The sequence below is a fragment of the Nicotiana tabacum genome, chromosome 17 (assembly GCF_000715075.1).
Source record: "Nicotiana tabacum cultivar K326 chromosome 17, ASM71507v2, whole genome shotgun sequence".
NCBI classification, from domain to species: Eukaryota; Viridiplantae; Streptophyta; class Magnoliopsida; order Solanales; family Solanaceae; genus Nicotiana; species Nicotiana tabacum.
This window is the reverse complement of record NC_134096.1, coordinates 34,826,042-34,898,130: the sequence shown is the minus strand read 5'-3', so window position 1 is coordinate 34,898,130 and position 72,089 is coordinate 34,826,042. Positions and strand designations below refer to the sequence as shown.

General features: G+C 38.4%; 1 protein-coding gene across 3 annotated transcripts; it reads right to left on the bottom strand.

Moving 5' to 3' along the window:
- Nucleotides 1–33,462: 33,462 nt before the first annotated feature.
- Nucleotides 33,463–48,757, bottom strand: LOC107802419 (ADP-ribosylation factor GTPase-activating protein AGD12). 3 transcript variants are annotated; one of them, XM_075234191.1, is made up of 10 exons: nucleotides 48,621–48,757; nucleotides 47,395–47,471; nucleotides 46,426–46,507; nucleotides 44,915–44,990; nucleotides 43,625–43,788; nucleotides 36,494–36,632; nucleotides 36,015–36,131; nucleotides 35,595–35,690; nucleotides 34,621–34,688; nucleotides 33,720–33,912 (listed from the first exon to the last, which is right to left on the bottom strand). In XM_075234191.1, the coding sequence occupies exons 2-10, from the start codon at nucleotides 47,432–47,434 to the stop codon at nucleotides 33,873–33,875; spliced, it is 822 nt and encodes a 273-aa protein (XP_075090292.1). In that variant the 5' UTR covers nucleotides 47,435–47,471; nucleotides 48,621–48,757; the 3' UTR covers nucleotides 33,720–33,872. The 3 variants fall into 3 exon arrangements, with proteins under 3 accessions (XP_016481408.1, XP_016481409.1, XP_075090292.1); XM_016625922.2 differs by lacking the exon at nucleotides 34,621–34,688 and having other exon boundaries at nucleotides 33,463–33,912; XM_016625923.2 differs by lacking the exon at nucleotides 34,621–34,688 and having other exon boundaries at nucleotides 33,463–33,912; nucleotides 48,581–48,721.
- Nucleotides 48,758–72,089: the final 23,332 nt, after the last annotated feature.

The window sequence follows — 72,089 nt, the reverse complement described above, 5'->3', positions numbered from 1 at the left end:
AATAGCTCTCCAGTATCAGGCTCCAGCAGCTCAGCCAGTCGGATTAGTTCAGTCGATTATTGTGGCACAGGTTAGCGATGGGTCAGCTATGTCTTCTGAGGCCTTATGGAGATTAGATAGGTTTATCAAGCTCTTTCCTGTTCACTTCAGTGGTGCTCCTTTAGAGGATCCCCAGGAGTATCTTGACAACTGTTACGAGGTTTTATGGAACATGGGTATAGTGGAGACCAATGGGGTCGATTTTGCTACATTTCAAATGACTGGTTCCGCCAAGAAATGGTGGAGAGATTACTTGTTAACCATACCAGCTGGGTCGCCTGCTCTTATTTGGGACCAGTTCTCTCAGCTCTTCATAAAGAAGTTTCTGCCTATCACATTGAGAGAGGAGCGTCGCCCTCAGTTCGAGCGTCTCCAGCAGGGCAGTATGACTCTTACTCAGTATGAGACTCGTTTTGTAGATTTGGCCCGTCATGCTATTCTCTTGCTTCCCACCGAGAGAGAGAGAGGGTAAGGAGGTTTATTGATGGACTTGCTCAGCCTATCAGATTGCAGATGGCTAAGGAGACTGTGAGTGAGAATTCTTTTCAGGCGGCTGCTAATGTCGCCAGACGAGTCGAACTGGTTCTTACTCAGGGAGGTTAGAGGTCTCACAAGTGACCTTGTCATTCCGGTGAGTTCAGCGGTGCCTCATCTAGAGGCAGGAGTAATTTTGGTAGAGTCCATTCTCCAGGCCATTTCATTCAGCCACGGTGCCTCAGGTGGTCGTGGCCCTCAGATGCATTATTCTAACCAGCTAGCCTACGGTGCACCACCAACTCCTATTAGTGCACCTCCACTCCAGAGTCATCAGAGTGATTATTCAAGTCGACAGGATCAGCTTCAAGGTCAGCAGTCACAGCAATCGAAGTTATGTTATACTTGTAGTGATCCGAGGCACATTGCTAGATTTTTCCCTAGAGGCAACGGGCAGCTCACAGCATCAGAGTTCTTGTGCCATGGTTCCGGCACCAGTTGCTGCACCACCTGCTCAGCCAGCCAAAGGTAGGGGTCAGGCAGCGAGAGGTAGAGGACAGACTGTTAGAGGTGGAGGTCAGGCCGTTAGAGGTGGAGACCATCCAGCTAGAGGTCATCCTAGGGACGTAGTTCAGGGGTGGTGGGGCCCAGCCCCAGTGTTATGCTTTCCTAGCCAGGCCTGAGACTGAGTCATATGACGATGTTATCACAGGTACTATTTCAGTTTGCAGTAGAGATGCTTCACTTCTATTTGATCCGGGATCTACTTACTCCTATGTGTCATCCTATTTTGCTTCTTATTTGGTTGTGCCCCGTGATTCTTTGAGTGCTCCTGTGTATGTGTCCATACCAGTGGAAGATGCTATTGTTGTAGATCGTGTTTATCATTCGTGTGTGGTCACCATTAGGAGTCTTGAGACTCGTGTAGATCTTCTACTTCTCGACATGGTTGATTTTGATATTTTACTGGGTATGGATTGCCTGTCACCTTATCATGCTATATTAGATTGTCACGCCAAGACAGTTACCTTAGCCTTGTAGGGGTTGCCTCGATTAGAGTGGAGAGGAAATCTTGGCCATTCTGCCAACATGGTTATCTCTTATGTGAAGGCTCGGCATATGGTCGAGAAGGGGTGTCTAGCTTATTTGGCTTATGTCCGCGATTCTAGTGCGGAGGTTCCTTCCATAGATTCGGTGCCGGTTATTCGTGAGTTTCCAGAGGTGTTTCTTGCAGACCTTCCGGGGATGCCACGCGACAGGGATATTGATTTCTGCATTGATTTGGATCCGGGCACTCAGCCTATTTCCATTTCTCCATATCGCATGGCCCCGCCAGAGTCGGAAGAATTGAAGGAGCAGTTGCAAGATTTGCTTGATAAGGGCTTCATTAGACCTAGTGTCTCGCCCTGGGGTGCATGTGTTGTTTGTGAAGAAGAAAGATGGATCGATGAGGATGTGTATAGATTATCGACAGTTGAACAAAGTCACCATCAAGAAAAAATATCCATTGCCGAGGGTTGATGATTTATTTGATCAGCTTCAGGGTGCCAAGGTGTTTTCAAATATTGATTTGAGATCTGGCTACTATCAGTTGAGGATTAGGGCATCCGATGTTCCTAAGATAGTTTTTCGGACTCGGTATGGGCATTTTGAGTTTCTAGTGATATCATTTGGGCTGACAAATGCCCCAGTAGCATTCATGGATTTGATGAATCGGGTGTTCAAACCCTACTTGGATTCCTTTGTGGTTGTGTTTATTGATGATATCTTGATCTACTCCCACAATCAAGAGAACCATCTTCAGATCGTTCTTCAGACTCTAAAAGATAGTTAATTATATGCTAAGTTCTCAAAATGTGAGTTTTGGTTGAGTTCAGTTGCTTTCTTGGGTCACGTTGTATCAACATAGGCTGTTCAGGTGGATCCTAAGAAGATTGAGGCAGTTCAGAACCGGCCTAAACCCATATCAGTTACAGAGATCCATAGTTTCCTGGGTTTGGCGGGCTATTATCGTCGATTTGTGGAGGGGTTTTCATCCATAGCAGCCCCGTTGACCAGATTGACCCAGAAGGGTGCCCCGTTCAGGTGGTCAGATGAGTGTGAAGCGAGCTTTCAGAAGCTTAAGACTGCTTTGACCACGGCACCAGTATTGGTGTTACCCACAGGTTTAGGATCTTATACAGTATATTGTGACGCATCTCGTATTGGTCTGGGTGCGGTATTGATGCAGGGTGGCAAGGTTATTGCATACGCTTCACGGCAGCTGAAGGTTCACGAGAAGAATTACCCTGTTCATGAACTAGAACTGGCAGCCATTGTTCACGCGTTGAAGGTTTGGAGGCACTAGCTTTACGGCGTGCCATGTGAGGTATTCACTGACCATCGAAGCTTGCAATATTTGTTCAAGCAGAAGGAACTCAATTTGAGGCAGAGAAGGTGGTTGGACTATTAAAAGACTATGATATCACCATATTGTATCATCCCGGGAAGGCCAATGTGATGGCTGATACTTTGAGTAGAAAATCGGCTAGTATGGGTAGCCTTGCATATATTCCAGTGGGTGAGAGGTCGCTTGCATTGGATGTTCAGGCCTTGGCCAACCAATTCGTGAGATTGGATGTTGCTGAGCCCAGCCGTGTTCTAGCTTGTACAGTTGCTCGGTCTTCTTTGTTTGAGTGCATCAGAGATCGGCAGGATGACAATCCTCATTTACTTGTCCTTAGAGACACAGTGCGACACGATGGTACCAAGCAGGTTACTGTTGGAGATGACGGAGTTTTGAGGATGCAGGGTCGTATCTGTGTGCCTAATGTGGATGGACTTCGTGAGTTGATCCTTAAGGAGTCCCACAGTTCCCAGTATTCTGTTCATCCAGGTGCCGCCAAGATGTATCAGGACTTGAGGCAGCATTATTGGTGGAGGCGAATAAAGAAGGACATAGTTGCATATGTAGCTCGGTGCCTAAATTGCTAGCAGGTAAAGTGTGAGCATCAGAGACCTGGTGGTTTACTTCAGAGATTAGATATTCCTGAGTGGAAGTGAGAGCGTATCACTATGAATTTTGTTGTTGGATTCCCACGGACTCAGAGGAAGTTCGATGCAGTTTGGGTTATTGTGGACAGGCTGACTAAGTCAGCACATTTCATTCATGTGGCAGTTACCTATTCCTCGGAGCGGTTAGCAGAGATTTATATTCGGGAGATCGTCCGTCTTCACGGTGTGCCCGTGTCTATAATTTTCGATAGAGGTACGCAGTTTACCTTACACTTTTGGAGGGGAGTTTAGCATGAGTTGGGTACGCGGGTTGAGTTGAGCATAACATTTCATCCTCAGACGGACGGGCAGTTCAAGCGTACTATTCAGATCTTGGAGGATATGCTCCGCGCTTGTGTTATAGACTTCGGAGTTTTGTGGGATCAGTTCTTGCCCCTTGTAGAGTTCGCCTACAACAACAGCTACCAGTCGAGCATTCAGATGGCTCCCTATGAGGCATTATATGGTAGGCGGTGTCGGTCGCCAGTTGGGTGGTTCGAGATGGGAGAGGCTCGATTGTTAGGCACAGACTTAGTACAGGATGCCTTGGATAAGGTCAAGATTATTCAGGATCGACTTGGCACAACTCAGTCCAGGCAGAAGAGTTATGCCGACCGTAGAGTTTGTGATGTTGCATTCATGGTCGGAGAGAGAGTGTTACTTCGGGTATCACCCATGAAGGGTGTAATGAGGTTTGGAAAGAAGGGCAAGTTGAGCCCTAGGTATATCGGAACTTTTGAGATTCTGGAGAGAGTGTGAGAGGTGGCTTACAGGCTTGCGTTGCCACCTAGCTTAGTAGTTGTTCATCCGGTATTCCATGTGTCCATGCTTCGAAATTATCATGGCGATCCGTCCCATGTGTTAGATTTCAGCTCTGTCCAGTTGGACAAGGATTTGACTTACGAGGAGGAGCCGGTGGCAATTCTAGCCCGGCAAGTTCGCCAGTTGAGATCAAAGAGTTACCCTTCAGTTCGAGTGCAGTGGAGAGGCCAGCCTATTGAGGTAGCTACTTGGGAGTCCGAATCTGATATGCGGAGTAGATATCCCCACCTTTTCACCAGCCCAGGTACTTTTCTATGTCCGTTTGAGGACGAACGGTTATTTTAGAGGTGGAGAATGTGATGATCCAAAAGGGTCATCTTATGCTTTAGAACTCGAATCTGCGCTCTTAAGCCTTAAAAACCTTATTTTTACCCTCCTTGATTTGCTGCGCAGTCCGGGCAAGTTTCCGGAAAGCTTTTATGTTGAAAACTAATGAAAATAAGAATTTTTGCCTTAAAAGTTAATTTTAGTTGACTTCTTTCAATGTTTATGGTAAACGGGCCCGAATCCATATTTTGACGGTCCCGGTGGGTCCGTATCGAATTATGGGACCTGGGCATATGCCCGGAATCGAATTCGGAGGTCCCTAGCTCAGGTTATGAATTTTTGATGAAAATTAAAAGTCTGAAAATTAATTATTTTTAAGAATTGATTGATGTTTGGCATTGTTAGTATCGGGTCTGTATTCTGGTTCCGGAGCCCGGTACAGGTTCATTATGATATTTAAGACTTGTCTGTGAAATTTGGTGAGAAACGGAGTTGATTTGACGTGATTCAGACGTCCAGTTGAGAAAATGCAAATTTTAAAGTGTTCTTGAGAATTTCATTTGATTTGGTGCTAAATTCGTAGTTCTATGTGTTATTTTGACGATTTGAACACGCGAGCAAGTTCGTATGATATTTTTAGACTTGTGTGCAAGTTTGGTTTGGAGCCCCGAGGGCTCGAGTGAGTTTCGGATAGGCAATGGGATGTTTTGGACTTTGGAAATCTGGTTTTTTCTGTAGAGTCTGTGTTCTGGCATGTCCTTCTTCGCGTTCGCGAAGGTACTCTCGCGAACGCGAAGAGTAAACCGGGCAGCTGAAGTTTTCTTCTTCACGAACGCGAAGGCTTGGTCGCGAACGCGAAGTGATGGGGGACTTACCCTTCGTGAACGCGACTGGCTCAACGCGAACGCGAAGCATGTGGTGATCTGGGGGGGGGGGGTCGTTGCTTCATCACAAACGTGAGCCATGTCTCGCGAACGCGAAGGCCAGGGCAGAGTAATCATCGTGAACGTGAGCTGGGTTTCGCGAATGCGAAGGCTTGGCAGCCAGTACCCTTCGCGAACGTGACAGTGCTCTCGCGAACGCGATGAACATTGTCCCCCAGCACTTAACAGAATCCAAAAACGGGATTTTAGCCAAAAACTCATTTTTCTCCAAAACCAAACGGTGAGAGGCGATTTTTCAAGGGTCATTTCTTCCCCAAATTGTTGGTAAGTGATTCTAAACCATTTTCTTTCAATTACCCATTACATTTCTTGAATTTTCAACCAAAAATTTAGAATCTTCATGGTAGAATTAGGGGTTAGGGTAGAAACTAGGAATTTCGGAAATTTGGGAATTTAGACTTAAATTTGGGCCGAATTCCAAAACCAATTATATATTCGGGCTCGGGGGTGAATGGGTAAAAGGATTTTGTTCCGAACCTCGGGTTTTGACCAAGCGGGTCCGGGGTTGATTTTTCGACTTTTTGGAGGAAAGTTTGGGAAATTTAATTTATGAAATATAATTGATTCCTTTAGAAATATTTGATATTATTGAGTCATTTTTGAATAGATACGAGTGGTTTGGAGGTGAATTCCAAAGGAAAAGCTGTGATTGAGAATTAAGTGGCCTTCAGAGCAAGGTAAGTGTTGTGTCTAACTTTGGCTTGAGGGAATAGGTATTATGTGAGTATTTGCTACGTATTTTGTTGTTGAATACGACGTATAGTTGAGGTGACGAGCATCTATACGTTGTGGTCGAGTCATAGCACGCAAGTGAAATTCTATTTCTTGCAAATTTGTAGTCTTAAATCTTGTTATCCATGCTTATTTTTGTTGTTGAAATGTTGGGAGACTTGTATCCGGTTCCACCAAGGTCGATAAAATTATGAATATTGATTCGAGGTCGAGATGTTAAATTGTGAAAGTAATCATTGATGAAATATTATTTTTTTGTAAAACTTCTCTCTATCCGTTGTTGTTGATTTTGTGAATTGTGAGGATGCCGTGCATAATTTAATTATATTGTGAGGAAGAGTGTAAAGCACGAAGGGTGATGCCGTGCATAATTTAATTATATTGTGAGGAAGAGTGTAAAGCACAAAGGGTGATGTCATGCAGTTTTCCTTGCTGTTTAATTTGCTCAATTCGTTTAAGGATTTTCTTTTTAATTATGTATTTTCATTATTCTCACTCTTTATTTTGTACTACCCCACGGTATGTTCCCTTCCCATTATTTTTGCGTTATTGCTTTATTTACTGTTGTTGCCACTAGCATGATTATACTGTTCAGGTTATATGTGGGTGTCTTGTCCTAGCCTCGTCACTACTTCGCCGAGGTTAGGCTCGACACTTACCAGTACATGGGGTCGGTTGTACTGATGCTGCAATCTGCACTTTCTGTGCAGATTTTGATACCGGCTCAAGTTGATCGAGATTTGCTACTGGTCCGCTGTTCGGAGACTCAAGGTAGATCTGTCGGCGTTCACAGACCTTGAAGTCCCCGTCTATCTTTTATGTCCTACTATTTTCTTTCATTCAGATAGCTGTATTTCTTTCAGACTATTACTTGTCGTAAATTCTAGAATGCTCGTGAATGGTGACTCCAGATCTGGGTGGTAGTAGTTAATAAAATTTTATGATATTTCGCACTTATTATATTTCATCTTAGTTAATTATTTTTAATTACTGAATGGAAATAAGGAATTGGTTAATGATTCTCTAACGTTGGCTTGCCTAGCAAGTGAAATGTTAGGCGCTATCACGGTCCCGTCGGTGGGAAATTTCGGGTCGTGACAATTTTAAAAGAGGTTGAAGCATCACAATTTGATGTGATTAATACGCGTTCAGATAATTATATTTGATTTCCTGAAAGATGAGAACTTTTTATAAATATTAATCCATTCCCTGAAGTGAATGTAATAATATTAATAAAACCGTAAATATGAATGCGTTCTTGATGTAAATATATTACAACTCACCTCCAGAAGAGTTAATATGATTGAGAGAATATATACTCAATATTTCGTATTTTAAATTTGCTCCTGAAAAAGTAACACAATTGAATTTTCCTCCTGAAGTAGGAAAATATTTTGAAGCGGTGTCTTTGTGTGCTTAAACAAAATAATGATCTATTCAAAGTTATTTTTGAAGCACATTTTCATTCCCTCGATTGAATGAATAAATACCACAACTCACCTTCTGAAGAGGTAGAATAATAGAGGATATAAATATTATTTTTGTAGCATAAAGATCATTGCCGCACGTAAAACATCTTGGATAATTTTATTAAGTATCATTCTAAGGCAAAAGCATTCTTGTAGAATGCTTTCTACTACAACCACATTGATATATTATGGTTAGTTGTTATTAACTACCCCGAAGAAAATAACAACTCATGTATATTTCACTGGAGGATGTAATGACTATGTGGTTGCCGCTTTGATATAAAATATTCGGATGTTAATGGCGTTTCTCTTCGAAGGAGATATTTGTCACATAGTTTGGGATAAAAATATTGAAATTCTTGATTTTTGACATTTATAAATTTAGAATTGTCTTTATATTGTTTATTTGATTATGATTTTCTCTCATGATACCAGAAGTATCTGAGCAATATTTGATAGTACAAAATGTATAAAAAACTCCTGAAGAACTAACTGTTTGTCTAGAAGGCACGTGACACCAGTAGTGTCCGAATAATATTAGATTGTGGATAATAAATGAAGGCTCTCAAAGAGCTTATATTCAAATATGTCATTCATATTATATGATTATGGTCAAAACATATGTTGTAGTAAACCCGAAGTTTACTGAACCAAATGACTATCATATTGAGACCACAAATGATTGGAAGATTGAAAATCTTCATGTTTCCACAATCATAGGGGATAAAATAATATATCTGTGAGAAGTTACCCGCCTTATTCTTCAAATTTGTACTACACCATGTATCACAGTAAACCAGAAGTTTACTAATGCAAAAGCAGTCACAGGAAACCAGAAGTTTTACTGAGGCAAAAGAAGCTACTATAAACCAGAAATTTACTGATACAAAAGTAGCCACAGTAAATCAGAAGTTTACTGATGCAAAAGTTTATGCCATAGTAAACCAGAAGTTTACTTAGAGATAGCACATGCCATGATAAACTTGAAGTTTTCATTTGCCATTTTTAAATGAGCTATTTGAGAATTCAGATAAGCATATACTGAAGAACTAGAAGATTCTTCAAGAATTCTCTTGTGTTGTTTGTTCTCATAATAAATTAATTATACCAGCTAAAGTTGGGACCAAAATCGCTGAATTCTGGAATATATAAAAGGTGAATATGGGCCCATTCACCTATCATGTGAACCACTTATAGATGCATATATGAGATGACATTTGAAATTGCATTTCTCAATTAAGAGCATGATTTTCAGATTATGAAATCAAGATAGTTCATCTTGATGATGCTGGTATATATCCAATCTAGTTTAGCATTGAATACCTCCTATTAATGGTTAAACTATTAATTATGAGAACAAAGCCTCATGTGTTGGTCTAAGATTTTCAAAATTGCATACAGCAGCACTTGTATGCATTAGACCAACAAAATATGATAAGTCCTCCCCTCACAATTGGTTTAGGATCAGAAATCAAATAGTTTTACTATCTAATAACTTTTGATGTGTGGTATATGATTAATTTCTCTACCACAATGCACAAAGATAGGTTTCCCAAAGAAAATTGGGGATATGAGTTAGTTTTTCTAACATTTGGGGGATGGAATAAACAGCTGAAAAGTATGCTATATGAATCGAATTATCATTAATATGATCCTCACTTAGAACATAATTCAAGTCAAATGGCAGAAGCATTTTCTGATCCAAAATTAAATATCATATTTCAGCTGCAAATGCTCCTATTAAAATTAAAGACCCTGAAGGATAAAGTTTATTGCACGCATGAAGCGTAGTAAACCGATCGGTTCCAAAGGTAATAATCCTTGAAAATGATAGGAGAAAATGAAACAAAATGATCATAATGAGGAGGAAATGAGCTCTAGAAGAGCCCACGACATAACATTTCATGAAACTCCAGAAGAAGTTTAGGTACCTGAAAATAAAGAAAGTGATGAGATCTCAACAAGTTATGTCACTTGCGAACCGATACAAAATGACCGTCGGCGATATATTTGATACAATATAGTGCACAATATTATAAAAGATTGTGAGGATCAAACCTGTAGTCCAAACACCTGAAGATGTCATGCCATTTAGATGCAAGTCATCACCTATATGACTCATTTGATCAAATATATATAAAGGTCCCTGAAGGATTTAAAATGCTTGAAGCATATAATTCAAAGTCTCGAGAAATATACTCAATCAGATTATAAATTGTTTTGTATGATTTAAAACAATCAGGGCGCATGTGGTATAATCACCTCACTGAATTGATTAATGAAGGTTATATAAATGATGGCATTTGTCCATGCATTTTTACAAAGAAAAAAATATCAGAGTTTGTTATACTTGTTGTTTATGTTAATGACATATATCTCATAGGAACTCCAGAAGAGCTCCAAAGGGAAAAACTTTGTCTTAGTCTGCAAATTGAATATTTAGAAGATGGGATCTTTATCCACCAATCTGTCTATACATAAAAGGTCTTAAAACGCTTTTACATGGATAAAGCGTACCCATTAAGTACACCAAATGGGTGTTCGATCACTTGAAGTGAATAAGGATCCGTTCTGGCCTCCAAAAGAGGATGAGGAACTCCTAGGTCCTGAAATACTCTATCTCAATATAATTGGTGCACTTATGTATCTTGCTAATGCTAACAAAGGTGGTGCAGATCATATTGGTTATGCAAATGCAGGTTATTTATCTGATCCCCATAAAGCTCGATCTCGAATCCAGTATGTGTTTACATATGGAGGTACTATCATATCATGGCGCTTCACAAAACAATCTATTGCTACTACTTCTTCAAATCATGCTGAGATAATAGTTATTCATGAAGCAAGTAGGGAATGCGTATGGTTGAGATCAATGATTCATTTTATTCGAGAAAAATATGGGTTGGAATGTGATAAAAAAATCCACAATATTACATGAAGACAATGCTGCATGCATAGCCTAATTAAAGGGAGGATTTATAAAAGGAGATAAAATGAAGCACATTTCACCAAAATTATTCTATACACATGATCTTCAGAAAAATGGTGACATCGATGTGCAACAAATCCGTTCAAGTGACAATCCAGCAGATTTGTCCACTAAATCTTTACCAACTTCAACTTTTGAGAAGATGGTATACAAGATTGGAATGCGGAGACTCAAATATTTGGAACAAGGTTTTCATCAGGGGGTGAAATACGCGCTGTACTCTTTTTTCTTTACTAAGGTTTTTCCCATGGGATTTTTCTTGTAAGGTTTTTTAACGAGGCAGCTAGAATTGCGTATTACTAAATATGTGTACTCTTTTTCCTTAACTAGGATTTTTCCCACTCGGTTTTTCCTAAGCATGGTTTTAACGAGGCATAATATCTTTTAATGAATATCCAAGGGGGAGTGTTATGAAAATAATTATAATATAGTTGTCCATTTATTACTCCGCTATAGATAATCATCCTGAAGAAGATTATCCGTTTGGTACTCTATTGAAGTTTATCTACATGCAGCTGATGTAGGCAGGTTGCAAACAACTCAATAAAATGATTTGCAGTAGCTTCTTATTAAATAGGCAGGTTGCAAGCAGCTCATGCAGACAGCTTACAAGTAGCTCAAGAAAAGCTTCGCAGCTGCTTCCTGAAAAGCCTCGCTGCTGCTTCCTTAAAAACCTCGCAATTACTTCCTTTTTTCTATAAATAGAGGAGTTTTCATTTCATTATGTACATGAGTTTGAAGTTGAATAATATATCAATCTCTCTCTATACTTATCTTCGATTTATTTACTTTATAGTTTTTATATTATAACAAAACTCATCTATTTATACAGGGCTCAAAATTTCAGACAAAAATGCCCTTTTGGAGGTTCTGCGGCAGCACAATTCCATGTGCGGTCCGCACTTTTCTTCTGCTTGACAGGATTGGAAATCTGCGGCCGCATAATTCTGGATTGCGGCCGCACTGCACTCTTCCTGCGGTCCACAGATTTGTAACTGCGGCCGCATAGCTCTTCTTCTGCGGTCACACAATAATTGTGTGGTCCGCACTCTTGATGGTCCCTCAAATGCAGACTCTTTGAACTTTGCTCCTGATCCAGCTTTTGCGGCCACACTCTGCGGTCTGCACTTATGAGCTTTTGTGCCTTTTGTGTCCTTGAGTTCAGATTACTCCTTCTTGTATTGGATTTCATCTCAGGAGTTCACTTTCCAGTATTTCTGCAATTAAGCATATTTTATCAATTTTTGGGAACACAATTTAACGCTTTTAGACTAAAATAAAAGCTAAAAGGCGCTAATAAGTAGTCAAAATCCCCACTTATGAACTCCCCGGTGGGGGAAACTTCAACGCTTGGTGCAGGGTCGAGGGTACCGCCCTCATGTTGTGGACCCATGGCCTTCTGAATAGAGCATTGTACCTCATGTCCCCTTTGATTACGCAGAACTTTGTATCTTGGATTGTCCCGGTGGTGTTTACTAGCAAGGTTATCTCTCCTTTTGTGATCTCACAGGCCATGTTAAATCCGTTCAATACCCGGACTACTAGTATAATTTGGTCCAGTAACCCCAATTTCTCTACGACCCTTGATCCGATGATGTTGGCTGAGCTACCTGGATCAATCAGCACACGTTTAACTTGAGAATTATTGATAAGTACGAATATTACCAGTGCATCATAATGAGGCTGTAAGATGCCTTGGAATCTTCATCACTGAACGAAATGGCTCCCTCCGGAACATAATCTCGCGTGCATTTTTCCCTTGTGATAGATACTTTAGTGCGTTTTATCATTGGTTCTTGGGGAACGTCGACTCCTCCGATAATCATGTTGATCATGTGCTGAGGCTCTTCTTGTTCAACTTGTTTGTTGACGTCCCTGTTCCAGAAGTGGTTTTTAGCTCGCTCACTCAAGAATTATCGGAGGTGCCTGTTGTTGAATAACCGAGCAACTCTTCTCTTAACTATTGTAGGGTTGGACTGCACATCAAATTAGGATCCCTCTAGGTAGGGTTGGACTGCAATTGTTAGGGTCACTTGGTCTATTTTATGGCACCCACCGTGGAGGGTATTGATACATAAGATCATAGATACATGCCCTAAAATAGGTATGATCAACCCGGGAAATCTTTGGGTGCTTTCTCGGGATTGTTTGGGCTTGACCCTGTTGGGGGTGTGGCTTTGATTCTACAGCTGTGCTATTTTCGCTTATTGAGCCTGCATCATTTCGAAAATCAGTCGTAGGATCACCCCATCACATTCGCCCCCAGGTTCTTCTCGAGTTGTTGGTCGGGGTCCCCCACGAAAACTGTTTTTGGGATCAGTCAGATAATTGATATTGATGGCCACTTATGAGTTAGCATTGACCGGGTCGGCAGTTGGGACACTGTTGGGATCGGTAGGAACACATCATTGCTGGGCACCAAATTATTTTTTCGCCGTGATGACCAAACTTAGCGTTAATGTTCAAGTGAGCATACTGAGAGTTTGACAGTTTTAGGCTGACCTGAAATTAAGATTTCAAAGATCAAGCATAAAATAGGGTGTGTTATGGAGATTCGTATCAAATCACCACTATTATCCTTGGTCCCACGGTGGGCGCCAAACTGTTTACCCCAAAATTAGGTAATAATTAAATTTGTATGCAGTTTAAAGGATACGTAGTTTAATTTAACACGGATAATTAAGAATAATAGATAAATGAATTAAAGATGAAATAAACGATCAAACTAATCGCAGTGTTATGACCAAACTTGATCTTAGGTTTAACAATGACCTCGTCCTCGATTGGCCCCCTGGTTCGAGCCCAGTAGTGAATGAAGAACAGAATAAGTGAGCAAAGTTCTTAACAGCGGCTAGAAGGTAAAAATAAACTTTTATTGCCTTGAAATACGTGTTACAATGTGTGTTGCAAAATAAAAACTTTCTCTTTATATAGTAGGAGAGTTCCAGTCCTAGTATAAGTATAAAAAAGGTAAAAATCTTCTTTTCATGGTAATTGTTGATCCATAATCGGCATCGAGCGAGATTTACGCCATGATATCCGGTTGAGGGCGAGTATTGCGACCCACTATCAGTCGTGCATAACCGTCCACCGCGTCTTCCGAGGTCTATAAGTCATACTCGATTTAGGGTGTGTGTCCGATGTCGGATATATCGTTCATCCTTCCCAGGTCTCGATGGGTCTCTGGCCCGATTACAATCTAGCGGATCCGTCTTCCCCTCTCGTTCTTTCATCGGGCAATCGGGGTGGACATTACCCCCAATTTTACCCGTACATACACTGATTTTTCATTCGGATAAACAAACTTTCATCATTTCTATTTGAACACTCAACTCATTCATTTGCATATTAATAAATCTTTTTGATCATTGAACATGCTTATGTGAAAAAGAACCAGTTGATATAGGCAACGGGCGTGTTAAACATGCAAAACAAAGCGCGTGGACCAAATTATTTTATTTAAAAATTACTAAAATTTGATTCTTCACACCTTCCTCTGCCACAAATTCCTTATTTATATCTTGCTAACTAACCGTGGATCCCATTTTTCCTAGACAGAGAAAACCCTCCTCTCCTCTATTCAACAAAATAGATCTGGGCCAAAGAGAGATATTGAGTGCTGGTGGTGGTTCCACCAGTTGATCTACTGTCAAAGACCATCAGTCACCACTTAACTTCACTATACTTTAGCAACAAACAACGAGTTTATAGAATCCATCGTCATCATCAACAATTCCCTTAATGACTTAAATTCTATCCATATAAGGAGTCTGTAGATAGAGCTCCGCCAAGTAGTTTAGTGGGACAGGAATTAAAAGATAGAAAACAAAAACAAATCAAGAATAAGAGATAGAGAGAGAGGGGGAAGGGAGCAAAATAAAGGAGAAAAGCGAAAAGAAAGAAATCGAGTTGGCTTTTCTAGGAGTTTGGTTGAACCGAGTTCATGGAAAAAGATGATTTACAAAGGGAATCGGGAAGAAAGGGTTGGGGAATATAGAAAATTGGGGGGGGGGGGAGACAAGAAAGGGGATGGGCTTTTTATTTTCTTTTTATATTTTGTCATCCTTTTTAATTATTTTAATAATTTTAATGATTTATTATTGCATTAAAAAGACAGAAATGTTCGGGACCTCCCTAAACTTGGTAACTTTTGTTTAGTTTCTTCTTTAACTTAATGTGGTCTTTAATACCCCTATGAACTTAAAAATTTGATAATCCTGACCCCCTAGATGCTAATGTGACAAACAATGTGAATACACTCTCTTTTAGGCGCGTGGGAGGGAAGAAAAATAAAAATATCAGCTTCCAAGTGAGGTATTTTTCAAATATTAATTGTCACATAATTAAATATAATAATTTATTTGTTCTAATTGTAATTCACGTTATTCCTTCTTAATATAATTCATTCGGGTTTGATTGTGTCGTAGCTCAATAATTCAGCTTAAATTTATCGTTGGATGAACTGAGTTGCTGATATTGATCCCAAAAAAAATGATAGGTACAGCTAGGCCGTGAACAACCAACCATTTGTAAGGCCTCGAGAATATTTAGACTCTAAATACGCCGATTACTAGCCTAATGACATGAATAAAATATGTTTATTATGGTGATCGTAGTATGTTGTATTTATCCAGGGGTATATCACCAAACAGCAAATATTAGACCAATGTCCATGGAGAGCATATGTGGCAAACTTAATGAATATGATTAGATTTACATTATATTAATAAAAAGAATGAAAGTCACATTTTTCTAAGTACCATTGATAGAAAATTTAATCATCTGTTGGTTGCCTTTATAAAGTAGTTTATGGCTACTTTTACTAAGATGTGGATCTAAGTAATATCTACATGGGGCACTAGCTAAAGGATCAAATTAAAGAGAATGATATATGATAATAAACACTTTGTTCCAAGCCTATGGGTCACGTGACCAGCAACCACAATAAGTGTAGGCAATTAGAAAAAGGAAAAAGAAAGAAACCTTTTTTTAAGGATTGGAAACAAAAGCTTAAGGAGAACGACTTACAACTTCTACCGAGTTACACATGTAAAATCTCCCAGTTGACATTGTGCACTAGGTTTCATTCTTTTTTAGTTTTTCCTCCTTTTTTACTTAATTACCAAGTATATATGGAGATAAATATTCTAGTTGTAGACAAGAGTTAAGTTTTAAGTGTTTATTTGGAGAAATTCTTAAATAATGAACTCATAAGATTAACATGAATTAACTTTCTACAAAGAAACAGATAACATCCACAGTATATTGGAAAAACATTGTTAGAAAAACTACGGTATTTGGTCATGATCTCTTGTACTGGTGGTCTAATGATATTTTTGAGGAAGTTTCTAAAGGAATAAACCTTGTTGATAAAAAAAACATACATAAATATAATGGGTAGAGAAGTAAAGAATTTTAATTAGTATATTTGTTTTTAGGCAATGTAATATGTTTTGAACCAGCAAAGGTTCTTTTGTCTCTTTCCCATGAAAGATTTCCTTAACTTACTAATTATTTTATTTATCAGTATCATGATTGTGACTATTTTGAAATTTAATTGTTGGTCATCTTTACGATTGGACCGAAAGCTAAATTGAGGTGAGTTGATGTTTACTTTTCTAATAGAGAATTCCAGTAGAACCCTTGTGATCCATATGTTAGATAAAGCTAAGTCATGTTTTTTCGTGATCGCTTACTCAGTTCACTTATTCTTATTCAGTACGACATTATATGTGACATGAATACATACTTATGTGTATTGCCAGTTGTTATGTGTCTTTATTTGTGATATTCACATTCAATTAAGTATTCAGTTTCAACATTAATTCATGCGTCAATGTGATCACATTCACTAGGAAGAAGTGGCTAATCTCCCCCAGCGTGAGTTCCATGATGCCAGGGTTACCTACCCCACGCTCGCAGGCGCCAACTGTTTGTTTAGGAGATATGCGACACTCCCCCGTATGTGTTCCCAGATGCTCGCGTATGTAAGGCCATTATGCATAACAATTTTCAGCAAAGTTATGATATATATATATATATATATATATAACTCAGTTTCTATTTCAGATATCAGTTATGGACTAAATTTCTACGTTATGTTTCAGTTTCAGCTTACAACATAGCTTATAGTTTCAGTTTCCAGCTTATTACTTGGTTGTAAAGTTTTATATGATTTTTCCGTATATCTGTTTTCTTTCTTATTTTCCCCAGAAGGTCTCGCTCCGACTTTTTAGGAGGTAGCCTATGAGACTTACTGGGTATCCTTTGGTGGTACTTAGCCCGTTTGGGCTTGCTACATCATGTGGCAGGTATTGAGGACGTAGGTAATGAGACATGTAGCTAGAGGAGATATTCTAGATTCAATTTACAAACTCTGTTGATTTATCCCAGCGGTAGAGGACCCTTTTCAGACTATTATTTATATCTTTTTTTGACGTTTATTTTATTTCCGGGGGATGCCCCGGTAGGCTATGTATTTTAATTTTTTCAGATTCTAGAGGCTCATGACTTGTTAGTGGGACAATATTAAAATATTTTGGAATTTATTCTTTATTTATTATTTTTATCAGTCAGCTTAAGAACTGCAACTTGATTATAATTAATATTTAAGCACTTTAGATTCTTTGCTATTGAACTTGAAGTTTGAGGTTGATGAGGTTTAGACCTCCTGCACTCTTAGGTGTACACATTTTCTCCCAAGCCACAAGTGATCTTCTTGTGATAACATTAGAACCAGACCATACATAACTCCTACAATATGCCTCTATTATTTTGAGGACTTTGCTTGGGATTAGGAACTGTTGTGACCAATAAGCTTGTATACCAAACATAACTGATTGTACTAGCTAAATCATTCCTGCATAAGACAGTTTTTTGGCTGTCCAGGAGGAGATTCTAGCTACTATTTTCTCTATTACTGGGATCTTGCACATAAGGTGGACAACTATGGATTAGGTGGATCCATTCCTATTATATAAAAAAACCAACAGCTAGATGACACACCAATTCCTCAACAGGCTTCTTGGCTGGTTAAAAAGCTGATTGTAGCAAGGGATATAGTAGACCTAAGTTAGACATTGGCTTAAATATTATGATTGTAATATCCATTATTATCCCGGCATAGCGAATATGGTTACTGATGATCTGAGCAGAAGATCCATGTGGAGTTTGACCAGGTTGTCTGTGGTCAGACGTCCAATAGTTAAGGAAGCCCAACAAATAACTAGCCAAGGGGTTCGTCTTGATGAGTAGTATGATGGAAGGTTGATAGCAAGTATGGGTGCTAAGTCTACTTTAGTAGAGCAAGTTAAAGCAAAACAATTTGATGACACTAGCTTACTTAAGCTCAAGGAAGGTGGCCTCAGTGGCAAGATTAAGAATTGTGTACTTGATGAGAATGGTGTGATGAGACTTGATGACCACTTATGCGTGCCTAATGTAGATGATCTTTGAAGGAAAATTATGGTAGAAGCTCATAGTTCCAGATATTCAAGGGATATTTATTGGTGGAAGAATATGAAGCGAGATATTGCAGATTATGTATCATGGTGCCCTAACTGTCAGCAAGTAAAAGCTGAACACCAGAGGCCGGGTGGCTTAGCTAAAGTCATGGAAATACCAGAATGGAAATGGGAACGAATAAATATGAATTTTGTGGTTGGTTTGCCGCGAACTTTTAAGAAACATGACTCCATTTGGGTCATAGTAGACCGACTCACTAAGTCAGCTCACTTTTTGCCAGTCAAAATAACCTACACGTTAACTTAGTATGCAACATTATACATAAAGGAGATTGTTCGGTTGCATGGTTCTCCCATGTCTATTATTTCTGACAGGGGTGCACAGTTTACTACCCAGTTCTGGCAAAGTTTTCAGGAAAGTTTTGGTACCCGAGTTAATCTAAGTACAACTTTTCACCCTCAAACGGACGGGCAGACTGAGAGGACAATTCATACCTTGGAAAATATATTACGAGCATGTGTTCTTAATCATAAAGGAAACTGGGATGATTATCTACTTTTGATTGAGTTCGCATATAATAACAGTTATCAAGCAAGTATTCAGATGGTCCCATTCGAGGCCCTATATGGAAGGCGGTGTCGTTCGCCTGTAAGGTGGTTTGAGATAGGTGAAACGAACCTTATTGGGCCAAACATAGTACATGATACCTTGAAAAAGGTAAAACTTATTCAGGAATGACTTAAAACAGCTCAAAGCCGACAAAAGTCATACTCATATATAAGACGTCATGATCTTGAGTTCAAAGAGGGTGACTATGTATTTTTAAAGGTGTCTCCAATGAATGGTATCATGAGGTTTGGTAGAAAGGGGAGGCTCATCCCAAGATATATAGGACCTTATCCAATTCTTTAAAGGATTGGGCTTGTGGCGTATCGACTAGCTTTACCTCCAGAGTTATCCTCTGTGCATCCAGTTTCATGTGTCCAGGCTATAATAGTAATTTCATGACCCGAGTCATGTACTTGATAGACAAGAGATAAAGGTTGATGATACTCTTACATATGAGGAGGTCCATGTAGCTTTAGTAGACAAGCAGGTTCATAGACATCGAACCAAAGACGTTGCTTCGGTGAAAGTAATATGGATCAACCACTCAACTGAGGAAGATACGTGGGAGTCCGAGGAAGCCATGAAGAAAAAATATCCTTATTTGTTCGAGATTTCAGGTACATAATTCATTTTAAGCTTTAAAATATTTAGATTATCAAGTTATGTGATATTTGTACTTATAATGATGTAAAATGACTTTGGCAGGTATATCGTTGTGCCTTGATGTTGTATATTATTAGATTGAGTAGCTAGAGGTACAAAGTGTTATTATTCGATTGGTTGGACATGTTGAAATTTTTTGGATAGCTCCAGTTACAGAGGAAACTCTGCCGAAATTTTTAAAATGTTTAGAAGTTTGTCAAATTTTGGGGGTCATACAGGATGCTGTGAGTAATGCAAGGTCTAAGATATTTATGTTAAACTCAAGAACAACAGCCACACAATATTCGAGGATGAATATTTCTTAGGGGGGGGAGAATGTAAGGCCCCGAAAATATTTAAACTCTAAATACGCTTATTAATAGCCTAATGACATGAATGAGATATGTTCATTATCGTGATCATAGTATGTTGTATTTGTCCAGTGGTATATCACCGAACAGTAAATTTTACACCAATGTCCATAGAGAGCATAGGTAGCAAAGTTAATTAATATGATTAGACTTACATTATATTAATAAGAAGAATGAAAGTCACGTTTCTCTAAGTTCCATTGACAACAAATTTAATCAACTGTTGGTTGCCTTTCTAAAGTAGTTTAAGGCCACTTTTACTAAGATGTGGATCTAAGTAATATCTACGTGAGCCACTAGCTAAAGGATCAAATTAAAAAGAATGACATATGATAATAAACTCTTTGGTCCAAGCCCATGGGTCACGTGACTAGCAACCACAATAAGTGTAGGCAATTGGAAAAAGGGAAAAGAAAGAAAACCTTTTTCTAAGGATTGGAAACAGAAGCTTAAGAAGAACAGCGTACAGCTTCTACCGAGTTACACAGCTAACATCTCCCTGTTGATATAGTGCACTAGGTTTCATTCTTTATTAATTCTTCCTCCTTTGTTCTTTATTTACCAATTATATATGGAGATAAATATTCTAGTTGTAGACAAGAGTTAAGGTTTAAGTGTGTATTTGGGAGAACTCTGAAATAATCTCTTGTGCTAGTGGTCTTAGGATATTTTTGAGGAATTTGCTAAAGGACTAAACCTTGTTGAGACAAAAAACATATATAAATATAATGGGCAGAGAAGTAAAGAATTTTAATTGGTATGATTTTCCTTGCTGGGCAATGTAAGATGTTTTGAACCAGCAAAGGTTCTTTTTTCCCTTGCCCGTGAAAGATTTCCTTAGCTCACTAATTATTTTATTTATCAGTATCGTGATTGTGACGGTTTCGAAATTGAATTGCTAGTCATCTGGAACTTATGACTGGACCGAAAACCAGATTGAGGTGAGTTAAGGTTTACTTTCCTAGTAGGGAATTTCATTATAACCCCTGTGCTCCATATGTTAGATAAAGCTAAGTCATGTCTTCTCGTGATCGCTTACTCATTTCACTTATTCTCAGTACGATATTATATGTGACATGAATACATGATTATGTGTATTACCAGTTGTTATATGCCTTTATTTGTGATATTAACATTAAGTTAATTATTCAGTTTCAATATTAACATTCAGTGCCATGATGCTAGGGTTACCTACCCTACGCTCGCAGGTGCCAACTGTTTGTTGGGGAGATAGGTCGATACTCCCCCGTACGTGTTCCCATATGCTCACGTACACAGGTCCATTATGCTTTAAAATTTTCAACAAAGTTATGTTTAAAATATATATATATATATATATATATAACTCAGTTTCTATTTCAGATATCAGTTATGGACTCAATTGCTACATTAAGTTTCAGCTTTAGCTTATAGTTTAGCTTATAATTTCAGTTTCCAGTTTATTACTTGGTTGTAAAGTTTTATATAATTTTTCCGTATATCCGTTTTCTTTCTTACTTTTCCCAGAAGGTCTCGCTCTGCCTTTTTAGGAGGTAGCCTATGAGACTTACTTGTATCCTTTAGTGGTACTTAGTGTAATGACCCGACCGGTCATTTTGAGTATTACAACCTCGTTCCCCCATTTACTGCTCAATTTATGCTTTATATTTGTTATGTGACTTGCCGGGGTAAATGGTTTGGGTCCAGTGAGTTTAAGTTGAAAAGGTTGACCAGATGTTGACTTATGTGTAATGACCCCGGAGAATTCTGCTAAGGAAATTAAGGTTTTGTGGTGCCGAGGTAGATCAATTAGTACAAAGGTTATAGAATCACTCTACGGACATCATAATGCCGCAGAGTGAAGCAGATGCGAGAGAAGATTTGAGGAAATCTGCGGTGCATTATGCGACCGCAAACCTCTTCTGTGGTGCATTATTGGACCGTAGAACAAGTATGCGGGCCGCATAATCACCGCAGGCCTATCCAGGCGACCCTCGTTTTGGAGCTTCAATTATGCGGTCAGTTTGCGGACCGCATACGTGTTATGCGATCGCAAATCTATGTCGGGGCTTCAATTCTTTCTAATTTTTGACCCGACCCAACTTCGATTTATAGCCCTTGAAGCTCATTTTAGAGCAAAAATCTGACATTTTTAGAGAGAAGGGAGAGTGTTCTAGAGAGAGGAAGAAGCTCAAGTGTTTTTTTCTTCAAGATCTTGTTCAAGCTTTGAAATCCAACAAGGAAATATCACAAGATCTTCACCCAAAGAGGTAAGGTTCTAACCCCTAGTCTTCAATTTCGAGTTTGGGTAAAGATGGGTGATTAAGAGTATGATTCTTGGGTGTTGAGATGGGTACTTCTTATGAGCAAGTTGTGGAGATAGCCCGGAGGATTGAGGGTGTACGTTAGCGGAGCCGAGAGCAGATTATGAGAGATAAGCGGTTCAGGTACTCTGGAGAGTTCAGAGGTGCTCTGTCCGGGGGCAGAGGTCAGTTCGTGAGGGGACAGTCCAGCAGACCCCCATATCCAGCACCACCACCTCCTCGAGGTGCTCCAGTACGACCTTATTTCAGTGCTATACCAGAGAGTTCTTATCGCCCACCAGCTATTCAGGGTTCTTTCCGTGGGTATTTAGGTCCCCAGGGGCAGACACTTAGTCAGCAGCCCATCGCACCGAAGAGTTGTTACAAGTTCGGGGATCCCAGTCACATGCAGAGGTTTTGCCCCAGGCTTCGGGGTAACCAGTATAGCAGGGTCAGCAACCTATGCTTACCGGACCAGTTGCTCCACCAGTAATCCGACCACCCAGAGGTGGAGGACAGGTGGGTAGGGGTCATCCTAGAGGTGGAGGTCAGCCAGGCGGAGGCCAGACAGTTGGCGCTCCAGCTCAGTTCTATGCTTTTCCAGCTAGACCAGATGCAGAGGCCTCAGATGCCGTGATTACAGGTATTATTTCTGTTTGTGGCAAATATGCCTCAGTATTATTTGATCCAGGATCTACGTATTCATATGTGTCATCTCTATTTGCTTCATTCCTGGGTGTTTCTCGTGAGTCCTTGAGTACTCTTGTTTATGTGTCTACTCTTGTGGGCGATTCTGTTGTTGTGAACCGAATCTACTGGTCCTGTATTATTACATTCTGTGGTTATGAAACTAGAGCAGATCTCTTATTACTTGAGATGACCGATTTTGAAATTATTCTGGGTATGGACTGGTTGTCTCCATATCATGCTATTCTAGATTGTCATGCCAAGACTGTTACCTTGGTTATTCCAGCATTGCCTAAGCTGTAGTGGAAGGGTTCGCATGTTAGTTCATTTAATCGAGTTATTTCTTTTATAAAGGCTCAACACATGGTTGAGAAGGGTTGTTTGGCTTATCTAGCCTATGTTCGGGATACTACTGCAGAGACTCCGGCTATTGATTCAGTGCCTGTAGTTCGGGAGTTCCCCGATGTATTCCCCTCAGATCTTCCACGTATGCCACCTGATCGTGATATTGATTTCTGTATAAACTTGGCTTCAGATACCCAGCCTATATCTATCCCACCGTATCGCATGGCTCCGAAAGAATTGAAAGAATAGCTTGAAGAGTTACTAGCCAAAGGGTTTGTCAGACCGAGTGTATTGCCTTGGGGTGCACCGGTATTATTTGTGAAAAAGAAGGATGGAACAATGCGGATGTGTATTGATTATCGCCAATTGAACAAAGTCACTATTAAGAACAAGTACCCGTTGCCGCGTATTGATGATCTATTTGACCAGTTGTAGGGTGCTAGGGTATTCTCTAAGATCGACTTGAGGTCGGGGTACCATCAGTTGAAGATTCGGGATTCGGATGTTCCGAAGACTGCTTTCCGTACTAGATATGGTCATTATGAGTTTCTGGTAATGTCTTTTGGTTTAACTAATGCCCCGGCAGCGTTTATGGATTTGATGAACAGGGTATTCAGGCCATATATTGACTCATTTGTCATTGTCTTCATTGATGACATTTTGATCTACTCACGTAGTAAGGAGGAACATGAGCAGCATATGAGAGTAGTGCTTCAGACATTGCGGGAACAAAAGTTGTATGCTAAGTTCTCTAAATATGAGTTTTGGCTAGAGTCTGTAGCATTTTTGGGACATATTGTATCGGGCGAAGGTATTAAAGTTGATACCAAAAAGATTAAAGCAGTTCAGAATTGGCATCGTCCCACTTCGGCGACGGAGATTAGGAGTTTTCTGGGTTTGGCAGGTTATTATCGTCGGTTCGTGGAAGGTTTTTCATCTATTGCAGCACCTTTGACCAAATTAACCCAGAAGGGTGCTCCATTCTGATGGTCCGATGATTGTGAGGTGAGCTTTCAGAAGCTCAAGACATCATTGACTACAGCACCAGTGTTAGTGTTGCCTTCCGGTTCTGGGATGTATACAGTGTATTGCGACGCTTCGCGCGTTGGCTTGGGTTGTGTATTGATGCAGGAAGGGCAAGTTATTGCATATGCTTCACGTCAGCTGAAGCCCCACGAAAATAATTATCCGGTACATGATTTGGAGTTAGCTGCGATTGTTCATGCTCTTAAGATTTAGAGGCATTATCTTTATGGGGTGTCTTGTGAAGTTTACACTGATCATCGCAGTTTGCAGCATTTGTTCAAGCAGAGGGATCTAAATTTGAGACAGCGTAGATAGCTGGAGTTACTAAAAGATTATGATATTACTATTTTGTATCATCCGGGCAAAGCAAATGTGGTTGCAGATGCCTTGAGCAGAAAGGCGGAGAGTATGGGTAGTTTGGCTTTCATTTTAGCAGAGGAAAGACCATTAGCCTCGGATATTCAGTCTTTGGCTAACAGACTTGTGAGGCTGGATATTTCAGAGCCCAGCCGAGTTCTTGCATGTGTTGTGGCCCGGTCTTCACTATTTGAACAGATCAAGGCCCGCTAGTATGATGACCCACACCTGGTTGTTCTTCGTGAAATGGTACTACGAGGTGATACCAAGGAAGTTACTATTAGAGCGGATGGTGTTCTGCGACTCCAGGATCGTCTGTGTGTTCCTAATATGGATGAACTGAGGAAAAAGATCCTAGAAGAGGCACACAGTTCTCGATATTCTATTCATCCAGGTGCTACTAAGATGTATCGTGACTTGAGGCAACATTATTGGTGGCGACGAATGAAAAAGGACATAGTTGAGTATGTAGCTCGGTGTCTAAATTGTCAGCAAGTTAAATATGAGCACCAGAGGCCAGGTGGCCTACTCCAGCAGATGACCATACCAGAGTGGAAATGGGAACGAATTACTATGGATTTTGTAGTTGGGTTACCGCGGACCTTGAGGAAATTTGATGCAGTTTGGGTGATTGTTGACAGGTTGACTAAGTCGGCACATTTTATTCCTGTTGTGACTACGTATACTTCAGAGAGGTTGGCTCAGATTTATATTCAGGAGATAGTTCGGTTGCACGGTGTGCCAATTTCCATCATATCAGATAGAGGTCCTCAGTTTACTTCACATTTCTGGAGAGCAGTACAGAGTGAGTTGGGGACCCGTGTAGAGCTTAGCACAGCCTTTCATCCGCAGACCGATGGACAGTCAGAGAGGACAATTTAGATTTTGGAGGATATGCTCAGGGCATGTGTTATTGACTTTGGAGGTCAGTGGAATCGTTTCCTACCTTTGGCCGAGTTTTCTTATAATAACAGTTACCAATCCAGCATCGAGATGGCTCCATTTGAGGCTTTATATGGTCGGCGATGTCATTCACCTATCGGATGGTTTGAACCAGGTGAGGCTAAGTTATATGGTACTGATTTGGTAAGGGATGCCTTGGAAAATATAAAGTTTATTCAGGAGCGACTTCGTACAGCACAGTCCAGACAAAAGAGTTACGCGGATCAGAAAGCGCGTGATATATCATTTATGGTAGGTGAAAAAGTTCTCTTGAAGGTTTCGCCGATGAAGGGAATTATGAGATTCGGGAAGAAGGGCAAGTTGAGCCCAAGGTTTATAGGCTCATTTGAGGTGTTGAAATGAGTTGGGGAGGCTGCTTATGAGCTTGCCTTGCCTCCCAGCCTATCGGGAGTTCATCCAATTTTTCACGTATCTATGCTCTGGAAGTATCATGTCGACCTATCACATGTGTTATATTTCAGCACAGTTCAGCTAGATAATAGCTTGGGTTATGAAGAGGGGCCAATTGCCATTGTTGATAAACAGGTTCGCCAGTTGAGATCCAAGAGGATTTCTACAGTAAAAGTCCAGTGGAGGGGCCAACCAGTCAAGGAAGCGTCTTGGGAGACCGAGGAAAACATGCGGAGCAAATATCCAGACTTATTCAGCACTTCAGGTATAATTCTAAACCCGTTCGAGGACGAACGTTTGTTTAAAAGGTGGAGAATGTAATGACCCAACCGGTTATTTTAACTTTTAGAACCCCGTTCCCTAAAATAAAACTTCTTGTAGGTGCTTGTAATGATTTATGACTTGCGGGGATGGTTGGTTCGGGATTTGGAAGTGTTTGGGGTGAAACCGGAACACTTGGTTCCTTAAGTTGGCGTTAAAGTGCTAATTTTGACTTCGGTCAACATTTTGAGAAAACGACCCCGGAATAGAATTTTGATGATTCCAATAGCTCCGTATGGTGATTTTGGACTTAGGAGCGTGATCGGAATTTTATTTGGAAGTCCGTAGTGAAATTAGGCTTGAAATGGCTAAAATAGGAATTTAAAGTTTGAAAGTTTGACCGGGGAGTTGACTTTTTGATACCGGAGTCGGAATCCAGTTCCAAAATTTTTTATAGCTTCGTTATGTAATTTATGACTTGTGTGTAAAATTTGAGGTCAATCGGAGTTGATTTGATAGGTTCCGACATTGAATGTAGAAGTTGAAAACTCTTAGTTTTATTAAGCTTGAATTGGGGTATGATTCATGGTTTTAACGTTGTTTGATGTGATTTAGAGGTTCGACTAAGTTCGTATGATGTTTTAGGACTTGTTGGTATATTTGGTTGAGGTCCTGAGGGCCTCGGATGAGTTTCGGATGGTTAATGGATCAAATATTTGAGTTAAAAGCTGCTGCAATTTTTCCTCTTCTGTTGGACATTCTGGGCTGTGATCGAGCCCAGATATCGAGCCAAATATCGAGCCCAGGGTTGACGAGGTACAGGCTCGAGCTAGTGTATCGAAGCCATGATCGAAGGTTCAGCTCGAGGGCCATGATCGAAGGCAAGGCTCGAGGGCCAGGATCGAGACCCAAGATCGAGAGTCACAATCGAAGGCTCAAGCTCGATGCCATGATTGAGGATATGATCGAAGGCCCAACCTTGATACCCTGATCGAGGCCATGACCGAGGTCCAGGCTCGAGCCTGTGATCAAAGCCGCGATCGAAGGCAAGGCTCGAGGGCATGATCGAAGGTATGGCTCGAGGCTAGGATCGAGACCCAAGCTCGATGCCCTGATCGAAGGCACATGTTCGATGCCGCGATCGAGGCCCAGTTCGAGGACCAGTGCCGAAGGCTGCTGGGCAGTTTTATAAAAAGAGGGCATTCGTCCCATTTTGCCATTTTTGACGAACTTGAGCTTGAGCAGAGACGACTTTTGGCAGATTTTCAAGGAAAAAATATTGGGGTAAGTTATTCTAACTCGGATTTGGTCTACATATACAAGTGTATCATTGTTTTTCACAATTTAATTAGTGTTTTGAGATTTGAGATTTGAAAAAGTTTAGAAATCTCCTAGAAACGAAATTTTGAGATTTCGGTATCGATTCAGAGTCGGAATTGAGTGAAACTGGTATGGTTGGACTCGTAATTGAATGGGTTATCGGATTTCATAACATTCGCTGGATTCCGAGATGTGGGCCCCACAGACGAATTTTTAATTAATTTCGGGATTTTTATTAAAAATGTAGTATTTCCTTATAGAATTTATTTCCTATAATTTTTAGTGATTATATCGAATTATTTTGGCTAGATTCGAGCCAGACAGAGTTGGATAATCGTGGAAAAGGCAAAATTGTGGATTAAATTGGAGCAAGACGAGGTAAGTCTCTTGGCTAATCTTGTGAGGGGGAAATTACCTCATAGGTGATTAAAATTAAATAATTGTTGCTAATTATGGGGGGGGGGGGGGCTACGTACGCACGAGGTGACGAAAGTCCGTGCGTAGTTACTATTAATACTAAAGTCTGGGTAGTTTAGGACTCAAAGCATGCCTTACTTGTGTAAATTGTATTCTTTGATTTATTTATATTAATTGATATCTATATGAATATATTGTGAATTGTTAGATAAAGATATTAAAGGATGGTAATCTCATAGGCTTGATTGTCTGTTTAAATCAATTAATTGTTAAAAAAAATTGTTCTCCTCCCAAATTCATCTTATAATGAATATACTCTCCTTCCGGAGGCACATAAGAAAATGTCCTCCTTTCTTGTGGAGCGGGCCGAACGCCTCGGCAGGATAGATGCATCTATGGATCGCGCTGCATGTCCCTCGGCAGTGTACACGACACTCTGGATCGGGTCGTACGTCCTCGGCAGAAATCGTGCTTAATAATAATAATTACACGATAGTTTAATAATTTATTTCAGCTTGAGAAGCTAATTAATAAATTGGAAAATCCTTGGAATTTAATGAATTATTATTCTTGCTTGTTTATGGAATTAATTGTTACTCCTGTAAATGAGATTTAAATTGATAAATTAGAATTTTTCTGAATTGAAGGAATTTAATTAATATATTAAAAATTGTTACATTTAAAGAAATTTGATTATCTCTGCTGATTAAATAAATTATTGTAAATTCTGTAAATCATGCTGATTTAAATATTCTAGTTATATTTTAGTTATTATTATTGACCCATAGTGAGTGTCAAAGTCGGTCATCTCGTCTCTACCACTTCGAGATTAGGCTTGATACTTACTGGGTACACGTTGTTTACGTACTCATACTACACTTGCTGCACTTTTTGTGCAGGATCTGAGACAGGTACTAGTGGAGGACCTATCATCACATACCCACGTCATCCCGAGGCATAGTGGTGAGCTGCCTTTCTGAGCCGTTCTGCAGCTACCAGTGTCTCTTCTTATATTTATATTCTGTCTATTTCATTTCAGACAGTATTTGGAGTTTTGTATAATCTATTAGATGCTCATGCACTTGTGACACCAGGTCTTGGCACACACACATTGGTAGAAGTTGGTATTTTATTATTTTTTTGGAATAAAAGTTTAACCAATGCACGTATGACTTATTAGTTGGCTTGTCTAGCTGTAGTGTTGGGCGCCATCACGACCTATAGGTGAAATTGGGTCGTGACACTTACCAAACACAAGATGTTATTCTGTTGAACATACTATTTTTTAAAACTCTATTCGCAAAAAAATCACTTAAAATGACCAAACGAGCCATTAAATGATAGTGCGTGTGAATATATACGTATTACCTACCTTTAAATTATAAGTGTAAATTATAAGTGTATAAAGACTGTCACTACTTATTGGTTTGGTGTTTATATGTTTTTTCTGGATCTTGCCTTCTTGTTGCTTATTTAATTGAAAATTTTGTTATAAATAAGTAAAAACTTATTCGTATTTGACGTTTACACTAAATCAATATATGCATATCATGTATTTGCACATATATATTTCTCGCTTGGCGATCATTAATTAATATATATTCTCAACTCATTAAATTACTTAACCATTGATAAAATAGATTAGATATAAAAATACCTCGCAAGTTTTTACGGTTTAGTTAAGCTTTAATTATTGAAAAATGCTCATGCTTCATGCGAAAACTACATAACCTAAGAATCCATGCCGCGATTTCTGCTACCAGTAATAGTTACATTGGTGCCGTTATTCCACTTTTTTTGGGCAACCTTCACATTCACATTTTAGGTAGTCATGACAGTTGTCTCGGAATAATAACAGCTATCAAAACGTAGTTTGGAAAATACGACAAAATTATTGTTTCATAATGTATGTTGTAGATGTTTTGATCAGAATCAATCTAGCTACTCAAGGAAAAAGCTAGAATTGTTTTAGATAGAATATATATATACACACACCATACACTTCCTTTTACTAATGTAGCAAGTAAATAAGATTATATCAAGTTGGAGTTGTTAAAAAAGGATTAGACTAAACATAACCATTTTTTAGGTAATAGACTAAACTTAAACATAGTAGTGATAAATTACTTGTAAGGTAAGCAAAGTATGTGATTTTGATTCCGAATAACTGATATATTGCTATGGAAATTAAAGTGACCTAAAATATTTGATTATAAACGATTAGAGTTACAGTTTAGTAGCTATAAATTTCACTAGGTACTGTATAATATTCAAATCACATAAAAAAAATTCCTCTTTTTATTCCTCTTTTTTTTTCTTTTTCACGAACTAGTCTTAGCTGTGACTAAATGATGAGTATTTAATGATAAAAGGAAGGAAAAAACACTTTTTTTTTAAATGCATGAGCGCCCCAGGCTCCCCACTTCATTTAAAGTACATTCACTCATGCTGCACAAAATCTCATAAATCAAATACAGTTGCATCTAGATATATTATATCAAATTAAATAATTTAATATTAAAAATTACAAATTAAATTAAAGAAATATGTTTTTCCTGTTTTATTTTATGTGATATTATTATTATCTAAGGTAAAAAAGAGTTTGCACTGCAACTTTTCGAATGTTTATTAAATATGAGTAACTTTTGCGACTTATTACACTTTTATATGAGGTTTTAAAATTTATAAAAGTTTTATTTAGAAATACATGAAATAATAGATGAAGTACTAATTAACTTTGAGGCTATAGTGAGAGGAATTGTCTCTCAATCCTTAAATAGAGGTATAGGGTTAGAACTTTTGAAATAGAGAATTCTCGTTAGAAAGCACTTCCTTTTAAAAGACTCCTATGTTATGTAAATATGAATTAACGAGCCAATAAATCTTAAATGCCAAATGATTAAATCAAAAGAACCTTATTAGAAAATAAAAAATATATGTAAAACATATAATGCAGCGAGTACTACTTTTATCACTTTGATACAGACATTTGATAACTTTTTCCCCTCTTCCTTTCATGAGAAGCAAACTCTTGCCTTTTCATTATTTAGAGAGAGAAAGTGAATATAAACCAAAGCTAGAATCATACTCCAGAAGACAGCAGAGCATGGAGCAAAACATGCAAAACGCCGTCGTATTATTACTCTTATTCTTCTTCACCATCTCCATACTTTCCTCAAAACCACACGGCAGAGAGCTCCGTCCATCAGAGCACGGCTTGCCATATCAACGCTCGTCAAATATTCCGGCCGCAAAAGTCAACGATCCACAATTGCATTCGTTCTTCGCCGGCGCCGGCGGGAAATCGCCGCCGTCATCGGCGCTACCGGAGGCGAGAAACTTGACGTGGTGGAATAATACCGGCAATAACGGAGATGAAATGTCACGTGACAGTAACGGGAAAGATCACGTGAGAGAAGTGCTATTGGTTTCCAGCTTGGTTTGTGGAGCAGCTGGTGTCGTCTTGCTGGCCGTTTCTGGGTTTGTTTTCGTCGTTAGGCTCCGAAAGAAAAGGCAAAGAGAAACGTCGTTGTCAACGTTAGGGTCAACGTCAGTAGCTAACGTCGTCAACAAATGAACTAGTGCTTGTAATCCGAAAGGATAAGGCTTTAGTTTCACTTTCTTTTTTGATTGTTGTGATCTGGACGTACATAATTCATAAATTTACAATTGAGATTCACTTTACCCTACTTTTTTCCTTGCTTAAATTGGTAGCTGTGTCGATAATTTATCTGTGCTTACTTGAGTATATAATAAGATCTCTAAAAGTGCACAAAAAAGTACAGCAGAATCACATTGATTTTGCTCAGTACTGTTTGTTCAGTTGTATGGGTAAGTGCAGTACTTTAGGGGAAATTAGTAAAAGAAGAAGCGAGAAACAGTTACATGAAGTAGAAGAAAACATAATATAAAATGAATGTATAAAACAATATCAGTGTTTTTATAAATTCTCTTAATCTAATAAATGAGCGTGGGGGTGGTGGCCGGGTTATCCTTACAGTTACAGATAGATAAATCCAACGTCTTTGAATTTGTGAAATAAAATTCGAAGTCATCTGGCTTCATTGCATTTTCGACAAGATCGTGCAAATTGATATCTTGCGTGCAATTCCTGACCCTGTGGGAAGCCATGTGGTTGCTGAAACTTCAAATCATTATTATAATTATAATAGAATTGGGAAAAAGTCCAAATTTATTTACCCTTTCATTAATAATTGGGGTTAATTATTCCCTCACGAAATTACAAAATTAGTACATTATTGACTAACAAAATTACCCCACCCCACAGCACCAAAGACGATCAGTGCATCTCCACCTTCTCCATAAAGAAGTTTGTCATTAATTTCTGGTCTTAGAACTTGAAAATGGGGTTCTTTTATTAAGAAGAGACGGTAACCATATTCTGAGTCTGAGGCACCGGCCATAAGCTCCCCACCCAATCACCAAATCCATTAATTTAAAGAGCAAAACAACATAGCTCCCGACGAATTATAAGAGAAAGCCAAATGAAGATGATTTTCTTGATAATGGACATGGTTTCTTCAGAACCAAATTAATGAACATGGTTTCCTCCACCCAATAACCAAATCCACAGCCGCTGTTGGACTTTATGAGTCCTTAATAAATAAACTCAATTGATTTATTGAGTTCTGAATCAATATAATTTGTACATGTTTCGTAAATGTTTTAGCACATACAAAGTCACCAAAGTTTTAAGCGAAACCCGATGCCTCACTAATTGGAATCCTGTTTAAAGGCCGCTTCCTCACTAGCTAATCGTAATTCATGCTTGGAAGGCCACTAAAATATCGATAGATTTTCCATACCCATAGCTCAAACTTAAGATTTCTGATAAAGAAAAGACGGATCTCTACAATCCCATCACAATTTTGGCGAACATTTCTTATTAGCGTCATTTCCGCATTTCCACTCATAGTATTGATTCTTCCTCTTGAACATACTATTATAGTGGACTGCATATATAGCCATGTCAATGAGCTGTTTACCTATACAGTTTGAGGCAAAGATAAAGACATTTCATCTCTGTTGACCGTGAATTTCTTCTCAAAGAAACTACCAACGTTTGAACATTTATAGTAGAGATATCCTCTATTATGGACACCATATATATCTCTAGTTGAGAACCTCATTTTTCTCATTATTTTAGTTGGAAGAAAGAGAATAGGATATTGTTTACAGGGTAAAATTACGAAATCAAAGTTTCAGCATAAGGAGGAGAAGCAGCTCTCTTTACTTTCTTCAACCATTTTGTTTGACTTTTTACATTACGTTTATAGAAGATTCATACCAACAAAAAACATACATAGCCAAAGGTTCTCCATTTCCCTGAGCTCGGATGAAGGAATCCCATTACACTCCTTGGTAATTGCTATATATGATATGATTTGAGGAAAGCGAACCCCGATTGATCAATTCTGTTACTAGGTCTCTTCAAACTCATTTCTCTGCTGACCACTTGGCTGGCTAGGTTTAGTGGTAGAAATTGATGAGGGATTTTAGTTGAAAGCATAGTTTTGCCCAAAATGACTTGGATTCATGTGCATAATTTAGGCAAGAAAACACCACACTAAGAAACAAATAGAATGTGCAGGAGAATACAACAGCATGGATAATCCAATATTTCTGATTCAAAAGTTCATAAATGTACTACTTCCAAAAATGCAAATGGTAGGGAAATAGCAATAATTTCTAAAATCTTATATACACCTATTGGTCAAGAGGGATCCACTCTAATTCTAGTTCAAGTTCTCCACATTCAACATTCTGCAGCTTAAGATTTACTTCTTGTTTCACCTTCCCGTCCACGATGTTTACAGTGCTATCATTCATTAGGGCATTATCATTTGATTTTAGCCATTTTCCAATCTGCATGTTACCAAACATTCCAGCATCCCCGAATGCCATTGCAGATGTTATCATAGGCTGGATGTCTATCTCGGCCTCCCCCATTATATCATCAGCAGAAAACGTATCATGATCGTATACTTGCTGCAGTTCCAAGTAAAAAGAAAGAAGAGAGTAATGGTTAATTGATGCATAACCAAATGAATGCAAGACAAGAGTAAGGATCCAGCTTAACATTTCCAGAAACAAAAGGAGAAGCGGCAAGTTAGTGATTTGTAAGTTTTGTGTGTCAGTATTGAGTTCTAACAAATGATCAAAGCAGAGGGCAATGGACTTTATTTAGTCAAGTAGCTTTTGCGAAAGTCAAACAAGTGGCTGAACAAAAAGTTCAGGCATCCTTTTGACCGGATAAATACTGTCAGTATTATCAGGATAATAGCTCTTACGCATAACCAAAAAAAAAAAAAACACTTCCTTTCTGATCCTGCGAAAAATTAGTTCCATAGACAATGCATATAAATGAAACATTAATTTACCTCTATAGACAAGACAAGAATTGACAAGAAAAGCTACTGGTTATTTCAAGGAAAAAAGCTTGTCTGCTGATTAGCTAGACTGAGCAAAAAGCAAATAACTTGAACCAAACAAGTTAGTCCGGTTAGCTGTATAAGATGGAAACAGATTCTCGGTTCAAGGACGAGGTACCTTTTCCACTGAAGGACACAAACTCTTATAATAGGAAAAGAATATTAGAAGGAAAAAAGTTGAAGAATGAAGTGGAAAGTTATGCATGGAATGATGCAAAATTATACATTCAGTCTCATAAAGTAAGATAGTTAATGCCTTCTCTACCATGGACACTGTGTGATTGATTTGCCACTTCTGAGTAACTCTTGAAATGCCAGAACCAAAGTGTGTACCTATAACATGTAACACTTACTGCCTGCTGAAGTAAATAAATCATTATGCTAAGTCTGATGACGGTAACAGAGCTTATCAAAATTGTAAAATAAATCTAAAATCCCTGCGTCGCCAATTCAGTTACTGCATTAAAAACTGCTGGTGCAGACTGCAGTGCAGAGCAGGAGCTCTGATGAGATTTCATGCTTGCAAAGTCTCTATAAGGCTTACTGATGCTTAAAATATAGTACTGTATGTGTTTGTTTTTTTTCTTTCTTTTTTCCATTCTTTCCAGCTCAAGCTGAAACTCCGTGACAATGCCTAGCATTTTTAAGTCTCCAAAAATTAGGGATCTTCCCACCAGATCGTGCTAAACAAACTATAATGAAAACAAGGCAATGCAGTTCCGTCAAATAACTATCTCTGTATCTTACAGTAAATGGCCTCACAGAATTATGCCAGTATATTTCTCTACCAAAACCTGATTGGTGCTGCTTCATTGGTCAACAGTCAACTGTGAAAAGCAATTACCACAAACTTGCTCAGAAGAAAACCAATCAACTGCAATAATTTTCTCCTTTACACCACCATTTTCATCTTTCTAACACCATTAAGCTCCATGAATCAGAGTGAACCCATTCTGAACAGTGAATGAGGAATGATATGCTTGTCAATTGATGTATAGTGTGCACTAGTCAGGGCTTCAAGCCAATAAAGATCCAAGTTTGCTAACCAAGCAATATATCTGTTCTTCTATGATAAATAAAAGGAAGTTCTTGTTTCTTATCAAGCTGCTTATGCGGCATCATCGAAATAAATCATTGAAGAGTTATATATAAAAAACTAAGCAGACCGAGAAGAAGGAAAATAAAAAGGAGAGAATGGTTACTCAATATTGTCTGAGAAAGGTGGAACGGAATTATTACCAGTTTTACAGCCCCATAATCTTGCGGAACTGAAAGCATTAGTTCCTCATTCCAAACTGGATTCAAATTGCTCTTTACGACTGTTGTTTGCACTTTCTGAATAAAAGAACCAGGTAAGAGAGAGAAACACACGGAACCAATTTCTACTTGTCAGTTCTTCAAGAGAGTATGTATAAGTAGGAATATGCAGCATCAGAAGGTCTAAAAACTTGCCTAGCAAAACACAAGGTTGTTCTGTATTCTACATTCTACCCACATCATGTAGAAAACAAGGGGAAAAAACAGGATCTTCAAAATAAGGGACACAATGGGAAATTCTACCAAAATTCATTCATTTATTCAATGACCAAGAACAAAGGCTTCAAACCACTTCCTTCTCTTCATCCCGATAATTAAATACCATGACAAAGGACGACTAACCTGCTTGCCAAGAGCCAGGACAACATAAGGATCACTTGAGAGCATATCTCTGATGGCTAAGTTTGTTCCTTTAATTACTTTAATCTTCAGCATTCCAATGAATTCTACCATGCCTTCCTGTGACCAAATTGAGCATTAACAGCAGAGAAATGATCACGAAAGCATAGTGACCCTTTTAATGAAGTTTTCAACATTTCTGCAAAATAATATACTTCTCGTTGGATTAAGTACATATTTACAAACAAGTATAAAGTTCTTGACCACCACTAGCCTCAACTAGAATAGGAATGTCACAGACACCACAAGTAAGAAATATTTTGACACATCAACAAGTATGCACGAATATACCCTAGTGAGGTACTTATTCACTCTGTCATAGAAATTATCAACTATTCCACATAAATCCAACATTGTGAAGCACAAGACTGTTAACTGGAAAGAGGATGAAGATCGGTACATGGGAGAAATTTAGAACTTACAGATTTTTGTGAACTCGAACTTGAACTTCGAAAGCTGTCCGTGATCTTGCTGGATAAACTTGTTTTAAGAGAACTTTTTTTCGGATTTGACAATATACGCAAGCTTGGTTTCAAGAATTCTTGACGCTCATACTTAGACCTTTAGAAAAAAACATGCTTACATCAATGAAACAAGACCTACAACTCACATAAAAATTATTCAAGGCTTTTATTTGTTCCTTCATCAGTAAGCAGCACAGAAAAGCCAAGAAGCAAATGAATGATATGAGCCATGACTGCTTCATATATCTTTCAGAACAGAAATGTCTAGAGAGTACAATCATCCAACGTCATGCACAGGGAATGCAATATGAGCATGTCTCCTGGATGCTATCAGGACTAAGCATTAATGCTACTAGTTATGAATTTCATATGGTACTAGTTACTTTTCACTTTTGACAAACCAAAAAACTTAACAGAAGAACTAAAGGAATGCAGAGCAGAGATAAGCAATGAAGTCACTGTGTAGCAGGAAACAGACATGTACAGACAGTTTCCAATTGTAGTTGTGCAGAATAACAAGAAACTGTTATGGGTTGCCTTCATTGATGACTTGGTGCCCATAACGCTGCGCAGCCAGGGCATATACGCAAGTGTCAGTACAGCTCGCTGACATTGAGCTAGAGGAGCATCTAGCAAAGGGGCAATGCAGGAGGCAACGGCCATTAAGAGATGTTATAGCATGTCCGAAGAGTGCCGAGAGAGGTTAGCAAGGACTTGGGGTGAGCCCTAGGGCCTAGCCTATGGGCGACGGCTGCATGCATGCCATGAGTGTCATGCCACATGTTCTCGAGTTATAAATCGAATTGGGTTTTCAGTGAGAGACCCTTTCCTAAGATATTGAAGAATATGCTTATCAAGTCTGGTTTCTTGACGGACGCACATCACATAGGCCAAAGACTTAAAGATTGCCTTACTCTGGCAAAAGCCATGTACACCACGACAAGCACAAGACAAGTGTCAAGCTTGAGGATTGGACTGTGCGCACAACGTCCAATGCCAGGCGTGGGATGAGCATGTCCTTAGCCATCTTCAGGTGTGCTTATAGACGAGACCTCACATATGAGATGTGCGCCAGGAATATGCTACATGAAATGGGAGACACAGTTGAAGCCAAGCCTCTGAAGAAAGCTTCACGATGGGCACAAGGTCATGCCAAGAAATCTAAGATAAGTGAAGGCTGGCTTGTAGACTATGGGTGCCACAGGGGCTATTTGCGTGCCGCTGCCGCCATGGAGGAGTTGTCCCGTGACATAAATTATGTGAAGGTGTTAAGTAAACAAATAACATTTTCTGTCTTTGGTGAGTGAGAGAGATATATCAGATCAGTTTGCTCCCAATAATGTTGTGGTAACTTAAAAGTACCATATCTCAGAACTTATTTACTTCCTTCCATGTATTTCAACTGCCTTCATCCTTTTACCAACTGATAGCATCCTAAGAAGCTCAAATATATTCAAGGACAAGAATGAAGCTTTGGAATCTCAAAGAAGGCATTTAACAAGATGTCAAGCTAAAGAGTTGCAAAACAAGGTCATTAGACTTCAAGTGCAAATAAAGAAGTTGTTAATTGGGATGGAGAGCTCAAGGATAAAGGATATGAGTTGTCTAGGTATTATAATTATTTTATGGTCCAAATTCATGTCCAAGAAAAGGTGGATTAGATCCCAAGAGACATCCTCTGAAGAAGGTCCTAATCAGGCCACTATTGGTCCTATTTGGCACCTAAAAATGTGTCCAAACTTGCAGCCCAATAAGTCTTACATGAAGCCACGTTTTTATAACATAAAAAAGGACTTACTTGCTGCCTAAGAAAGGTTCAATAGACGTGATAGAAGTTGGGTACAAGTTGGTGCCAAGTTGCTTGCAAGTTGCCTTCAAGATTTCCAAGATCCTATCTATGATTGGTTTGCGACTTTCAAGATTCTATCCAAGATTGGTTTTAACTTATTTCCATATATTTTGGTACTAGATTTATTGCTTTCCTAGGTAGTTAAGGTTATGTTTTCTTTTTCCTAAGATTGTTGGAGTTACTTTCCAAGATTGACTTGGTTTTTGTTTCCTAGTGTTTTTTTCTTTTCCTAAGGTATTTGGACTTGTTGTCCAAAGTAGTTTAGGACTTTATTTTCTTATTTTTAGGTAGGAATTTTGTGACCCCCTCTCTATATAAAGGGGTGTCTTCTTTGTTTTTAGATAAAAGATTATTTTAGACTATTATCAATAAAAATTGTGAGATTTTTCTTGCACTCTTGTGTGTGGCTACTCTTGAATTTATTCTTCAACTTTCAAGACTCAACTTAAGGTGGTAAGATTAAACTCTTTCGAAATCTTAGATCACTTCTAGGTGTTCAAGAAAGGTGATAAGTTTAGGCTTATTGTTGTTCTTGTTTTTATTCTAAAGGGTCAGGTTTCACAATCTATCTCTTGTTTTTAATTCTCTACCAAAGGTGATTAGTTCTTTGTTAGCTAATTGTTGTTGTTAGGATTCAACTTCAAGAATAGACTTCTTGAATTCAAGAAACTCTTTCTTGAATTCAATCTATCTTTAATTTTCAGTTGTTTTTTTGTTTCTTTATTTTCTTTTAGCTTCCGCACGTTTCTTGATTTTCTTTAGTAATTCTTGGACCCCTATCGTGTTGTTATCAAGTGGTATCAGAGTATAGGCTAATCAAGATTTCAATCTTGATAATCTTGGGAGGTTCTTGAGTAAAACAAAACCAAAAAAAAAAACACAAAAAAAAAACGAAAATCAGCCAAAAGAAAAGCATTATGGCTCATTATTATTTGTAGAATTCATGTGTTATTTGGTTTCCAAGTCAAAAAAGGAAACAAGAAGAGGGGATCCTAGTTCTTGAAGATTAAGATAAGTTCTTTCCTTATTCTTGTGGGTTTTGGGTTTCCTAAATTTTTTCCTTATTTTTTTTACATAACCAATTCCTATTCTTCCAAGGTTTGGTCCTTCACTTTTTTATTCTTTTTCTAACTCCACATTCTTATCACTAAGGGTTGTGACTAGTAAGGTTTATTAATAAATCTAAAGATTAACGACCAAGAGTTGCTTTGAGTGAAAAAAGGCAAGAGAGGCGAGAACATTAGAGGAAAAAGCCAAATTTGAGAGATACATAATTCTTTTAATCTTTTTTCAAGATGTTTCAAACAGGTAGTTATAGTGAAAGGAGGCGAACTATGACTCAACAACTTGAAAAGTCGAACTTACAATATACCGAATGGAAGGAAGACAATGGTAAAATTATTTTTCAAACAAGAGCTAAAATGATGTCTGCGATTTGTGCTCTTAGAATTGACAAAAAGTTTGGCTATAACTCAATTAGCACTTATATGGTTGAAAAATTGAACTTGCCTTGTGTTGCGCATATTGAACCCTACATGTTGAGAGGAGTAAAGGTAGATAAAAGAGTGTTATTACTATTCTCTATTGGAAGGTATGAGGATGCGATCTGGTGTGATTTGATTCCCATGAATAATTATCATATCTTGTTGGGAAAGTCATGGTATACCTATAGAAGAGCTTCATATAACATGGAAAAAAATAGATACTCTTTTGAGGTTAACGGGAAGAAACTTATTCTTGGACCTTTGACTCCCTCACAAACTTATGAAGATGAAAAGACTGTTAAAGAGAATATGGAAAAATATGAGAGAGAAAAGAATGAGAGGAGTAAGGGAGTACATGTTGACATCCCAAGAGAGGAAAAAGGAGAGGTTGTATTGAGTGAAGAGAATGGGATGTTAATTGAGAAAAAGAGTGAGCTTGAGGGAAAAGAAAAGAGAGAAGGCAATGAGATAAGAAAAGTCTTTGAGGTAGAGAGAGAAAAACAAGAGGGTTTGAGTAAAGAAGAAGAAAAAAACTTTAGTGAGAGAAAAGAGGCTAAGGGTGAGGGAAAAGTTAGTTTTGTAATAAAAACCAAAGAGAGTGTAAGCAAGAATAAAATTTCTTTACTTCCTAACCCATTAACTCATTCTTGTTTTAGTTCTTGTGATTTTGTGCAGCCACGTGTTGAAAGACCTTTTGAAAGGAGAGGTGAGGCGCGAGAAATGGTGGCAAAGGATCCAACTGGATTCCAACATGAATTAGGCGAAATTAATTCTTGTTGGATGGTGGAAGATAAAAGCTTGGTTAAATTCTTTGTTATTGAACCTTTTGACTATTTTAATTCTTATTTACAGGTTTATGACATGGAGTTTCCTAAAGTCATTGCTAAGCTGGAATCATTGCATAAAATAATATAAGGTGATGTTGTTCCATTAGTAAATAAGTCCAAGTATGATATGTATAATTGGTTCATTCACATTCTTGGCCTTCCTAGAACACCTAAGGTATTTTTGGAGGTAATGAATTATACTCTTATTTCTTATGTTGGTGACTTTATAATTTTTGTGGATGATGATATTTTGATGCATATCAAGTCATTAACTGTAATATCTAAGTTAAAGTGCAAGAGTAATTTGCTTCCTTTTGAAATTGAGTATGACATAGATGATTATGCATTTCAACTTGGTGAAAAGAGGCATGAAATTTATGAGAAGAGGCTTGCTAATGAGTTAAATGTTCTTTCTTCTCTTATTCAAGTGTCTAATGAGTTTTCATGTGATAAATTGCTAGAATGTGAGTTTTGTTGTTTGATGGGAAGTCATTCCTCTAGGCATGTTGATTGTGAGCCTGTAAAAGTGTTTGCTACTATTAAAGAGGATATGCATGATTATTGTGACGTTAGTGATCAAATACTCTTTCATGAACCTATCTATGACTCTTTCTATGACAGTTTGAGCAATTATGTAGAATCCATTGATGTTGCGAATATTATTGGGAAAAGTTATAATCATGAGCTTGAATGTATTGAAATTTGTATTTTGGAATTTATGGGTTCTTCTGACCTTTTTGAGAATTTATGTGCTTATTTGAATAACTTACATGTAGAAGAATCCATGGGATTTATAATTGATACTTGGCTATATCATAAGAGTGTCTTTTTGATACACGTGGCAGAGATACTTGTGTTAAATGGATGCATGACCAATATTTTGTAATTTCTTTGGCATGCACATGTTTGGACTACCTTATTGACAAAATCGCATTGCAAATTTCATTACATAGTGCATCTAAGAGAGGTTTTTATTGGACAACTCTAAGTAGGCATAAATTTTATTGGGATGATGATGTCCATATGCTTTATAAAGGAGTATTTACACCTATTAGGCTTAATTGGGTTAAGTGGACACATGGTCACTATCTTGTTTTATTCCTACCATTTTTTCAGATTAGTGAATGCCATTTACTAGTGCGTGATTTCTTTTTCTTGCACGGTCGAAATTCGAGGACGAATTTTCTTCAAGAAGAGGGGAATGATAGCATCGTAAGAAGCTCAAATCTATTCAAGGGCAAGAATGAAGCTTTGGAATCTCAAAGAGGGCCTTTAACAAGATGTCAAGCTAAAGAGTTGCAAAACAAGGTCATTAGATTTCAAGTACAAATAAAGAAGTTGTTAATTGGGATGGAGAGCTCAAGGATAAAGGATATGAGTTGTCTAGGTATTATAATTATTTTATGGTCCAAATTCATGTACAAGAAAAGGTGGATTAGATCCCAAGAGACATCCTCTGAAGAAGGTCCTAATCAGGCCACTATTGGACCTATTTGGCACCTAAAAATGTGTCCAAACTTGCAGCCCAATAAGTCCTACATGAAGCCACGTTTTTATAACATAAAAAAGACTTACTTGCTGCCTAAGAAAGGTTTAATAGGCGTGATAGAAGTTGGTGCCAAGTTGCTTGCAAGTTGCTTTCAAGATTTCCAAGATCCTATCCATGATTGGTTTGCGACTTTCAAGATTCTATCCAAGATTGGTTTTAACTTATTTCCATATATTTTGGTACTAGATTTATTGCTTTCCTAGGTAGTTAAGATTATGTTTTCCTTTTCCTAAGATTGTTGGAGTTACTTTCCAAGTTTGACTTGGTTTTTGTTTCCTAGTGTTTTTTCCTTTTCCTAAGGTATTTGGACTTGTTGTCCAAAGTAGTTTAGGACTTTATTTCCTTGTTTTTAGGTAGGAATTTCGTGACCCCCTCTCTATATAAAGGGGGGTCTTCTTTGTTTTTAGATAAAAGATTATTATAGACTATTATCAATAAAAATTGTGAGATTTTTCTTGCACTCTTGTGTGTGGCTACTCTTGGATTTATTCTTCAACCTTCAAGACTCAACTTAAGGTGGTAAGATTAAACTCTTTCGAAATCTTAGATCACTTCTAGGTATTCAATAAAGGTGATAAGTTTAGGCTTATTGTTGTTCTTGTTATTCTAAAGGGTCGGGTTTCACAATCTATCTCTTGTTTTTAATTCTCTACCAAAGGTGATTAGTTCTTTGTTAGCTAATTGTTATTGTTTGGATTCAACTTCAAGAATAGACTTCTTGAATTCAAGAAACTCTTTCTTGAATTCAATCTATCTTTAATTTTCAGTTGTTTTTTTGTTTCTTTATTTTCTTTTAGCTTCCGCACGTTTCTTGATTTTCTTTAGTAATTCTTGGACCCCTATCGTGTTGTTATCACCAACTTTGTTTTACAAGTCAAACAGATCCATCTATGACTATTTTTTTAGACACCTTTTTAATAGTTAGAAAATGCAAAAAAAAAAAAAATTGTATTTTTATATAACTTCTAAGTTCAGAAATTTCTATTTTCTATATGAACCAATGGACATTGAATTTTGCTGAATTTGGCACAGACAACCAGAAAGTAACATTTAATTTACATGAAGATTCTAACATGATAGTAACCAAAAGGATACAAGAATGCCATTAACTGACAAGGCCAAGGAGCAGATAAAGACAGGAAAGATAAGGATGGAAATTCAAGAGGATGGGGAGCATAATTGAATATTGGGAAGTCCTCATTTTGGAAGCTACATACTCATGTCATCTCCAAGCCCACATATGACGTATCTATATTTTACCAGATAATTGACACAACATTTGATGAGGAAAAGCTCGTGAAGGCTGAAATCCAGGGATAAAAAATGGTTTTAAGTCATAAAGATGAATAGAAAGAACAACACTTCGACATCTGATCTAACCTGATGTATTTAGAACGCTGCTCGTGGCTGGCATCTGGTCCTGGCTTTGAAACTCCTTCAGGAAGATAAGCTTCATAGATTGAATTTGCCGAAGCATTACCTCCAACCTCAATCATTGAATCAATTTCATCGTCAGACCATTCATCTAATGTCACAGACAAAACCTGCAACGTCATAGTCATAAGATGGAGGGATACAATTGCAAGAAGATCAGACTTCAGAGTTTGCATTTATAAGAATAGTATTACTGTAGGAAAGGGAATAAAAATGCACCAGGGAAACATGATCTACACTCTCGACAATTTCAGAATTATAGTAACATGACCTTTTAGAAGAAAGAGTAGAGAGTTAAGGCAAGGGAATGACCTTTCATAGGTCTATGTCCTTGGCTACCGGCTATGTAGTAAGCTAAAGGAAACTGAGAAATTTAGTGCTTTACTAATCCTAGTCTCTAACTTAAAAACAAAATCAATCTAAGGGTAACAGAAAGTTTTTTAGTCAATATAACTCACTGCCCACGTCTAGAAATATTGAAGCACATAGAGACTTGGGGGATCAGAGAGTTATCTGTAGTCAGGTTGCCAGAAGACAATTAGCAGAGCAGCATTTGCCAGGATGCAATAAGATAGAACACGTTGCACGAAAAGAAAAATACTTGTTCAACTTTTGATGTAATGTTGGCAAAGTGATATAAGAAATTAAAAGTATCATCTGTGATATAATTCGAATGTTTCAATGACTTCCAATAGGGTTTAGCAGGACATTATAACTGGAAACCTGCCAACAGCAGTAAATTATGAGTCAGGCAGGGAAAGTGATCAGTCATTAACTTATTTGCCATCATGTTCTCCTTCTTTAATGAACATGGGCGCAAACTTCCAGGCATGCTTGTGCCGTGTGGTATAGTAAAGAATAAAGGTGAAAAAAAAAAACACTTTAGCATTTGACAGTGCTAGGAAGCAATCGCATGGTTCCATGCCACCAATTTAGTTAAACTACTATAAACGAACAGTTCAAGGCTACAAAAACTTGGTTTTATGCTACCATGGAAATGGTTATAGTAACAATCCCTATAGAATTTAGAACATCAAAACATCAGTCTGCAGTCAATTAGAAAGAAAATGGGAAAAAAGGATGTTAGGCTCTATGCCTAGAAAAAGTAAATCCATAAAACTAAATTGCATATGCATCTCAATTAAAAAAAAGCTTGGTTCAAGCTGTAAATCATGGGCAGCATCAGCTCTAAAGAGAAGAGGAAATATGGACAGCAACTAGCCCTGGAAAACTTACTTTTGAAATGTGAGTTCCAAGGCTTCTGTGCACACCACAGCATTTTAAACATATGAAAACGCCAATATTGGTCGACCTGGGATCGAGGAATACAATGCAAGCACTATAAAAATAAGGGAGAGAAATGGAAGAAAGGAGAAAAATTACTTTGAGATACTTGGAACAGAAACAACCAGAGGGATATTTGTATCACTTATGTTCCCTTCTATTCTAATTATAGTTTCTATTTCTTTTTCTTAAATTAGTTTTCAAAAATTAGATACTTTAGTGGGAGAAAGAAGTCTAGGGCAACTGCACACAGGAATTAAATAAACACCTTTAAGGTTGAACCAATGTCATCATGTTCCGTACCGTCTGATCAGACCTGGTAAGCGGCGCCTAGAACTGGCCCTAGCCTTCTTTAGGGAGTCAAGACTGGCTTGGCCCAGGGAACCTAATGCAGTCCCTCCATTTCTTCAACTGGATGGATCTTTGGAACGTGGGCTAGACCGGACCACTTGAAAGGAAAAGGGGGGTGGGGTGTGGGGGGTGGGGGGGGGGGGAGCGGGGATAAAGTCACAATTGTCCCCCAACTGCTAAAGTGCAACAGCTATTTCAGCCATTGTACCCCATTCCCCATCTTTTTCCATTGTTTACACACTTACTTAAAACTTAAAATACTCTCTGGAATTCAGAAGTTTGCATGCCAAGGCACTATTTTTTCTCCAAGAATAACTAACATTATATGTCTGGACCTCTAAGTTTATTCTTCCTTATCTGCACCATCCCATTTTGTTTACCCTTTTAAGCATTACTAAATGGATGGCTTGAGTTATGATCCATAGACTAGGGTATGGTAGTAACATGCTACACCAACAGGGTAGTTAAGGCCAGAAGCTTATATCAGGAAGGAGTCAAGCTATCCTTTACCAGGATTACAACAGATGAATTTGTTCTCACCATATCATTATTATGATTTGCCAATATGGTCTTTACTTGCTAACCTTCAATGCTGGTCACTGAACTGGAATAAATGCCTTTACATCTAATAACTTTTTTTATTCACTTAATCTGACAAATATCTATATACAGTGGTCTCTATATGATGGAAGCTTTGCTAGCTAAACTTCCAGTCAAAGGAACAGCTCCATGATGTACATGGCAGGAGTTATAGAAGAATAGGAAGAAATAATAAAGAAAGCTATATGTAAGAAAGTGACAAAACACCGAAAACAAAAAACAAAAGAATTATTAAAAGTTCAAATATATGTATATATAGAGAGAGAGAGGCTCATAAAATTCAACAACAACAGCCCAGTGAGACCCCACAGGGAGCGTAGTGTGTACGCAGATCTTACCCCTACTCCGGAGGAGTAGAGAGGCTGTTTCCGATAGACCCTCGGTGAGAGGCTCATACAATACAATTATAAAATCGTTAGATATGTGGATTATGCATTTCTTATCCTGTTATTATCCAAAAAGCATCCACACTTCTACAAATAGAAAGATAAGCATCAGGTGCTGAAACTTACGCCCATTTAGGGTCTGGTGAACCACAATCAGCACATACACGATTATCTTTTTGAAGCAAAAGATCTTTCAATCTTCTTTTACCTGCGAATTTACAATTACCATCACACAAGAAGTAAAAGATAAATTCTAATTATTCAAAGAGTGGAAAGGAATATGAATCAGACAGCAACAAACAACAGTAGAGATAAAAGAAATATGAATCAGGCAGCAATAAGCCTCTCTAGACCAAACATGATTGTAGAAGATCCACCTAGTGCTTCCAATTCCGTTATAAAGCAAGAGAACTGGACCTCTTTACCCCATGTTGAACACAAAGAGTCTCTCCAGTCTCAATGGAAGTGTTCTTTGGACAAAGCTTGCATTATTCTTCAACATTCTCTTTCACAACTCAGTTGAATGACCAGGCCGTTGTAACTCACAACACAGTTCAACATTCTGTTTGATTTCTTAAGAGTGCATGAAATTCTCCAAGGAGCATTTTAAATTGTTAATAACCAACGAGGAGTCTGAGTATGCGCATAAATGTGCAAGAACTACAGACACATAGTTTCCATTAAAAATTGAATTTCTCGTTCCGCTACTAATTCCTAACAGATGTTTTGTACTTCCAAATTTGCACTAATAAAAGGACATGGCATGATGCATTAGAGAAGGGCTGATATATTATTTGGATATATTATTATAGCTAACTCGTTAAACAGCATGAATCATATTCAACTGCCACCATTTCTGCATGTATCTGTAACCACAGGCAGCTACTTCACATAAACACTTATCGTCTCAGAAATTGAGAAGTATTTATTTATACATTCATATGAAGCACTGCAGTTTTATTAAACTTGGATAATGCAATTTACAATAAGTCTCTTGACTGCAGTTTCCACACTAAGATGGTTGCAGGGAAACCACTCTAATACAATGCTAAATTAGCATATAAACAGAATTTTGATAGAGCAGTGAGATCATACTTGAAGTTGGTCTTGTAAGTGCAGACGGGCGCTGGCTCATTGCTCTCTAACAAGCTGTTCTCTTTCAACTTGACTACCTGTTGTAGAGAACCCACATATAATGAGTCAGTTACCTGAAGGACTTAAGGAAGATATGCATGTGATAGGCAAAGGGGGAGCTGTGATTTAAAGTTTATGGGTTCTGAACTGCCACCGAACCCATAGCTCGTTTTTAGTTACTGAGTTCGCAATTAAATAATTATGCATATTTAATGCATTTCCTAATACAATACAGGGTCTAAGCAAAAGTTACTGGATTCATCCGAACCTGTAACTAATGTTCTAGCTCCGTCCCTTGTGACAGGGGCATTCAATTAGCATTTGAAAAGTCCTAAAATCCTATTGCATAGAAAGAGAAAATTAATCAAATCGATACGAATCTCCTTTGTTGTTTTCTCTAGGTGTCTTTGACATGGTTGAATATGTTTTCCTTGGATGCTTTTCACTTTTGGTTACCTGAAGTCATTTCCTACCCAAATATGCCAACTCTTACACCACATTACTTACTTTGATCAACACTTAGTCACTTAGACATTGTTGTCAACTTTAATACTCAAAAGTATCATCAAGACGCTATCTTTACGCCTTATCCTACACCTTGTAGGATTACCACGTACAACAAACTTTTATACTAACCAACACTTAAAAATGGTCCAAACAGTGACTTCTCAAAGTAAAACATTTACCGCAGGAAACATTTTCTATCACACTAAATGCATCATGTGCAGTAGTGTATATTCAAAAATTTATGAAAACAGACTGTTTTCATCAATCCAAAGCAGGAGCCACTATGTCAAAGCAAAACATCAGAAAGAAAAAATGCTGCTGGCAAGACAAGAAACAGACTTTACAAGTGATTGGTAGCATCAGAAGCCCATAAATCAAAAAGGGCAGAAACAGTTCAAATTCAACAACAAACCCATATGACATAAATGGTAATCAGACTAATTAAGCCAACCAGAATATCAAGAATATACAAAACTCAGATAATTTCCAAGAATCAACAAATCCCAAATACAAAGATATAATCTTCATAAAAGAATGTTACTATAAAATACCCAGATCATCAAATAATGATTGCATTGAAATAAACATTAAGAAGAGGGAAAATAACTGATATATTCAGCTGAAAAAAATAAAACATCACCTAAATTGAGGTAATTATAATATTGATTGATGATTCTTACTTTGGAATCTGAGATTATGCTTCAATGGGGAGAGATTGATATGCCGAAGGGGGAGAGAGAGAGAGAGAGAAAGAGAGAATAACAGGAAAGTGGGAGAGAAATGCGAAGTTTTACATCTCATAAAGGGCAGTTATTACGTTAGTATATTACAACGTAACGATAACAAATTGCCTCTGTTAGACAATTACATTAACTATAAGCAGTCTGAATTGTTTAATTTATTTAACAAATTAACCATTCTCAAGTTCCACACTTTTTTCTTTTTTTTTTTTTTGGTATTTTCACTTCTAGCCCGTATCAGAAATTATTTATATTTAGTAGCTGAAAAAGTATATAAAATTTATATAATTTTTATATATAACATACAAAATATATATTTATACAAAAAAATATATATTTTGACTATTATTTTGAGACCAGCTATACAATGTCATTTTCCTCACTTTTTTTGTCACCTCAAAGTTTCCTCATTGTTATCTTGTAAAGTAGATGTACTCATGTCCTACAAAAAGTACACGGCTAAAATAAAAAGAATATGTTAGAACTTTAATTCAAATAAGTATTATTTTTTCATTTCATATACTAAATTAAGAGACAAACTATTTCAATCACCTTCGTACTATTGAATTAAATCATATGAAATTAAAATGTCTAGATAAAAAAGATAGTCCAAATAAGAAATAAAAATTTAAGTCCTAATATGTGTACAAACTTTATATGGATTAGGCTATCTTATTAGGCTTCACATAATAAACAACACTTCATTAACCCACGAGAAGTTACTTTATCGTATATTTTAAACGCTTGTCACGTAGCATGCTAAGTCAAATTCAGCTAACATAATAATGTCAAGTATCTTTAAGGTGACAAGCCAAATCAACTTGAAGATCAACAACATCAAAAAATTGGATGCCATGCCAAGTAAATCACATGTTAATTAAAGTATTAATGTTCAAAGTAACATATTCTGACCAATTAATTTTTTTGAATTAAATATTTAATTTAAATATTCGATGTGTCAATGGAGCTAATCAAACCAAATGGAAGAGTCTATTTGTGAAAATAAATGTTTCTCTTTCACACTATAAAAGTAAGTCATTTACAAAGCCGAAGGATAATTCGAACTTAACTATCATATGGCTAAATCCAAAATTATTATTGTTGATGATCATTGGAATATTCATGATATGATATAGATTGATGATTAAGCAAGCAAGCCTTTGAACCAAAATTCAAGTTTATCAAATTCAATATCTAATAATCAAACTTTTGAATTGATATTTCAGATAAGATAACTAGAAAAGACCCTCTTTAGAATTTGAGGTACTTTGAAGATTATAACCCTAATTGTTTCCTAAAGAAATTTTTTATTTTATTTTCTTGTTTTGATTTTTTAGGCACGGAATTTGTGTAAAAAACTATGGTGTCTATATTTGACAATCTTAGCCTTTCATCTTTTTTAAGAAGGACAACCCAAAATCGAGTTATGCTGATCAGTATTTTAAAAGGCGTTTTCGGGGCGAGCCCTGGGGCGAGGCGCACCAAAAACGTCCCGGGCGTTTGAGGCGTATTTTTTTATTAAGGCGAAAGCCCCAAAGACTTTTTCAAATTAAAAAAAAAATTATTGAATAAGTCTTTCATATAATACCCAAATTCTCAAAAGTCAGCTTGGTAATTACTCAAGTTTTAAAAAGGAACTGAAATATATTCAATTTAAAAGTCAAGACCTTTTTTATTAATTGAAGCCCTAATTCATGGTCTTTCTCAATTCTTTATCTTGTCCGCTAGTGTGCTAATATCTCCCAAAAGTAACGAATATTCAATATTTTTTTACAAATACAAAGAGAACTCCATTCTTCTTCATATCAGCAAGTTCAAAGTTCAAATTGCAGATTAGTCATTGTTGATACCCAATTCTGGCCTCATATTTTTTTTAGAGTTTACTTTTTTGTTAGACCGCCTTCAAAATAGCATTTTATGCATCATTATTTAGTTTACAAATCTATACAAGTATTTTCTATAATTTTACATATTTTTAGGGCTCTTAAATTAATTTTCTTGCATTTAAACTATATAAATATCTAGTAACCATTCCTTCAAATTATTTTGTGATGACTCAATTACCTAAATCCTCATTTTGTATCTATAATATTTTCTTCAGGTATTTTATTCTATTTTTATATAATTATATTAGTATTTCCATGCTATTTGCACAATCTCGCAATAATAGCCTATATTTTACAATTGTATTGCATTTATCGTTTTATTCAGGGTAAAAATAATATCTTACATTTTCATAATCTTATACTATTATTTTAAGGTATTAATTTGCATAAACAATATTTTTATAATTTATTTAACTATTTTATTAAAATAGTTTTTCCTTAATTTCTTATTTTAAAGAGTTGGCCCAATTTTGAGTTATTTTTCGGACCAGACAAACCCAAATCTTTGGCCCAACTCCCCAAATCCCAATCCAAGCAACCACTGAAATTTAACCTGGCCGCGACCCGCTTAATAACCCGCCCCGCTGCCCCGTTCAATCTTGACCGTTGATCTTAAATTATCAACGACCTGTAATTAACCTACCCTTTCCTTATATCCCCAATACCCCAAACCCTAGAGACAAAAATCCCCACCCCACCGCCTTTGTATCCTCACACGCTCTCATCTCTCAAACCTAAACCCTAGCAGTCCTCACTCAAATCTCGGTCCCAATCCGACATTACATGGAAACCATCCATGATTCCTTTCCTTTCTTGCATACGCGGAGTTACTTACCATCTTTTGAACGCTACAAGTACTGGTTACTTGATTATTTATGTCACGACCCAATTTCACCTATAGGTCGTGATGACGCTCAATACTACAGCTAGGCAAGCCAACAAATAAATTAAACATATATCGATTATTTTCAGAATAATTTTCTAAGTAATTTTATTATTTTTCTAGCAATATTAAAAAATTAGAAAAGACACCGATTAACTTAAATCCAAAAAAAATAATACAATTTCAAATTCTACCAATGTGTGTGCCAAGACCTGGTGTCACAAGTGTATGTGCATCTAGTAAATTATACAAAACTCCAAATAGTGTCTGAAATAAAATAGACAGAATGTAAATACAAGAAGAGACACTGGTATTTACAGAACGGCTCGGAAAGGCAGCTCACCACTACGCCTCTGGATAACGTGGGTGTAAGATGATAGGTCCTCCACTAGTACCTGCCTCAGGTCCTGCACAAAAAAGTGCAGCAGGTGTAGTATGAGTACTTAAACAATGTGTACCCAGTAAGTATCAAGCCTAATCTCGAAGTGGTAGAGACGAGATGGTCGACTTTGACACTCACTAAGGGTCAACAATAATAAATAGAATGAAATAGAATTATTTAAATCAGCATAATTCACATAGTTAATCAATAATTTTATTCAATTAGCAGAAATAAGAAAAATCCCTCAAACACAATAATTTTCAATCTATTAATTAAATTCACAAGCTGCAATTAAAAATAGCAAGATATCGTGTAATTATTATTATTATTATTATTATTAGGCACGATTTCTGTCGAGGTCGTACCGCCCGTTCCAGAGTGTCCTGTACACTGCCGCGGGACGTGCGGCGCGATCCATAAATGCATCTGGAAATTTTGGGATGAAAACGTTACCCAAAATCTCAAGAACTCAAATATATAATTTCTACCAAATTTCATAACCATTTTCGTTGTTAAAATTCTGTTTTTATAAAAATCTAGATTTTTCATCTAAACCTTTGATTTCTAAGATTTACTAGTTATAATCTACCCATAATCTATGTATTTAATTCAAAGTATAAAGAATTAACTTACCTTAAAGTTGCTAATCGAACTCCTATCTCAAAAAGCTCCAAAATCGCCCAACAATGGAAGAAATGGGGTTAAAAATGGTGAAACCCCGTTCTTTTAAGCTTTCTTCCAAACAGGCCTTTCGCACCTACGAAGGTGGGAACGCACCTGCGGCTTTGCACCTGCGCAAAAGCCTCGCAGGTGCGAGTTCCACTTGCCTGACCAAGCCTCGCATCTACACGCCTAGCTTCGCACCTGCGCGTTCGCAGGTGCGCCCAAGTTCCGTACCTGCGGTGACATGCATTCCCTCCTCCTTCCGTTTCTGCGAACAAACGTCGGATCTGCGATGGTCGTACCTGCGACTGTCCAAGCGCAAGTGCGATCGTACCAGAAGCAGAAAGCTTCAGTTCTTCCTCCAAATTTCAAAATTGGTCCGAGCCTCGTCCGGTTAACACTTGGGGCCCCCGGGGCCCCGCCCGAACATACCAACAAGTTTGAAATCATAAAACAGACTCGCTCGAACCCTCGGAATGTATAAAATAACATCAAATCTAAGAATTATACCCCATACCAAATTGATTTAACTTAGAAATTTCAAGTTCTTCAATTTACTTCCAATACGCCGAAACGTACTTAAACTACTCGGAATGACGCAAAATTTTACATGCAAGTCTTAAATCACTATACCGAACTATTCCCAAACTCGAAATTCTAAACGGACTTCAATTACTCAAAAACCTATTCCAAACCAAAATTAAAGAACTTTAAACCTTTAAATAGTTGATTTTCACTATTAAGCACCAAAACACTCCTGGGATATCCAAAACCCGATTCGAACATACGCCCAAGTCCGAAATCATCATACGAACCTATTGGAACCGTCAAATCCCGATTCTGGGGTTGTTTTCTCAAAATGTTGACCGAACTCAAACTAGGCCTTTTAAGGCTAACTTAGGGAACCAAGTGTTCCGATTTCAACCCAAACACTTCCAAATCCCGAACCAACCATCCCCGCAAGTCATAAATTATTAAAAGTACGTACGAGAAGTTTTATTTTAGGGAATGGGGTTCTAAAAATTAAAATGACCGGTTGGGTCATTACATTCTTCACCTCTTAAACAAATGTTTGTCCTCGAACGAGTTTAGAATTATACCTGAAGTGCTGAATAAGTGTAGATATCTGCTCCGCATGTTTTTCTCGGCCTCCCAAGTATCTTTCTTGACTGGTTGGCCCCTCCACTGGACTTTTACTGCAGAAATCCTCTTGGACCTCAACTGGCGAACCTGTTTATCAACAATGGCAACTGGTTCTTCTTCATAGCCCAAACTATTATCTAGCTGAACTGTGCTGAAGTCTAACACATGTGATAGGTCGGCATGATACTTCCGGAGCATAGATACATGGAAAATCGGATCAATTCTGATAGACTGGGAGGCAATGCAAGCTCATAAGCAACCTCCCCAGCTCGTCTCAACACCTCAAATGGGCCTATAAACTTTGGGCTCAACTTGCCCTTCTTCCCGAATCTCATGATTCCCTTCATCGGTAAAACGTTCAAGAGAACTTTTTTATCCATCATAAATGATAAATCACGCGCTTTCTGATCTGAGTAACTCTTCTGTCTGGACTGTGCTGTACGAAGTCGCTCCTGAATCAACTTTACCTTTTCCAAGGCATCTTTCACCAAATCAGTACCATATAACTTAGACTTACCGGCCTCAAACCATCCGATGGGAGAACGACATCGCCGACCATATAAAGCCTCAAATAGAGCCATCTCGATCCTGGATTGGTAACTGTTATTATAAGCAAACTTGGCCAAAGGCAAGCAACGATCCCACTGACCTCCAAAGTCAATCACACATGCCCTTAGAATATCCTCCAAAATCTGAATTGTCCGCTCTGTCTGCCCGTCAGTTTGTAGATGAAAGGCTGTGCTGAGCTCTACACGGGTCCCCAACTCACTCTGTACTGCTTTCCAGAAATGTGAAGTAAATTGAGGACCTCTATCTGATATGATGGAAATTGGCACACCGTGCAACCGAACTATCTCCTGAATATAAATCAGAGCCAACCTCTCTGAAGTATACGTAGTCACAACCGGAATGAAGTGTGCCGACTTAATCAACCTGTCAACAATGACCCAAGCTGCATCAAACTTTCGCAAGGTCCGCGGCAACCCAACTACAAAGTCCATAGTGATACGTTCTTATTTCCACTCTAGTATAGTCATCTACTGAAGTAGGCCACCTGGCCTTTGGTGCTCATATTTAACTTGCTGGCAATTTAGACACCTACCCACATACTCAACTATGTCCTTTTTCATTCGTCGCCACCAATAATGCTGCCTCAGGTGACGATACATCTTCTTAGCACCTGGATAAATAGAATACCGAGAACTGTGTGCTTCCTCTAGGATCTTTTTTCTCGGTCCATCCACATTAGGAATACATAGACGATCCTGGAGTCGCAGAACACCATCCGCTCCAATAGTAATTTCCTTGGCACCACCCCGTAGTACCGTTTCTCGAAGAATTATTAAGTGTGGATCATCATACTGGCGAGCCTTGATCTGCTCAAATAGCGAAGACTGAGCTACAACACATGCAAGAACTCGACTGGGCTCTGAAATATCAAGTCGCACAAGTCTGTTGGCCAAGGACTGAATATCCAAAGCTAATGGCCTCTCCTCTGCTGAAATGAAAGCCAAACTACCCAAACTCTCCACCTTTCTACTCAAGGTGTCTGCAACCACATTTGCTTTACCCGGATGATACAAGATAGTAATATCATAATCTTTTAGTAACTCAAGCCATCTGTGCTGCCTCAAATTTAGATCCCTCTGCTTGAACAAATGCTACAAACTGTGATAATCAGTGTAAACCTCACAAGACACCCCATAAAGATAATGCCTCCAAATCTTAATAGCGTGAACAATCGCAGCTAATTCCAAATCATGTACCGGATAATTCTTCTGGTAGGGATTCAGCTGACGTGAAGTATATGCAATAACTCTCCCTTCCTGCATTAATACACAACCCAAGCCAATGCGTGAAGTGTCACAATACACTGTATACATCCCCGAACAGGAAGGCAACACTAACACTGGTGTTGTAGTTAATATTGTCTTGAGCTTCTGAAAGCTCTCCTCACAATCATCGGACCATCGGAACGGAGCACCCTTCTGGGTTAATTTGGTCAAAGGTGTTTCAATGGATAAAAAAACCTTTCACGAACCGACGATAATAACCTGCTAAACCCATAAAACTCCTAATCTCAGTCTACGATGCCAATTTTAAACTGCCTCAATCTTTTTGGGATCAACCTTAATACCCTCGCCCAATAAAATATGCCCCAAAAATGCTATAGACTCTAGCCAGAACTCACATTTGGAGAACTTAGCATATAGCTTTTGTTACCGCAACGTCTGAAGCACTACCCTCATATGTTGCTCATGCTCCTCCTTACTGCGCGAGTAGATAAAAATGTCATCAATTAAGACAATGACAAACGAATCAATATATGGCCTGAATACCCTGTTCATCGTATCCATAAACGCTGCCATGTAATTAGTTAAACTGAAGGACATCACCAGAAACTCATAATGACCATATCTAGTCCTGAAAGCAGTCTTCGGAACATCCGAATCCCGAATCTTCAACTGATGGTACCCCGACCTCAAGTCGATCTTAGAGAACACCCTAGCACCCTGCAACTGGTCAAATAGATCATCAATATGCGGCAACGGGTACTTGTTCTTAATAGTGACTTTGTTCAATTGGCGATAATCAATACACATCCGCATTGTTCCATCCTTCTTCTTTGCAAATAATACTGGTGCACCCCAAGGCGATACACTCGGTCTGGCGAACCCTTTGGCTAGTAACTCATCAAGTTGTTCTTTCAATTCTTTCGGAGCCATGCGATATGGTGGGATAGATATAGGTTGGGTATTTTGAGCCAAGTCAATACAAAAATCAATATCACGATCATGTGGCATACCTGGAAGATCTGAAGGAAATACATCGGAGAACTCCCGAACTATAGGCACTGAATCAATAGCCGGAGTCTCTGCAATAGTATCCCGAACATAAGCTAGATAAGCCAAACAACCCTTCTCAACCATGTGTTGAGCCTTCATAAAAGAAATAACCCGATTAAATGAACTAACAGACGAACCCTTCCACTCCAGCCTAGGAAACGCTGGCATGTCCAAGGTAACAGTCTTGGAATGACAATCTAGAATAGCATGATATGGAGATAACCAGCCCATGCACAGAATAATTTCAAAGTCAGTCATCTCAAGCAGTAAAAGATCTGCTCTAGTTTTATAACCACAAAATATAATAATACAGGACCGGTAGATCCGGTTCACAATAACAGAATCGCTCACAGGAGTGGACACATAAACATGAGTACTCAAGGACTCACGAGAAACACCCAGGAAATAAGCAAACAGAGATGACACATATGAATACGTAGATCCTAGATCAAATAATACTGAGTCATCTTTGCCGCAAACAGAAATAATACCTGTAATCACGGTATCTGAGGCCTCTGCATCTGGTCTGGCCGAAAAAGCATAGAACCGAGCTGGAGCGTCAACTGGCTAGCCTCCGTTTGGCTGGCCTCCACTTCTATGACAACCCCTACACACCTATCCTCCACCTCTTGGTGGTCGGACAACTGGTGGAGTAATTGATCCGGTAATCATAAGTTGCTGACCCTGTTGCACTAATTTACCTCGAAGCCTGGAGCAGAATCTCCGTATGTGACTAGGATCCCCGCACTCGTAACAACTCTTTGGTGCGATGGGCTGCTGACAAAGTATCTGGCCCTGGGGAACTGAATACCCACTGGGAGGACCCTGAATAGCTGGTGGGCGATAAGAACTCTCTAGTATAGCACTGAGATAGGGTTGCACTGGAGCACCTCGAGGAGGCGGTGGTGCTGGATATTATCACGATCCAAAATCCATTAAGGTCGTGATGGCGCCGGACACCACTGTCAGGCAAGCCAACAATAAATACTAGATTTGGTCATCATCTTTAATGTTTTTGAAATCATATTTTTCCTTCAAATTAAATAGTAAAGGATGAGATTTTTCAGAATAAATAATAATATTTTTATCAATTTCAATACTGAATGCCCATAATCAATCCCAAAACCCGGTATCACAAGTACATGAGCATTTACTAGGGGATAAATAAAATACAATAACTGTCCAGAATACAAATTTAGACAGAAAAGAAAAAAAATACAAATACTCTGAAGGAGACTCTACTGGCTGTGAATCGTCTCACAAAATGCAGCTCACCTAAGTCCCCGTATCAACCATGCCGCTGTGCCCACAAGGCCAAAAATATATATGTGCCTGCACAACAAAATGTGCAGCAAGTGTAGTATGAGTACGTAAATCAACGTGTACCCAGTAAGTACCCAGTCTAACCTCGAAGAAGTAGTGATGAGGGGTCGACTTCAACACTTACTAGTGGTCCAATAATATCAGGTACAGTAAAGAAGTAAATGGATATGTGACAGAGTAAATATATGAAACAAACAAGTATAAAATACGTAGTGCAATTTTCCTCTTTACAGTTTACTCAAACTCTCAACTAGCAAGTTCCCTCCGTGACCGTAGCATATATATAGATATAGTGGATTTCATCAAAGAGGTTGTCATAATCCAAATCAGGGGAAAACCCTCAGGTACATTAGCTTCTTGCCAAATGTTACGCACGATTCTATGAGGATAATATATATATATATAGGAAATGCCGAGGCGTAACCGATCCAACATATAAGTAAATTGTGCACTGTCGAGGGTCGAACGACGCGAACCATAGATGCATCTATTAACCTGCCGAGGAGAACGACCCGCTCCTATGATAGTGTGGTACATAAATCCTGCCGAGGCGAACGACCCGATCCCATAAGAAGGAAATATCCCGCTCGCGAATCATACGTGCGACGCGGTCACATATAAATTTAAGGAATCTCCCCGCTCGCGGATCATACTTGCGACGCGGTCAAATATAAATTTAACATTAAAATCATATCTCTTTCTTGATTCTTTTCAAAATAAGGGAAATTCAGCTTGTAGCTTTTTAAGGAAATTACCCCGCTCGCGAAATATACATGCGATGCGGTTACACATAGATTTCTTAAGTTATTATAGCATTACTCAATCCTTTTCGAAATTACGAAGTTCAAATGAAACCTTTTCAATCTTACGTTCTTCAATTTCAACTCCTTTCAAAACATTTAATAAGCAAACTCAATCTCGCTCCCTTTCAAGGCACACAATAAACATAAATCAATAACAATATCAACAAGGCATGATGTGAGCTTAAATCTATCCGGACATAGGCATAGCTTGTAGCTACGTATGAACTCTCGTCACCTCGTGCGTATGTAGCCCCCACAAATAGAAGCACACAATAATTTAGTTCACCTATAGGGTTAATTCCCTCTTATAAGGTTAGAAAGGAGACTTGCCTCGCTCCGAAGTTCCATAACAGGCTTCCGAGCCCTTCAAACAACTCGAATCGATGCATAAAGCCCCAAAACTAGCCAATAATTATGCAAACCCATTAATATATACTCAATATATTCCAATTTATAACAATTTCTAACCCCGATCGAAAAGTCGATAAAAATCACCCTCAGGGCCACGTGCCCGTATCCCAAAAAATTTCGAAGATAAACTTTACCCATAACACCACAAACTCAAATATATAGTTTATTCTCAATTCCATGCCCAATTTCGTGGTAAAAATTCAAAAAATATTAAATTCTAGGTTTTCTACCAAAACCCCACAATTTCTACTAATTTTCATGTCTAAATCCATATATAAACCATGTATTTAACTTGCAATAGGTGAAAATTAACTTACCTTCAAGTTGCTAGGTGAATGCTCCTCTCAAAAAGCTCCAAAGATCGTCCAAGAATGAAGAAATGAGCAAAAATGCTCAAATCCCCACTTTTTAAACACTCACTGCCCAGCGATCATCGCGCCCGTGGAAAAATACTTCGCACCCGCGGCAAAATCTTTCGCGCCTGCAATGGATTTCTCGCACCTGCGGCTTTGCACCCGCGGCAAAATTCTTTGCGCATGCGGCTTCATGCCTGTGATGGATTTTTCGCACCTGTGGCTTCGCACCCGCGGCAAAATTCTTCGCGCCTACGGCTTCGCACTCGTGGCCCTTTTTGCGCAGGTGCGATCACACCAGATATTAGCTGCCTCAACTCTTCTTCAAATTCCAAATTTGATTCGTTAACCACCCGAAATCCATCAGGGGACCTCGGGTCCTTAATCAATTATACCAATATGTCCTAAAACACATTACGAACTTAGTCGAGCCTTCAAATCACATGAAACAACGCCGAATTCATGAATCACACTCCATTCCAAGCCTAATGAACTTTAGAATTTTAAACTTCTATATTCTATGCTGAAACCTATCAAACTACGTCTGATTGGCCTCAAATTTTGCACACAAGTCATCTTTGATATTACAAACCTACTGCAACTTCCGGAATCGAATTCTGACCCCGATATCAAAAAGTCCACTCCCGGTCAAACTTCTCAAAATTATCCAAATTTCCAATTTTCGCCAAATGATCCCAAAATGACCTACGGACCTCCAAATCCACTTCCGGTTGCGCTCCCAATACCGGAATCACCATACAGAGCTATTCCTAGACTCAGAATTCCAAATGGACATCGATAACATTGGAATGCACTTCAACCCAAATTTGTGGAATTCTTCCAAAATGCTAACCTCCACAATAGGTGCTGAAACGCTCCCGGGGTATCCAGAATCCGATATGAACATACGCCTAAGTCCAAAATCATCATACGAACCTGCTGGGAACCTTCAAATCCCAATTTTGAGGCCGTTTACTCTAAAATCCAATATTAGTCAATTCTTCCAACTTAAACCTTTCGAAATGATAAGTTTCTTTCCAATTCAACTCTGAACTTCCCGAAATTCAATCCCAACCACGCGTACAAGTCACAATACCCGAAGTGAAGCTGCTCATGAACTCAAACCGCCGAATGATTCGCTAGATATCAAAATGACCGATCGGGTCGTTACAGATATGGGGGCCTGCTGGACTGCCCTCTCACGAACTGACCTCTGCCCCCAGACGGAGCACCTCTGAACTCTCCAGAATACCTGAACCGCTTATCTCTCATAACCTGCTCTCGGCTCCGCTGACGTACACCCTCAATCCTGCGGGCTATATCTACGACTAGCTCATAAGAAGTACCCATCTTGAGCCATAGTGGCCTGAATGCCAGTATGTACACCCGTAACAAACCTCCACACTCTCTCTGCCTCAGTAGGGAGTATCATAAGTGCATGGCGAGATAACTCAAAAAACCTCGCCTCATAATCGGTCACTGACATCTGACCCTGCTGGAGTTGCTGAAACTGAAACCTCAACTCTTCATGGGAGGAGAATATACTTGTCCAGGAAAATACGGGTGAACCTGTCCCAAGTCATGGGATGATAATATGCTGGTCTGTCGAGAACATAAGACTGCCACCATCTACGGGCTCTGCCCTCTAGCTGAAAAGTAGCAAAGTCTACCTCATGAGACTCCAATATCCTCATGTTGTACAGTCTATCCTTGCACTGATCAATGAAATCCTGGGGATCCTCATGTCGCTCACCCCTAAAGACAGGAGGATGTAGTCTAGTCCATCTATCTAATAGTTTCTGAGGATCAGCGGCTGCAGCTGGCCTGGGCTCAGGTGTAGCTACTACCACTGGCTGGGCTCCACCCACGGGTAGTGCACCCTAGGTCTGATATACAACAGCTGCCTGCCCATGAGCATGTGCGGTAGGGGTATTTTCTCCTCCGCCCGCCTGGGATGTAGCTGGGTCTGCCGGAAATAAACCGGCCTGAGTCATATTGTCCATGAACCGCAGCATACGACCCATAACATCCTGGAATCTCGGTGCAGATGTGAAATCCACCGGAGCTGGCTCTGCCACATGCACCTCACCCTATTCCTCAACAATGGGGTTCTTTGTTGGACCCACTGGCGGCATAGCTGGAACAGTCCTGGGACGTCCTCGCCCTCTACCACGGGCTGGAGCCCTCCCTCGGCCTCTAACAACTGGGGGAGTAGCTCGTCCCTGGTCTGGAACCTCATTAGAGCGCGTTCTCACCTTCTGTGAGAGAATAAGAGAAGGATATTTAGTACTACATTAATTGCACGATGGAATATGAAGAAAGGTAGTTTCCTAACACCCTATAGCCTCTCGAAGATAAGTACAGACGTCTCTGTACCGATCCACAAGACTCTATTAGGTCTGCTCATTACTTGTGAGACCTACGTGAACCTAGTGCTCTGATACCATGTTGTCACGACCCAATTTCACCTATAGGTCGTGATGGCGCCCAACACTACAGCTAGGCAAGCCAACAAATAAATTAAGTATATATCAAATATTTTAAGAATAATTTTCTAAGTAATTTTATTATTTTTCTAGCAATATTAAAGAAATTAGAAAAGATACCGATTAACTTAAATCTAAAAAAAAATAATACAATTCCAAATTCTACCAATGTGTGTGCCAAGATCTGGTGTCACAAGTGTATGAGCATCTAGTAAATTATACAAAAATCCAAATACTGTATGAAATAAAATAGACAGAATATAAATACAAGAAAAGAAACTGGTAGCTGCAGAACGGTTCAGAAAGGAAGCTCACCACTACACCTCTGGATAACGTGGGTGTAAGATGATAGGTCCTCCACTAGTACCTGCCTGAGGTCCTGCACAAAAAGTGCAGCAGGTGTAGTATGAGTACGTAAACAACGTGTACCCAGTAAGTATCAAGCCTAATCTCGAAGTGGTATAGACGAGATGGTCGACTTTGACACTCACTAAGGGTCAACAATAATAAATAAAATTATTTAAATCAGCATAATTCACAGAGTTAATCAATAATTTTATTCAATTAGCAGAAATAATAAAAATCCTTCAAACGCAATAATTTCCAATCTATTAATTAAATTCACAAGCTTTAATTAAAAATAGCAAGGTATCGTGTAATTATTATTATTATTAGGCACAATTTCTGCCGAGGTCGTACGGCCCGTTTCAGAGTGTCATGTACAATGCCGAGGGACGTGCGGCGCGATCCATAGATGCATCTATACTGCTGAGGCGTTCGACCCGCTCCACAAGAAAGGATGACATTTTTTATGTACCTCCGGAAAGAGAGTATATTTATTATAAGGTAAGTTCGGGAGGATGGACAATTTCTTTTAACAATTATTTAATTTAAAAAGAAAATTAAGCATATGAGATTTTCATCTTTTAATATTTTTACCTAACAATTCACAATACATACATACATATATACATATATATATCAAATAATATTAATTAAACAAAGAATACAATTTGCACAAGTAATTCATGCTTTTGAGTCTTAAACTACCTGGACTTTAGCATTAATAGTAGCTACGCACGGACTCTCGTCATCTTCAAAATAGAATTTTATGCATCATTATTTCGTTTACAAATCTATACACGCATTTCCTATAATTTTCCATATTTTTAGGGCTCTTAAATTAATTTTCTTGCATTTAAACTATATAAATATCTAGTAATTATTCCTTCAAATTATTTTGTCATGAATCAATTACCTAAATCCTCATTTGGTATCTATAATATGTGATTCAGGTATTTTATTCTATTTTTATATAATTATATTAGTATTTCCAGGCTATTTGCACAATCTCGCAATAATAGCCTATATTTTACAATTGTATTGCATTTATCATTTTATTCAGGGTCAAAATAATATCTTATATTTTCATAATCTTATACTATTATTTTAAGGTATTAATTTGCATAAACAACATTTTTATAATTTATTTAACTATTTTATTAAAATATTTTCCCCTTAATTTATTATTTTAAAGAGCTGGCCCAATTTTGAGTTATTTTTCGGACCAGACAAGCCCAAACCTCTGGCCCAACCCCCAAAGCCCAATCCAAGCAACCCCTGAAATTTAACCTGGTCGCTACCCGCTTAATAACTCGCCCCGCTACCCCGTTCAATCTTGGCCGTTGATCTTAAATGATCAACGACCCGTAATTAACCTACCCCTTTCCTTATATCCCCAATACCCCAAACCCTAAAGACAAAATCCCCACCCCACCGCCTCTATATCCTCACACGCTCTCATTTCTGAAACCTAAACCCTAGCCGTCCTTACTCAAATCTCGGTCCCAATCCGACATTACATGGAAACCAACCATGATTCCTTTCCTTTCTTGCATACGCGGAGTTACTTACTATATTTTGAATGCTACAAGTACTGGTTACTTGATTATTTATGGAAGCTAAGTCGTTGTGTTCGTTTGATTCTGATTCTGTATCATCTTCATATTTCTGACTTGATACATTAACTATCAGACTCCTTGGCTTCGATTCAGCGAGATGTTGTCCATTTTTGTTCCTCGTCTAAACTAGGGTTTACCCGTTTTCTCTCCTAAATTGATCTGAATCGATTTTGCATGATTTCTTTCCTTATTTTGGGTTTTTATTTACTTTGTTTCCTTGTTTATTCGTCTAATTTTTCTACTATATAAACCCATCCCACCCCCCTTTGAAGTAGACTGGAATCGAGATACTTTCACTAAAAATTGGAGCTTTGTTCTGTGATTCTTTCATTCTCTTGTTCTGTACTTCATTTTGGCCGGCTAAAAGCCAAGGCCACTGAGATTATTTGAACTTTCTCTTGGTGCGAGCATTACCCAGAGTTCTTCTGAAGCTCTTGGGAACTTTGACGCATTGAGATACTGGGTTCTTGTGGAATTTTTGTTCTTTGTTGTTGTCCGTTTAACTGGTAAGTCGCTTGATCTTTTGCAATTTTATTTTTTTATGTGTCTCTGATTTGCATGTGCTCCCGCTTCTGAAATCTATGGCTTAATGTGTTTCTGGGCTACTTTTATGCACAACTTTGTTATCTTTACACTCATTTTAAATCTCTCTAGCATTTAACTCCTCTTAATGCTGCTAGTTATGAGATTGTCTATGTCTAACTTGGATAATCTAAACCCTCCTAAGCTCGTTTAGCTAGTGTATTGGTGTCTGAATATTCGTGAATATGCTTACCTGCTTTGTTCTGAATCTTTGTAATGAATGCCTCACATCTGTAATAACATGTGTTAAGACCTTCACTGTTAACTATGACTTGTTTCTCTGCTATTGTGTCACTCAGAATGTTCACTTGATCTCATACCCCTTTAATGATGGCTTTAAATTATAGAGCAGTTATCTTAACTTGTTTTTCCTACCATGTTTGAATTGTTTTGATATTAAGATGAATCCTTGTTATGAATCTATGCAATGATTATCTTGCATATGTCCCCCAGCATGTCTTTGGCTCACTTAATTCCTTGTTCCTTCAGTGATTACTTGACTTGTCACAATGTGTGTTCCCCTATCATGTCTAAATGTTGTCTTGTTCCCTGATGAGAGTTAACATGTCTGTTTCATAACATCAAGACCTATACTTAGCACAATCTGGACTTTCTTTAGGTAAATAGTCTACTGTGTCGTTGCTAGAATACCTACATGTGCTATTTATCATGAGCTTACTCTTCACTCTGTACTGAATCTCTATGATGCTTGTCTTGCATACGTAATGTGTTTTAATGTTATAAGACCTTTTCCCTCAGCTATGATCTTGCTTCCCTGCTAATATGCCCCCAGTATGTCTTAATCCCCTGTTCCTTCAGTGATTGCTTGGACTGTCATAATGTGTTCTCCCTATCATGTTTCCATGCAATTTTTCTTCCTGATGAGAATTAACATGTTTGTCTTATGATACTAAGATGCATGCTTAGCTTAATCCGAACCTCTTAGGTCCCAATTGGTTTAATGTCATGAATGATAATGTATATCTTGCAAACCTGTTTCTTCCCCAATTTCTTTCAATATGAGGCTATATATGTGGTGCTTTGCTGTCCTGCTGAACCTACTGGCCTATTTGATTAATTACTCTATATTCTCAATTTGGCTATGTCTACTTTAGGATATGAATGTATCTCCTAACTTCTGTCCATTTTCCTCACTGGCAACTTATGCTATTCTGAACTCTTCATTCTTAGCCGGCTGAAAGTCAAGGCTGTCTAGGTTCTATTATTGGCCTCCCTAGTGTGAGCACTGCTCGGGGTCCAATTGAGGCCCTTATGAACTCTGACACACTAGGGCTTGGTCCTAGTCATTCTTTCAGCCTCCAAAACTGTCCCTAATACTCTATTTCCCTACCATGCACTGCATGTCTATATTGGTTGTTCCAAGTGGTGGAACACTTGGTGCTGTGGCTCATTTGAATGGGTATGGGCTCTTCTATGGACCCATGATCGTGTATTGAACGTGGCTCTTTGTTGAAGGCCCAGTAAGGCTGGGTATTTAGTTATTTTATTTGGGCCTACTATGGGCCTGTTCACTATTATGTAATATTGTTACTCATTGTTGGGCTTGTAATAATATTTGTATAAATAATTAGGGTTGTTAGTAAAAGGGAATGGGGTAGATTTTAATATTTACATGCGATGGGTAGATGACATGCCTATAGGACTTGATAATGTGTTCGCTATATGTGTTGTTCAATTACATGAGCACTGTAGAGATCATGACATTAGGAGAACCACACACGCACTGCCTGTTTTCCATTAAACATGAGTTCAAATGCTATGTCTACTGCTATGTGTTTATAGACAACATGCCTATAGGAAGTGAGCACTCTTTCAATTTGCATGACTGCTTTCAACCGCATTAGAAACTTGCCTATAGGAACAAAATAAATTTTCCTTCAATTCACTTCAGTTATTCACTAGAAATCATGCCTACATGATTTTGATCATTTCATTTGCTATTGTATCACATTGTCCACTATAAATCTTGTTCATAGGACTAAGTATAATAAAACAAGCTCTAAAGTACTATGCGTTATAGATCCTGCCTATAGGAAATAATTGCTCGCTGTAATTGGTTAATGCTAGACCATTCAAACACTGCTTCATGCTCGTCGTATGAATAATTTTGAGATTCCCTAGCAGATTCTGTTGTACCCAACTGCGTAAATCACTTATGCATCACACATATAGGATTGGTAACTTAAAACTCTCAACAATTAGCTTATGATACCCGCATGATTCCGTCTATAAGCTATATCCTGCATCTGAAATCACTTGCATACTTTGATCGCCTAGAAAGCCTGTCTATAGGATTCTGCAGATTCCTGTTTGGCATGTGTTTGCGTGCATTTATTGCTTAAGTGCGGAGGCAAACTTAAGCCCATTTATTGCCATATTTGAAGTCCAATGTGTTTTGCATGTCGCCTAGTTTTATCATTTTAAGCAGCCTAAGTTTAAGTCTAGAACCACCCTAAATAGAGGTCCAATGCCCTCCTGGACCATAGGTAAGGGACGGGTAATGCACACATAGAGTACGACCTATAATTGAATTAGAACGCTTTTAGGTAACAATTTTAACATAGTAATCGGGTAGAAGGAGATGATAGTCTGTTCCCGCTGAATAATATGAGTAACACCCCATCTTGAGGGAGTTATGAAATATTATTTATGTTGCATGGGGTGATCCTTTAGGCTAAAAAACTTAGGACCCCCTCCTCTTTATATGTTGTTATTAGATCTAAATAGTTATATCCCTATATTCACACTAAGATCTGCATTAATCATGTTGTAATAACGTTATGTGACTTCTGAACTCTTTTATTTATTTGATTACTTAGCTTAATCATAATCCACATAATCTTAAGTTCAACTGGGACCCACAATTGTGGACCTTGAGGAGTGCCTAACACCTTCTCTTTGAGGTAACTTAAGCCTTTACCCGATCTTTGGTGGTGTTGACTAGTCAAACAGAGTCATTTGCATAATAGGTGCCCTAACGCACCTTAAACCATTAGGTGGCGACTCTCATCTTTTAATACCTCCTTTAAAAGAGTTGTCACATGTCGAAACGCGATTTCGCGAGAAAACGGGGGCATGACAGCATGGCGACTCTACTGGGGAATTACACTTAGGCTCTTACCGTAATGAACTTGGCTTATGTGGATTAGTTGTTTTTTTTGTAAACGCATATTCCTTTTCCATCTTTATTTGTTAGATTTTCTATAACATGCACATCCTTTTCCCTATTTCCCCTTAGTTTCTCTAACTGCTATTTATTAGCTATATCATGTCTCTCCCACCCCTACTCCCCATCTTACTTTATTATATTCCCTATGTTCCACGAACTAACTTCTTTTTTTGTCTTTCTTTTTACGTCCTTTATGTCTTATCTTAATACCGCGTTTATTGCTTTCACATATCTATCATGCAAATACTTGGCAATGTGTTATTATCTTTGCATAAATCATGCTCCACATCATATTCCACTCGTGCCTGATTAATAACATAGCGGCACTTGATGAGTGTCCGCGCTCTTCCAAAATTACCCTGTTAAATTGGAAAGGCTTATTTGCGGTAAACTAGTCGATCAACGGTGCAGTCGACGGTTCCGCGCCTTTCCCTCTCAAGTTGTCCACTTGAGAGTACCAGTCTAGACCCTTCTAGAAACCTCACTCCAATATCAACTGTGCATGCATCATGTCAAACCTAGTATGGGTTACAACGTTGTCCACATGATAATCCACTAAGATAAACCTTGTCCAAAGCCCGACGGAATTTCCATAATCCCAATGGACACCATCACGTTATGTGCATTATTTGGAGAAAACATGCCGATATGTTGATCATAAATGTATAAATAGTCAGACCCGTCGGAGGAAAGGGCTAACTCTATTTGTTTTGCAGAAAATGAGGCACGAAGTTCCCAGGTTCGACATAGTTCAAAATATCTCACCTTTGCTGCTTGATTGGTGGAAGAACCTCTCACCTAGTGACCAGAATCATGTGAAAGGGGTCCTCGAAAATTTACCTTCGTTATTGGACATTCGGCGAAATAACGGATTGATTGAGGCCGCCACTATGTTTTGGGATGAGAAAAGAGCTGTCTTTCGCTTTGGTAATGTAGAGATGACCCCTCTCTTAGAGGAAATAGGAGGCTTCGCTAGGCTGCCATGGGATAGTCCGGGTTTATTAGTACCAGAAAATCGCACTCCCCGCGTTTTTTTGAAAATGATAGGTTTCAAGAAAAATGATGAATTATTCTGTCTGAAGGAGTCCTACATACCATTTGAATTCCTTTATGAACGTTATGGGCATAGCAAGTCATATCGCCTTCACCGTGATGAACTTGCCATTACTTCTTTGGGTTGGACACACCGCCGAGTCTTTGTGTTGCTGATATTTTCGATGAAAGGGGGGAGGATCCACACTCGCTTAGCCATGGTTGCTAGGACTCTAATGGAAGGAATTGAGGGACAAACTTACACTATCGTCCCCATGATCTTGGCCTAAATGTATCGCGCTCTAGATAGATGCAAGCAGGGGTATGGGCATTTCGAGGGCTGTAATCTGTTGTTGCAGGTTTGGTTATTAGAACATTTCCATAGAGGTGAATATAGTCAAGATCTTCTACGACGACCATTGAATGACTACATAGCCTACCATCACCCAAAAATAATGACATTTATCCCAGATAGGTTCGCGCAACCTGGAAATGCTGTAAGCTGGGTGCGTTTCTTCAGCAATCTGATTGACGAAAAGGTATATTGGATGTTTGAATGGTTCCCTAGCAGCGAGTTCATTATCAAGTCAAGAGAAACCACTCATTTAGTCTGATCGGGTTAAGAGGAATCTATCCTTATGCTCCTATAAGAGTAATGAGGCAAGCGGGAAGAAAGCAGGTTATACCTCGGGTTTCCTACATAGTCTAATATAAAGCATACTTTAAAGGGAACATCATTCTGTTCAAGTTCGAGGCGCAACATATGTGGAATCAAAAGGTCGTTATAGAGAAAGACACTATCGAGCCAGACAGGTACCATGCCGGTCATGTATACTTCTACCCATCATGGTTGGTAGATTGTTACACCCCATATTTTTGTATGTGAAAGTACGCCATAAATAAATTGATGAAAGCTCGGAAATGAGATGTTACATCCCGCATTTTTGTACGTTAAAGTTACGTCGTAAGTTAATCGACGCAAGCTCGGAAATGAGATATTTTGGGATTATAAGTATTATGCTATTTCAAACAAGGTATAAGTAAATTCGTGAAGGTGAGAGGGTAAGCAAATCAAAGAAAATGAGTTTCGTTGAAATTTGACAATTTAGGATAAAATACGGTCCGAGCTATAATACCCGGTATTTATGGACTAGTGCCATACAAAGTACCACATGACCATAATAGTAAGGTGTGCAAAGTATGTTAAAATTAAGTAGTATTTTAAATAATTTGAGATAATTTCTAATTATATGAATAATTGGGTAATTATTGGATTAGTGGGGAATTAACTAGTTAATTAAGAAAATGAGTGGATAAGGATCCTTATCGGGGATGCCACTTGACATTAAGCTAAGCCAAAGTGGAACCAATATGAATGATGAGTCATAAGACACAACATGCCTTGTGTACACATGAAATGTTCCTTGGATTTTGGTTTTTTTGGTGGTAATATAACTTGGAAAATTAGACCAGCCACATTATGGCATAACTTGGAGATTTAGTGGTAATATAACTTGGTTTGGATGATGAGTTATGGCATGCTTGCCACTTTAGAATTAGACCAGCAAGTTGGATGCCAAGTTAGCTAACAGATGGAATTCTCATTCTTAAAGCTTCAGCAAAGCTAATGTTGCAATAGCAACGAAATTGATTCAAAGATTTCATACGAAGTCTACCTAATGTTATCGCAACTTGAGATTTTGATTCTAAGGGAGTACGGTACAAACTTTCTCAAGAATATCATACAGATTTTTCCCTACTTCGATCTTACCGATTACATGTTGTCGCAATTGACGTGTATTAGAGGGATTGTCAAGAGAACCGACTCAGGTATGTTAAGGCTAAGCCCTTCCTTCATTTTGGCATGATCTCGTAATTATATGTGTTTGATAACGAGGCATAAAGAGAAGTTTATATTCCCGAATTTATATGCATTATCCTAGTCTCATAAATTACAGTATTCTCCTTATTGGGACTTCATATTTAATTGAGTATTGTCTTCTTCCATTCAAGAGAGCAGAGAGCCTATATATACAGTATTACAGTATTTTTATTACCATTGAGCTATAATCGATGGGAAGGCCCCTATTGGGTAACCTCTGATCAGATGGTAAGTTATATACCGAGCCTACTGTGGCCAAGCACCTATGAGCAAGCCCAACATGACCAAGATACAGAGCCTAGTATGGCCGAGCACCTATGAGCGAGCCTATTATGGTAGAGCAGTTATATATACCGAGCCTTATAAGGCCGGACAACTATTTTACTTACTACATTGAGAGAGTTGAGTCAGTATCAGTAGGTGAGCATATCTTCAGATTATCTTTGACTCCCAGTTACTTTCAGTTATTATAATATCAGTTCAGTTTCAGCTTTCAGTATATTGCCTTACATATTCGGTACATTATTTCGTACTGACGTCCCTTTTTCTGGGGGCGCTGCATTTCATGCGTGTAGGTTCAGACAGACAGACGGGTAGACCTCCTCATTAGGTGTTGCCCGAGTTCAGCTTGATCGGTAATCTCCATGCCCTTCGGAGTTGCCGGGTTTAGAGATTTATGTATATCTTGTGTATATATATGTATATATGATTTGAGTAGGTCGGGGCCCTGTTCCGATCATAGTATATCCATCAGTAGAGGCTTGTAGACATATCCTATCCGTTAGTGCAGTATTTTGGGCTTGTAGGCCTTTTATGTATATTTTGTTGGTTTGCCAGCTGTAGTAGTTATGACGGCCTTGTCGGCCAGCATTATATTGATGTTTAGTCAGCATTCGTAATTGTCTTGCAATGTGACCCATGGCCAAAGTATGATATTATATGTTGAGAGTCCCTTAGTCGCGAGTTGGTACGCAAGGATAGGTGAGGCACTGGGTGTCGGTCTCGGCCCCCAAGTTCGGGGCGTGACAAAAAGTGGTATCAGAGCAGTTCTGTCCTAGGGAGTCTACAAGCCGTGTCTAGTAGAGTCTTGTTTATGGGTGTGTTGTGCACCACACTTATAAGCAAGAGGCTACATGGCATTTATGACTGTTACTCTTTCTTCTTACTCTATATCGTATGGTAGAGCTCAGTTGTAAGAACTTAATTTCCTAAACTCTATCTTATTTGTAATATAACGATACCCACATCCAAAAAGACGGTTGGTAAGAGAGATAGCTGTGGAAGAATTGAGTCAGAGGAACACGATTTTGTATCATGCTTATGATGAGTAAATGTAAAGTTTTCAGCCGAACATGTGTGTAAGTTTCTTGATAAGGAGCCTTAAGGTAAGAATATCCGCTCTTATGGTAAAAAAAAAAAGCAATGAGAGATTCAGAAGATAGGTACAAGTTTGAACAAGTAAAAGAAACAAGATGAAGAAGGGTACGAGGCGCCCAGTTAATGAAAATTATCAGTATTTACAATTCAAGCAGAGAAATATAAGCATTTTGAGTTACCTTCAATTGTAACAGAGGTATGTATAA

What these genes read in the sequence shown, in the direction of transcription:
- LOC107802419 (XM_016625922.2), bottom strand. Translation starts at nt 47,434, where the DNA reads ATGAGCCAGCGCCCGTCTGCACTTACAAGACCAACTTCAA. An exon ending in TTGGAACTCACATTTCAAAA is followed by an intron (nt 43,789 to 44,914) that starts GTAAGTTTTCCA and finishes ATGACGTTGCAG; the next exon opens with GTTTTGTCTGTGACATTAGA. An exon ending in ATTATGGGGCTGTAAAACTG is followed by an intron (nt 33,913 to 35,594) that starts GTAATAATTCCG and finishes TTGGAACTGCAG; the next exon opens with CAAGTATACGATCATGATAC.